Source organism: Phyllobates terribilis, unplaced genomic scaffold, assembly GCF_046119375.1.
Source record: "Phyllobates terribilis strain yellow unplaced genomic scaffold, ASM4611937v1 Scaffold_1__5_contigs__length_1240528914, whole genome shotgun sequence".
NCBI lineage: Eukaryota > Metazoa > Chordata > Amphibia > Anura > Dendrobatidae > Phyllobates > Phyllobates terribilis.
The window spans coordinates 778,249,395-778,321,483 of NW_027362761.1; positions in this window are offsets into that span (position 1 = coordinate 778,249,395).

Genomic DNA, 72,089 nt, shown 5'->3' on the forward strand with positions numbered 1-72,089 from the left:
ACAGCTGGGTAGATATGGTTTCCCAAGTCCTTTCACCAAGCTAAAGAATATTGCTGTGGTGAAATACAACTCAGCAAAAAAAGCTGTGGACTGGCTCCGTACCGTCCCTGGCCACATTCACCTGTCTACATGTTTGTGGTCAGGCGGTCCTTCCCAGTAAGTGCACTTGGGAGGGCACGGGTAATGTTGTGGGACTCGTGCTTGTGGAAGGCAGAGACGATACCGGGAGAAATAGTGGCGGCTGGGGACCGAGTATGGATACCCGGTCGCCGCTGCCATAAGATTGTGGACAGCTTCTGCCTCCACGAGCCAAAAAGGCAACATTTCAAATGCAAGCAGCTGTCAAAAATTTGGCAGTATAGCATTGCAGCTTGTGGGTGGGTGGCTGGCTGCATACTTGCGCTTGCATTCCAATGAATGGGGTAGGGACTACTGAACGCTGCACTGGGACAAGGACGTGGACAGTGATTGTTGCAAGTCTGCAACGACAGGAGCATGGCTGGAGCCATCTTCGCATGCGCCAAGGATCACTTATGATGGGCACACTTTTAGGCAGTGACCTGGGAGTCAGAGATGCTTCCAGAGGTCTTCCCCATACTGTTCCCATGTCTTTTCAGCACTGTATGCATGTGTCTGATGACGTGTCACATACCACATGGCCAGATAAGGTTGTAAAATGATAAAATGACATTTCTCAGTGAATGCATTTGTCTTGGTTAAAAGCAATGCAAAAGAGCAAAAACGCATCTAAAATGCTACGTGTGAACATAGCCCAAGGTGTGGAGGAGTATTTTTGTTTTTGGTTATTTATTTTGCCTTATATACAAGTAGTGTTGAGCCACCCCCGTAGTGTTCGGGTTCGGTTCGTCGAACACCGGTATGTTCACCGAACTGTTCGTCGAACTGTTCGTCGAACACCATCGAACACCGTTAAAACCAATGGCAGGCAAGCAAAAACACATAGAAACACATAGAAAACACATAGAAAACACTTCAAAGGTGTCCAAAAGCTGACAAACTGCTCAGAAGACACAACTAACACATGGAAAAGTGACAAGTACATATAGAGCACAGACCAAAAGTTTGGACACACCTTGTCATTTAAAGATTTTTCTGTATTTTCTTGACTATGAAAATTGTACATTCACACGGAAGGCATCAAAACTATGAATTAACACATATGGAATTATATACTTAACAAAAAAGTGTGAAACAACTGAAAATATGTCTTATATTCTAGGTTCTTCAAAGTAGCCACCTTTTGCTTTGATGACTGCTTTGCACATTCTTGGTATTCTACTACCTCTTGAAGCTCATCAAGAGAATGCCAAGAGTGTGCAAAACAGTCATCAAAGCAAAAGGTGGCTACTTTGAAGAACCTAGAAAATAAGACATATTTTCAGTTGTTTCACACTTTTTTGTTAAGTATATAATTCCACATGTATTAATTCATAGTTTTGATGCCTTCAGTATGAATGTACAATTTTCATAGTCATGAAAATACAGAAAAATCTTTAAATGAGAAGGTGTGTCCAAACTTTTGGTCTGTACTGTAGTCATGCGAAAAGAAAAGAGGTGGAGGAGTAAAAGGAGGGGGAGACACAGATATAGGCATGTCATGCCCTTCTTAAAATCAAGAAAGGCTGGAGTAAAAATCTAAAATCAGCCTACCAACACCCAGACGTCGTGACAAGAAAATGAAAAAAATAAATATCTTTAGGTAAAATGGCGGTTCCATTCAGAACACTTTCCTTACAAGATATAGTGGTATCCCATTGTGAGTTGTGCCAAAAACGGAACCCAATACATTCGGACTAATCCACCATTTCTCATATCCAAGGGGCAGGTCAGTAATCGACAACATCGACGCGGAGCCAAGTACAGTAGTATATACTGTACATCCTTTGACAAGACAATCTGGTGGATCAAGAAGTTGGGAAGGATCACCCTAATGGCCAAAACAGACATTGATGCGGCGTTCCGGTTACTTACTACCTGTGCCTCCGAATAGTGTCCACCTATCGTGCTGCTTCTGGGAAGGAGCATACTATATAGATCGCTGTTTGCCCATGGGGTGGTCCAGATCCTGCTCACTATTTGAGGCGTTTAGTTGCTTCCTCGAATGGGTTGTAATGGACGTTTCTAAGGGGCACATATTATCCATTACCTTGACAACTTCTTATGCCTGGGCCCAAAAGATTCGCCACAGTGTGAATACACGCGGTAGTCCACCTGTGAGAAGGAGAGAGTTGGAGGGAGAGCGGACACCACAGAGCCGAGGGGTAAGATGGAGAACGGAAGAAGGAAAGAGGGCGAGGGAGGTAAGGGAGTACAGTGGATGGCCGACCTGAGCTCCCCCACGTTCCTGCTGAGCAGGGAACTGCCCTGGGAAGAAAAGCCGCTTGCGCATCCCTTTGAGGTTACGGGCGTGAGCGGGCAGAGGGACTACGCTGGAGTGCGAAGCCGACACGGCCAGTCCGTTCCTGCCTGTGCGACCTCCGTGTCGCCGGGTTTGAGCCAGAGCCGCGTTGGACCCTGACGGCCAGCCCCCCTCTCCCAATACTGGTGCCTGTCCGTTGGTGGGTCGAGCCCCCCCCGTGGTGGGGGGGGAGTAACATCTGCAGAAGAAAGACCATCTTCCAGCCAAACTAAGATGTCTATTTCTTTTTGTGGACAATGCGATACGATCCCTTTCTTACATACACGCCCATCGCTACAAATTCCAGATGAGGCACAAAAACAGCAGGTGCTTCAACAGATATCAAGTGCTCCTTCAAGTGGGCTCTCCTCCACCTCAACTTCAACATCATAAATACTCCAGTCCTCAGAGGTGTCACCCCAATCGCACTTGCTTCCTCACAGCTCCCAAGTCTCCAGCTGCCCGTCTGAGTATGGGGTAACACAGATGGTTGAGTCTGCACAGCTGTTTACTCATACTATAGCCTGGGAAATGGAGGTCTGCTCCAGAGCTACTGTTAATCCAGACAAGGAAATGATCTGCACTGATGCCCAGAATCTTTATGAGTTGGATCCAGGACCAGATGAAGAAGGTTCTGAGCATAATGTAGACTCTCGTTCCCAAACTGTAACTCCTGTTGGTGGAGACAATGATAAAGACGATGATGAGACTCAAATACCTGATTGGAGCGACAACTTGACTTTTCTGTCAGGGCAGGAAGAGGTTGGCTCTGAGGACGATGGGTGTGAGAACACACAGGGTGATGATGACGAGGTTGGAGATCCCACTTACTGTCAACCCACAGTCAGCCAGTCAATGAGGTCAGCAGAGGAGGTGGAGGAGGATGTGACTAGCCCAGGGGATGGGGATGACTCGGTACCCGGGCCTTTGCCTGGCCTTGGGGATGTCGTGGTGGTCGGCTCCCGGGCCCGTACCCTGGGGTCACTCTTTAATAGGGTGGATAATTGTTAATTTTATAAGAGTTCGTGACGACACCTGTGGTATCTGGTGAGAAGCACCAGCGCTGAAGCAGTCCACTGAGGCCGGTGATAAGGCAGCTCAACGGTATAGCTCCCCACAGGTGGAGCTAGGCCTCAGGGCAGCGTATGCAGGGGGAATGCAGGACAGGTGAGCCCCAGCTGGGTCAGAGCAAGAACGGGAACGGACACGGTAGTCACTTAAGTACCTTTTACTTGTGGAAATTCAGGCACAACCTGGAGAACTGTAGGGTGAAGTGTGCATATCAGGATCCTCCCCAACGAGCGGGTGTAGGGCCTCCTGTTTCTTGCCTCTGCGTAGTAAGTTTCTGACCTGCCTGGAGCTAGGCCTAACTTTCTCTCTGTCCTGCACTGGCTGACCTTGTGGTAGGGCCTTGTCTTGGAGTTCACACTCCCAGTATGCGGGGCCTAAGCGTCTCCTGGCTCTGTTACGTATCAGCACCTTAGCGATCCTTGGACTTGTAGTTCTCCTGGGATTCCAGTTATGCCTTACTGGGTCATAGAGATCCCGGTAAGCTCGGATCCGGTGTCCGGTAAATGATTCGGGGTTAGCAGGTTAAGCTCCTCTGCCCCCTATGTACTAACTCTCCACTCGCCTTCTGCCTACTCGGGCCCTCACTAGGCTATACACACTAACGGCAGCTTGCCGCGCTTCACCGATCTTATAGTGCCGGCACACTTTAAGCTCTAACTGGTGTAATGCAGCGACTTGCTGGTATTACGGTAATGGTCCAGGATGTGTTTTACCTGACCATGTACCTTTTCCCCTCAGGTGACTGGTCACATGACTGTGACATAGCACAGGTCCTGCACGCACAGAATGTCTGTCTGATCACATGACTGTGACATCAGCAAGGTCCTGTCAGTATGTGTGTGTGTGTGCACGGGATGCATATATAAACCCTGCTTGATGGGAGACAGGTGTGTTCGGTGTGAGGCGTGAGGCCTGTGCTCTGTGTGTGTGGGACACCATTTGTGAGAGGCCTAGTGAGGCCGAGTGAAGCCTGGCAGCCTGAAAGGCAAAGACTGGATCCTGTGTGGATGCTAGTGGCCTTGGAAGGCAGAGGCTTGAGGAAGAGTCCTGAAAGGTAGAGCCTGGATCCTGTGTGGATGTCAGTGGCCTTTGAGGGAACGACGGCTGGAGACCCTTACCTGGGAAGCCGCAAAGCCACAGTGGTGGCGGATTAAATGGACTGCAGCAACTAAACCCGACAAAGGTAATAAACTTTGTTATATGGACACTTATATAGACATTTCTATAGTGTTACCTTGTTAAAGGCTGTAACTTGGGCCAATTGGGCCTGTCTGCTACTTGAGAGACTCCCGGATGTGAAGTGTGTAAACATGCCGGTGATATACTAAGAAGGACTGTGTGATATGCGGTTTATGATAAGATAATAAACTGCTGTATTGAGAAAATACCGGAAGGACATTGCACGTGTGCCTAATTTACCCGGTGCAGCGAGTATCCCCCATTATGATGACTAGTGCTGCCTTACATATGGTGGAGAATGAATTAAAGAATGAATTAAAGCATCTGGCTGCAACTCGGCGGGGTTGCGAAGATTGGCGTCGCACGCAAACCTGGTTTGCTGCGGCTCGGCGGGGCTCACAGAGTTTAAAGCATCTGGCTGCAACTCGGCGGGGTTGCGATGGTTGTCGTCGCACTCAAATCCGGTTTTGCTGTGGTTCGGCGGTGCCTCGAAAATTTTCCGGAGAGAGCGGTGAAGTTCTGGTGTGAACAGTGCACCGCGATGGCTGTGAACGGAGCAGCAAATGGGTCTGATGAGTCGGACCGCATATACAGTGACTACAAGTAGTATTCAACCCCCTGCAGATTTAGCTGGTTTGATAAGATGCAAATAAGTTAGAGCCTTCAAACTGCAAATGAGAGTAGGTTTTATGAACAGAAGCATAAATCTTACAAACCAAAAAGTTATGTTGCTCAGTTGAATTTTATTAAATTTTAAACATAAAAGTGTGGGTCAATTATTATACAACCTCTATGTTTAATATTTTGTGGAATAACCCTTGTTTGCAATTACAGCTAATAATCGTCTTTTATAAGACCTGATCAGGCCGGCACAGGTCTGTGCAGTTATCTTGGCCCACTCCTCCATGCAGATCTTCTCCAAGTTATCTAGGTTCTTTGGGTGTCTCATGTGGACTTTATTCTTGAGCTCCTTCCACAAGTTTTCAATTGGGTTAAGGTCAGGAGACTGACTAGGCCACTCCAACACCTTGACTTTTTCCCTCTTGAACCAGGCCTTGGTTTTCTTGGCTGTGTGCTTTGGGTCGTTGTCTTGTTGGAAGATGAAATTACGACCCATCTTAAGATCCTTGATGGAGGAGCGGAGGTTCTTGGCCAAAATCTCCAGGTAGGCCGTGCTATCCATCTTCCCATGGATGCGGACCAGATGGCCAGGCCCCTTGGCTGAGAAACAGCCCCACAGCATGATGCTGCCACCACCATGCTTGACTGTAGGGATGGTATTCTTGGGGTCGTATGCAGTGCCATCCAGTCTCCAAACGTCACGTGTGTGGTTGGCACCAAAGATCTCGATCTTGGTCTCATCAGACCATAGAACCTTGAACCAGTCTGTCTCAGAGTCCTCCAAGTGATCATGAGCAAACTGTAGACGAGCCTTGACATGACGCTTTGATAGTAAAGGTACCTTACGGGCTCGTCTGGAACGGAGACCATTGCGGTGGAGTACGTTACTTATGGTATTGACTGAAACCAATGTCCCCACTGCCATAAGATCTTCCCGGAGCTCCTTCCTTGTTGTCCTTGGGTTAGCCTTGACTCTTCGGACAAGCCTGGCCTCGGTACGGGAGGACACTTTCAAAGGCTGTCCAGGCCGTGGAAGGCTAATGTAGCACCCTGAGGATTTGGCTGCTACAGGGGTATTGCACCTCAACCCAGAGGTGTGATATTCCACTCCCGGGTAAGGATGGAGTGTGGAACTGAGCTCAGTTAGCTGCATGCACTACACACATCCCATTTCCGAGGAACAGACCGATGGTACTCCCACTAGAGAAATGTGCAGGTACGACAGTGTCTGTTCCTGGCTGGAGTGGGAGGGGGGTGGAACATCCCAGTAGTGTAGGGGCAGATAGGGGGAGCAGCCTGGGTAAAGCTAGGAGCTCATTGGGTGCTGGTCACCTGAGCTCACACATAGAGGGAGTATATAAGGTGGGAACCATCTTAGATCAGGGTCAGTCTTTTGCAGAGTGAGGTCAGTCTGTCAGAGCAGAGGAGAAGAGCAGCTCCAAGGCCAAGAGAGAGAGAGAGAGGAGAAAGAAAGACCCAGAGGGGGAGAAAGAAGGAACTCCAAGAGCCCAAATTAGACCAGAGGGTGAAGAGTTGGCAACAGGGTACCGGATCCCAAGCTGGCAGAGGCTACAGCACACCTTAGCCAGGAACCGGAGGTCGTGGGCAGGATCGATCTGCCACGATCACCCACTAAATCCACCCGGAAGGCAGACCAGGAATAGGGTCAGGGAACCCAGAGACAAGGGTTTACCACCAAGAGGCCCGAGGGAGCCGGACATAGGTGGATCCCTGGTGGGGAAGGCCAGAGAAGAGGACAGGACAGAAAGGGAGCTCAGGACCACGCTCCAGAATCACCTGGGGGTTGGCTGAGTCCAGGACCTGGTGGACGCAGCACGGCTCGGGTGGTCACTTAAGGCCGGAGTGACCAGAACAACTGCAGTAAGTAAACAAACCCTGAACTGCACAGCCCGACTCTGAGTCTCATTTCCATCCCCGCTGCACCACCACAACCCCCATCCTCTGCAACTGACCCCCTGAGGCTATACCCCTCCCGTTGGGGGTTATACTACCTGAGCTGCACATACATCACCAGCCTCAGCGGACCCTGCTGCAGCGGCGGCCGTATTGACCGCAATTCAACGGGTGGCGTAGTCGACACAAAAGAACATCTAGTAACATCATAAAGACTGCCACACACTGAGCTTGACACCCTGGGCACGGACCGGGTCACAGCCACTCGGAGACTACAACCCCCATCTGATCCGGCTCCGGGTATCCCCAACAACACTGGCCCAGGGGGCGCGTCAACTTTGGCGTAGTCGGCAGGATAACGTGCCCGCAACAACCGGGTACTGCGTGCCTGAAGAAAAGTACACCGTTACCTTAAAAAGAAGTCTCCTGCCGGTTCCGGAAGGTCCCCGCCAACGGACCCCATCACAGGTCATTTCCCGCCGGTTGTCCGCCATTTGCAGCTTTTTCCCGCCATCCATGGAGTTTCCCGCCACTGGGAGACGATTCCCGCCATTTCCGAAGATTTCCCGCCTTGGGGGAGTGGACGCCATTATGGGCGTGCCAGAGGGTGGCAAGAGGCCACCTCCCATCGTGGGCCAGGTCGAAGAATGGCGCCAAAAGCGGAAACCGCGCCCACCAACAGAGACTGTGATGCTGGAAGTGTCCATCAGCGTAAGAGAACTGCCCCTGGAACTGAAGTTGCCCCGGGACCACCCTCGATGTGGGCGGAGACAGAAGAAGAGAACAAAGATGGGTGTCGCCTGGAGGAGTCTGGAGAGAGCGCACCCGGAGACAAGACGTCTGGAAGAGAGTCCAGAGAGAGCCTACCCGGTGATGGAGGGAGAGTCAGGCAGCACCGACCCAGTGGTCAGGAGCTTGTTGCAGGTCGCCACTCCAGAAGGCCTGCTGGAGATCCTAGCACAGCTCCCCCGAGACCGGGAGTGTGCACAGACCGCGTTGGAGGGCCTCGCACGGAGGATGGCCCGGGTACAGCGGGAGACGTTGGCGGAGTGGAGCCGAGAGATGGCCCAGCAGACCGAAACCCGTCAGCGGAGCACGCCGCCCGAGACGAGGAGACAGACCGCCTCTGAGGATGGCGCAGGAGGAATGAAGGCAGGAGACGGCGCCGAGAAGGGAGCTGAACGGATGGAGGCAGGTAAAGGGGACGTCTTTACCCCGAGCCAGGAAACCGCGTGCCTGCCCCAGCTCCCCGTCGCAGAGCCCGAAATTCCCCCTGCCGTGCCCGTCGCTGCATCGTCACCGCCGCCGACTAGGCCTCAACCGGAAACCGCGGCCGCGACCCCTGTGACGTCACACGCCTCGACCTCGAGCGTGGCCAAGCAGGAAATACCACCGGCCTGGTCGCAAGGCCTAGTACCCCCGGGCGCCGCAATACCAACAGCGCCCCCTACCTCCGCGGAGCCACCGGCCTGGTCGCAGGGCCGAATAACCCAGGGCGCCGCCGTTCTTACGGTGCCCTTTGCCTTTAAGGTGCCCCAGGCCTGGTCGCAAGGCCTGGTTAACCCGGGCGCCGCTACCATCAACGCGCCCTCAGCATCTAGAGTGCCGCACCTGGGTGAAGATCTATTCGCCCAGCATACGTGCCCGGATGGGCAGCCCTTTGTATGGCCCCAGGAGTACATTCAGCTGGAACTCCAGAGAGCAAGGCCCATGTGCGAGCCCCTGATTCCGGCTCCGAAGCCCGTAAAGAGGACCTCGCCCCCGCTGGAGGAGGCACAGTTCGAGTGGGACCCCACCGGAGAAGACCTCATGGGGTTCACCCAGGAGACTCGGGCGGCCGCAGCGGAGCGTGCAGAGTGCTGCCGGCAGCAGCTCGAGGTCTTCGAGAGGGAGCGGAGAGAGAGGCGGGTCCGGGAACAGCAAGCGCAGATAAGGAGCGCGGAGCAGAAGAGCCGGACCAGGAGGAATCCCCGTGCAGCTCATGGTCCCCCTTCCACCGGGACTGTGATAAAATTCAACATGCAGCACGGATGGGGCTTTATTAGAGACCATCATACCCCCGGCGACGTCTTTGTGACCCGCAGAGACGTAGAAAGCCATCTGCCGGAGGGACACAGAGGTCGTGACCTGTACGTAGGGGACGAGGTCACCTTCACCCGGCACAAGTGTGCCAAAGGACCCTACGCCCTCCATGTGCATCGCCTGACGGAGGAGGAGCTGCGGTGTGAGGAGGAGCAAGAGGACCCGGACGGGTCTGAAGAATCTAAAGAAGGAGCAGGAGGACGCCGTCGTTGAAGTACGGTAGAGAGAGACTGTACATAGTTACCCGTCAGGGTATAAGAACTGTTCTAGTTAAAATATAGTCCCCGTTGGGACCAGCCAATTGAACTGATGCTCGTGTGTCCCTAGTTCCTAATACCTGGCCGAGGACTGAGAGCGGCCATATCCCCTTGTATATAGTTGCGCTTCCTAAAGCTCCCCCTACCGGTTTTATAGGAAACTGTTTTCTTCAAGAGACTGTAGCACTTTACCCGGTCACAAGTTGCACCGTGGCCGGAGGAGCAAGAGTGTTAACAAGAATGTTATTTATGAAAAGTTTTATTGCTGATAATATATGTGATGTTTTATATGTTTATATGTTGATGTTTATGAAAAAAAAAAAAATGTATGTTTGTGGATGTTTATATCTTACAGCCCGAGGACGTGCTGTGATTTACCAGGGGGGAATGTAGCACCCTGAGGATTTGGCTGCTACAGGGGTATTGCACCTCAACCCAGAGGTGTGATATTCCACTCCCGGGTAAGGATGGAGTGTGGAACTGAGCTCAGCTAGCTGCATACACTACACACATTCCATTTCCGAGGAACAGACCGATGGTACTCCCACTAGAGAAATGTGCAGGTACGACAGTGTCTGTTCCTGGCTGGAGTGGGAGGGGGGTGGAACATCCCAGTAGTGTAGGGGCAGATAGGGGGAGCAGCCTGGGTAAAGCTAGGAGCTCATTGGGTGCTGGTCACCTGAGCTCACACATAGAGGGAGTATATAAGGTGGGAACCATCTTAGATCAGGGTCAGTCTTTTGCAGAGTGAGGTCAGTCTGTCAGAGCAGAGGAGAAGAGCAGCTCCAAGGCCAAGAGAGAGAGAGAGAGGAGAAAGAAAGACCCAGAGGGGGAGAAAGAAGGAACTCCAAGAGCCCAAATTAGACCAGAGGGTGAAGAGTTGGCAACAGGGTACCGGATCCCAAGCTGGCAGAGGCTACAGCACACCTTAGCCAGGAACCGGAGGTCGTGGGCAGGATCGATCTGCCACGATCACCCACTAAATCCACCCGGAAGGCAGACCAGGAATAGGGTCAGGGAACCCAGAGACAAGGGTTTACCACCAAGAGGCCCGAGGGAGCCGGACATAGGTGGATCCCTGGTGGGGAAGGCCAGAGAAGAGGACAGGACAGAAAGGGAGCTCAGGACCACGCTCCAGAATCACCTGGGGGTTGGCTGAGTCCAGGACCTGGTGGACGCAGCACGGCTCGGGTGGTCACTTAAGGCCGGAGTGACCAGAACAACTGCAGTAAGTAAACAAACCCTGAACTGCACAGCCCGACTCTGAGTCTCATTTCCATCCCCGCTGCACCACCACAACCCCCATCCTCTGCAACTGACCCCCTGAGGCTATACCCCTCCCGTTGGGGGTTATACTACCTGAGCTGCACATACATCACCAGCCTCAGCGGACCCTGCTGCAGCGGCGGCCGTATTGACCGCAATTCAACGGGTGGCGTAGTCGACACAAAAGAACATCTAGTAACATCATAAAGACTGCCACACACTGAGCTTGACACCCTGGGCACGGACCGGGTCACAGCCACTCGGAGACTACAACCCCCATCTGATCCGGCTCCGGGTATCCCCAACAACACTGGCCCAGGGGGCGCGTCACTAACAGTAGTTCCATAAGCCTTCCACTTATGGATGATGCTCCCAACAGTGGAGACAGGTAGGCCCAACTCCTTGGAAAGGGTTTTGTACCCCTTGCCAGCCTTGTGACCCTCCACGATCTTGTCTCTGATGGCCTTGGAATGCTCCTTTGTCTTTCCCATGTTGACCATGTCTGAGTGCTGTTCACAAGTTTGGGGAGCGTCTTAAATAGTCAGTAAAGGCTGGCAAAAGAGATCTTTAATCCACACATGTGAAGCTCATTATTCTTGGTGCCTGAACTATTTCTTAATACTTTAGGGGGATCAAACAGAATTCTTGTGGTTTGAGGCGTTGAATAATAAATGACACTCTGAATTAACTTTTAACGTTTAAAAAAAAAAAAATAAAAAAAAAAAAAATTGCTGCAGTGCATTTCCCACTTCCAGGCTGATCTACAGTACAAATGTCACAATGCCAAGTTAATTCCGCATGTGTCAACCAGCTAAATCTGCAGGGGGTTGAATACTACTTGTAGGCACTGTATGAGAAACATCTACTGGACATGAAACTGGACATGGTGCAGGAACCACAGGAGCTGTGGGCACCATATGGAATGGCAGCAGTGAACCATTCTATGAACTCTCCGGGGGCGCCAGTGTTGTCCCAGAGTGCCCGGGAGGTGGAAAGAGCTGTTGTGAACTAAGTCCTAAGACTATTGCTGATTTTTTTTCTAAAAATTACCCTGCCAGTGTGGTTGTTAAAAAGGGGGTGGAGTCTAAAAAAGGGGCGGATTTTCAAAACAGCGTAGAGTGCAGAAAACTGGAAATTTTTACTGGTTGTGTGTTTGTACCTCCTAAAAAGAACAATGTGGCCGTTGATAACGGGAGAACTCCAGTAGAAGGGGGTGACGTCAAAGTGGGAGGTGACCTGCTAGTCCACAAAACCATGGGGAGTGACACAGACCCCGTAGCTGACTGTGACACTATGAAAGTAAAAAGTGAGTTCAGTCAGGAGAGGCTAGACGAGGGGAGAGAGTCCCCCTCTCGTCGTCGACGGCGCAAGGGCCACAAAAAGGTTGCTCCGGTAGTCCTCGCTGAAAATGAAAATAAAGAGAATGTAGTACTGTGTGCCTTTGCTTCAAGGGTGGATCCTCCATTAGAGATAGAAAAGGAGGTGATGTTGCCAGTAGCAACCTCCGGTACGGTACCGAGTCAGAAGGATCTGACAGCCCTGAAAGAGGAGGCGGCCAGTCATGACCAAGAGCTGGAGCCTATCAGGCAGCAGTATCAGAGTGACGTGCAGCAACTAAGGGAAAACCTGGGGAACGTGTCCTCAGACCAGCTGAACCTGGAATCTGAACAGCAGAAAATATACCAGGTTATGAGGAACTGGCAGCGAGACGTGGAGGGAAGCAACGCGGAAATTAACCAGTGGAAGGAAATGTTCTACGCAATTAAGGAGGACCGCCGCAAAATCAAGGAGGAGGTTTTTCAATTAGAGATTGACAGAGCGGTGTGTGAAGATGAGTTATGCGAGGTGAAAGATCGCTTCTCCCTGGTACAGTTAGAGCTGTCTGCCCTGAAAGAGGCGCTGCAGCATGAAGTTGCTGGGGGCGTGAACAAACCCTAGAACGACTGCGCAAACAGCTCAACCAGGAGCTGTGTGACTCCAAGAAGGAGTGTGGTGAATGCAGTAGGGAACTGCAACAGAGTAAGAGAGATTATGAGGAGCTCCTCAAGGTGAAGAAAAAACTAGAGGAGGATAAGGCGGGTGCAGAGCAAGTGCGCCAAGTGGTTGAGACCACTCTGCAAGACACCCGTGAGGAGAATGATGATCTCCGGGGAAAGACCCTAGATCTGGAAGCTCAGGTGAAGGAGCTACAGATGTCCTGTGATACTCTCCTGAAGGTGGAGACGTACCTTAAGGAAACAGTCAGCAAGATGGAAGCTGAGCGAGAGAGGATGGAGGAGTCCATCGGAAAAGCCACAGACCAGGGCCAGGAGTTGACCGCTGGTGATGGGAGGTATGAAGCAGATACCTCCTCGAGTGATGTGGGCTCGGAGGGTTCGGTGGATGTCGAAGCCGAGATCAAGCAGCTCAAGGAGTTGCTCCAAACCCAGTGGACGCAAGAGAAGCGTGAGAGACTGGCTATTGAGAGCAGAGTGGGCACATTGGAGACGGAGAGGTCTGAGAGAGCTCTGCTGCTGGAAGAGCAGTTGAAGCAGGAAGAGCTTCAGAGACGGGCTGCTGAGAGGCGAGTGGCGGAGCTAGAGGAAGAAGTTTCCGGGCTCAAAAGTCTCCTGACAAAGTATCAGTCAGTGAACGAGGCCTTCTTGGAGAAGGAAAAGGGCGAACACGTTGCACTCACTCCCTTATACCATGAGAAGGTGGACTTGAGGAGAGCTAAGAGAGTGTTAACCACAGATAAATATGAGATGGAAGTGGTCAAGACGAAAATTCGTGAATTTGTAGCTGTGAGTCAGCTCAGGGGAAGCATACAGGGTGAAGAAGCTGGCGGTCAGTTGCCCCTGAAACCTGAGCTGGTTGATCGTCTGGAAACCACTGGTGAGACCGAAACGTCTTGGTACAAGTGCCTCGTAGATGTGCCCGAGGATTTGAGGGAAGAATGCACCAGTGAGTCCATGCATGAGGAGTTTAAGAAGGCCGTGGGAGCCTGTAAGGTGTACTTGACCTCAGAAGCTAAACAGCTGGTGGTCCTGTCCACGAGCGAAGTCACAGTGAAGAGGGTGGCTATCCTAAGTGAAATGCACTGGCGATGTATTCGCACAAAGCGGTTTCTCCAGTTGAAGACGGAACAAGCCGTTAGGCAACTGGAGTTGATGAGGAAAGCTCACAGTATGCGTGAAGAGGTCATCCGGGTGCCTCATGTTCTGGTCAAGAAGCTCGTTGGGATAAATGGTCGAGCCATGCAGATGATGGTCAAGAAGTCTGGTGTGGTGAAAGTAAGCAGTCCACGTGATCATCAGGACTGGATACCAGACGAAGACGGCATGGTATCATTCTCCGCTGTAGGAACAGAAGAAAGCCTGGGATATATGCGCATGCTGTTAGAATACCGAGTGACCTACCTGCAAGAGGTAGAACAGTTGAATCTCGCTAGACTGCGAGTGGATAGACAGCATCATCTGAGTAGCAGAAGATGGCAGCCGTCTAGAAATTATGAGATCAGACAGAGAAAGGGCCCCCTAAATAACAGAACAGCTATAGCTGGAGTTAGGGACCTTTCAAAATGTCCTGAGAGTAGTAGGCGTGGGTTTAGAGGTAGTGAGACCTCCAGTAACTCAGGTTTAAACAGCCCACACAAACGACCCAATAGAGGACGGGACAGTACGGAGTCGAACTGGACCTTAGAGACCAGAGCATGTGAGTCACACCGCTGTATGACTGACCGCTGGGAGCGGGGGAGACGTGACAAGCTGACAAGGTTACAACTGACCGCTGGGAGCGGGGGAGGTCTGACAAGATTATGACTGACCGCTGGGAGCGGGGGAGACCTGACAAGGTTACAACTGACCGCTGGGAGCGGGGGAGCTCTGACAAGGTTACGACCTGGAAAGGTGACGTGACGAAGTCAGTGACAGTGACAAATGGTAGGTCCCTAAGTAATGGGCTAATGTGGTTGACTAAGGTTCCAGGGGCTCAGTAGCACAATTGTAAAGTACATGGTCTCTGTATGAGCTGTGGGATATGAGGTGATTGTGTATATTATGTGTTCAACCCCACAAGTTTAAACAGAGGGGGGGGATATGTAATGCCGCGACTTGCTGGCATTACGGTAATGGTCCAGGATGTGTTTTACCTGACCATGTACCTTTTCCCCTCAGGTGACTGGTCACATGACTGTGACATAGCACTGGTCCTGCACGCACAGAATGTCTGTCTGATCACATGACTGTGACATCAGCAAGGTCCTGTCAGTATGTGTGTGTGTGTGCACAGGATGCATATATAAACCCTGCTTGATGGGAGACAGGTGTGTTCAGTGTGAGGCGTGAGGCCTGTGCTCCGTGTGTGTGGGACACCGTTTGTGAGAGGCCTAGTGAGGCCGAGTGAAGCCTGGCAGCCTGAGAGGTAAAGACTGGATCCTGTGTGGATACTAGTGGCTTTGGAAGGCAGAGGCTTGAGGAAGAGTCCTGAAAGGCAGAGCCTGGATCCTGTGTGGATGTCAGTGGCCTTTGAGGGAACGACGGCTGGAGACCCTTACCTGGGAAGCCTCAAAGCCACAGTGGTGGCGGATTAAATGGACTGCAGCAGCTAAACCCGGCAAAGGTAATACACTTTGTTATATGGACACTTATATAGACATTGCTATAGTATTACCTTGCTGAAGGCTTTAACTTGGGCCAATAGGGCCTGTCTGCTACTTGAGAGACTCCCGGATGTGAAGTGTGTAAACATGCCGGTGATATACTAAGAAGGACTGTGTGATATGCGGTTTATGATAAGATAATAAACTGCTGTATTGAGAAAATACCGGAAGGACATTGCACGTGTGCCTAATTTACCCGGTGCAGTGAGTATCCCCCATTATGATGACTAGTGCTGCCTTACACTGGGCTCCCAGAATCTATCTAGCAGGAGCCTCGTGCTCCACTGCTGAACTATTAACTGAGTTCTCTAGACTAGACTGAGCTCCACTGCAGACTGACCTCTCTTAGGCTTCTCTACTGCAGGAACTCTTCAGAGGAACTTAACTGCCTAGCTCCACCTTCCCTATTTATATCGCTAACGGGCTCCCTCTGCTGGTCTGAGGTGGAAGGTGGAGATGTGTGAATGTTTATGGGGGCCTCTTGTGGAGGACTCCATAAATGCACTCTTCTAGGATCTGTGAAACCAAGCGCAGCTGGGCGTCACAGATGCTATTGACGACGAGGTTAGGTTGCGCCTTCCTGGACAGAGAGTACTGGAAGCACGTCAACAACTGCATCCTCAACCACAACTCTGCCTCTGACCACAAGTCGTGGTGGCTCTTCAGGTCGCATGGGCTCTAAGCCTTGCATAGCCTGGGCATTTTTTCAGATTGATAGGGATGACCCAACTCGTGTTATCTGTAATATTTGTCACCAAAAGCTAAGTAGAGGCCAAAAAATCCATAGTTTGAGTACTTCATGCATGAACCAGCACATGGATATGAAGCATAAGTTGCAGTGGGAAGCTCACTGTGCTACAATGCGGCCAATCACCGTCTGGCCCATCTTGTGCATCCGCGGCCTCTTCATCCTCTGTGACTGGGGGGACAGCAGTCACACATGTTTTTGGATGCAGACCTGCCACCTCTTTACCCGCAACAGCCAGTGTGATTGGCAGGTCATCATTTCATTTGGAAGTGGAAACACCAGCTGGTGTTGAGCACTCTCTGACATCGAGAGCACCACCTTTGGATCAAGGCGGCCTAAATTTTCCGCCTGCATCTTCCTCACAAACGGGCAGTTTGCCGGGGACACCCTACTCAACCCCGTCTAAGCACAACAGCCAGCCCTCGGTCCCTCAGATGTGGACAAGTAAAAGACCATTTCCTCCTAGCCATGACAAAGCTAAGAGGTTGAATTTCACCATCTGCAAGCTGTTGGCTACAGAAATGCTGCCTTTCCGCCTGGTGGACACAGAGGATTTTTGAAACCTTATGTCCGTCGCAGTGCCCCAGTACCAGATGCCCAGTCGGCACTACTTCTCAAAGAAAGGTGTGCCTGCGCTACACCAGCATTTCGCACACAACATCACCGCTTCTTTGAGAAACTCTGTGTGTGACAGGGTGCATTACACCACAGACACTAGGACGAGTAGGCATGGACAGGGGCGTTACATGGTGCTGACTGGGCACTGGGTAACTATGGTGACAGCAGGACAAGGGGCTGCTGTCCAAGCCTTGCCGTCCCCACAAGTTGTGCGTCAATCCTCTTTATCTAGAAGTTCCTCCACTGCTTCTGCCTCCTCAACCTCCTCTCGGTCCTCCACCTGCACCCAAAGCCTGTCTGGTAACGCCACCCGCTTTCTAACTGCGCAGAAGGAATCCTGCAGACCTCCTCACTATGCTGGCAGCAGGGCTCAATGGCATCAGATGGTGTTTACTTTGAAATGTCTGGGAAATGTGAGTCACACAGCTGAGGAGTTGTGGTCAGCTCTGGAGACCCAGTTTCATGAATGGTTGTCTCCACTGGACCTGCAACCAGGGAAGGCCGTGTGCGACAATGCTGCAAACCTGGGTGCGGCCCTTCGCCGGGACAATGTCACACACGTGCCTTGTATGGCTCACGTGTTGAACCTGGTTGTCCAGCAATTTTTAGCCCACTATCCCGGACTAGATGGCCTTCTGCAGAGGGCACAGTCGCTGTGTGCTCACTTCCGCCGTTCGCATCCCGCAGCTCAACGACTTACATGTCTACAGAAGTCGTTGGGCCTGCCACTTCACCGGCTGAAATGCGATGTGCCGACACGGTGGAATTCAACTCTGCACATGTTGCAGCGACTGTGGCAGCACAGACAAGCCCTGGTGCAATACGTTCTGACGTATAGCCTGGGCCAACGAGATCCAGAGGTGGGGAAAATCACGCTGGAGGAGTGGTCTCAGATCAGGGACGTATGCACCCTTCTGCACAGTTTTGAAATGGCGACGAAGATGTTTAGTGCTGACGATGCCATTATCAGCATGACTATTCCAGTGATATACATGCTGGAGCACACATTAAACAGAATTCGGAGTCAGGTGGTGGGACAAGAGGAAGTGGAGGAAGTAGAGGAGGAGTCGTATGCGGAAGGGATAACATCTCCAAGGTCCAGACGGTCAGCAGCACCAAGGCGGCAGGCATGGGAGGGTGGGGAGAGGGATTAACCAGGGTGCATGGTAGCAGCCAAACTGTTGAGGAAGGTGCAGTAGCCGAGGAAGAAGTGGAGGACGAACTGGCGATGGGCATGGAAGACTCATCAGATGAGGGAGACCTTGATCACATTTCTGTTGTGCGAGGTTGGGGGGAGAGGGCAGAGGAAGGAAGCATGATTCTTACCTCGCTACCAACACAACAAGGACTTGGTCCTCCTGGATGCGCAAGACACATGAGTGCCTTCTTGCTGCACTACCTGCAACATGACCCTTGGATTGTCAGAATTCAAAGTAATCCCGACTACTGGGTTGCCACACTCTTAGATCCCCGGTACAAAAGTAAATTTGCCGAAATAATTCCTGCCATAGAAAGGGATTCACGCATGCAGGAGTATCAGCAGAGGCTGTTGCAGAATCTTACATGTGCTTTTCCACAAAACACCAGTGGTGCACGTAGTTAATCTCACAGTTCTAACTTGCCAACCGTGGGACTGTCGAGTCTTCATCACTCAAACCGTAACAGTAACACAATATCTGCTGGTAACAGCAATTTTGTGGTACCGTTTCACCACTTTTTTAGACGATCCTTTGCAAGGCCACAGGAGACAAGAAGTCTGACACATAGTCAACGCCTAGAGAGGATGGTACAGGAGTGAACATCGAAGCCATGACTGTGTCACTGGACCCTTGCTCATTTTGGGCTTCTAATCTGGAAAAATGTCCGGAGCTCGCCAGTCACGCCTTGGAGATCTTGTCATGCAGCCAGCGTTCTCTCTGAATGTGTGTTCAGTGCTGCTGGTGGTGTGCTGACAGATAAGCGCACGCGCCTGTCCACTGAGAATGTAGACAGACTCACGTTCATAAAGATGAACAAATCACGGATCCGCAAGGACTTTTCTACCCCTGTGTCATCCTGGGGAGACTAAAAGCTTGAGGATTTGGTAAAATCACCTCACCAACCATTTTAAGCAACTCTGTGGCAATTGATGCCCCTTAAGTGGTGTCTGTGCCACAATTTTTGGAAAAAATGGAGACTCTTTTTGGAGTCCCCTTGCTATGTTTTACGTGACGTTGGCATCGTCAATTCCAGGTGTGTTGGGTCACTCCCCCCCCCCCTTTTAACCGTAAGAAACTACATACACTATGGCTTGGGGTAACACAGATGGTTGAGTCTGAAGAGCTGTTTACTCAGAAGTCTGCTCCAAAGCTTCAGTGTCTGCTAGTCAGAGTAGTAGCCCAGCTCTGAAGCAAGCTACACCGCCTGTGTATCTAATAAGAATTTTTAACTGCATCTAGCCTAGGCAGACTGTGGGGACCCCCAACCAAGCCCAGATACTCAGCCCACCTACCGCCCCCCTTTCCTTGACAATACAATAATGTAACTCTTACAACTGGATGGGTGAGGATCGGTCACAACTTTATTAACTCTTTATACTCATTCCATTAGAAAGGCATTTTATTTCTAAAATAATTCAGCTTGCTGCAGCATGCCCTGTGTCTCCACACCGGCAAGTTGGCCAACAAGTGTAACTCTCCAACATGTCCTTTCTATTTCCAGGCCACGGAGGATCCTTCGTACTCGTATGCAGGACGCTGACCCCCATCCATCACTCTTAATGCTTGTTCCACTCCGTCCTGGAGTCCTGACAGGAATATGTCCAGTCCAATATCCATTAAGTGAACACCGTTGGGCCATATGAGGCCTGCTTTATCTCCTTCCAGTTGTCGGTGTCGTATCACTACACCGCCTCTGTCTCTTCTAAATTTTGCCATCCGAATATTTATTACCCGCCTTGTCCGTTCGATGGCCGTGATGTCTCGCGCACCTTGCCATACCGCTATCGGCACAATCTCTGACCATTCTATAGCTAGTTTGGTGAAAAATTCTCTGAAGCGCTCAGTGTCTAGTTTCATTATTGCCATTAGTTATGCGCTCTTGTGATGACCTCGGTTGTTTCCCCCGGCCTGTATAACTAAGATGACCAGACCTCTTGCCTCTCTCTCTACCTTGATTACCTCCATTAGTACCTGTGGCCATTGCAGGCCTCTAATACCTCTCCAGTTGAAATATGTGTTATGAAACTCTAATTTCCTCCCACCTGGGTGGACTTTCGCCCTTTTTTCTGCCTAATATATATACGAGTGGCCTATCACCCACACTGTTGGCTTAGCATCACCTGTAAAAGAAACAAACCACGTCAGGATAACAAGTCCGGTCTTATGTATCTCGCCAAACACGTGGATCGCCATCTCCCTATCCTCTGAACTTCCGTTTCTGACAGTCCTGCTCTTGCTGCTTCCGTGGCCACGCCTATGTGGAATGAGTGTGTCCTGTAATCTTTGGGGTGGTTCCCTGCCGATGTTAGGCATTTATTAAATATAGCTTGGAACTGGTATCTTGATAATGGCGTTCCATCAATGTGTGATAGGAAGAAATGACTTTGTGATCTGATGGTTATATATGTTTTTACTATTGTGACCCGACTCAGTGTACCATTTGTGGGTTGTAGAAGTACTCAAGTGCCCCTGCCCGCTGGAACCGTTTTCGGTTTGCGTATGCGTAGACGTATTGCATTATTGGCTATGACTACGTCCTGGTGTAATAAGCCTCCACTGGTGGTAATTTTGGATTGAGGGACTAATTCGCTTAAGCATAGCGCCCCGAAGAAGGTGATTGCAAATGCAGTAGACAGTAGTGTTGCTTCAAATTGTGAGTGTCATGTTAATGGTGTTAGGGATATGATGTGAGAAATCAGTTTTAGTGACACGGGACGGGACGTCTACACTCCAGACTTGGCTGACTCCTTTTCCACCCTTTTATGGATTGTCTGATGATGAATCTCTTTGTCACATCTCCCCAATTCAGTAGTTGGAAGGGAAATGCTACTACGGTCAGACACCGCTACGCTGACGCCCCTGATATGCCCCTCATCATTAGTAGAGATGAGCGTTGTTCTACTCAAACTGTTCGCCAATCTCAAATTCGAGCTGTTTTGGGCGGTGTTCGAGCCGTTCGGCGAACACGAACAATTTGAGAAAAATTCGGCTGTTCGAGGTTATGCTCGATAACTGTTCGTGCACCAAAATCATAACTGGATTTTTTCTCAGTAATGATGAAAATTAATGTTAATACGCAGTTTGAGTGTACAGCGGGGTGGGGGGAGGGGCAGGGGATGGATCTCTGCAGGAACAATGAAGATCTCCATTTTTTTTTTCTCTTTCCCGCATTTACAGTGGGGAGGTGCAATCTGTCAGCCTATCAGCAGCGCACACACGGAGCGAAGTGCTTTTTTTCACACAAGCAAGGGCATGTGTCATTGGCAGTGTATGTCACATGTCCTTGCCCTATAAGACCAAGCCATTTTCCCCGTCGCCACCATTTTCTCACTGCTGCAGCTGCGTGTTAGACGGCACCGCTGTTGCTGTGTGCGCTATACCTTGTTAATTTCAAGCCAATTTTCGCACAAATCTACAGATAGCTTGGGAGTAGGGAATAGTTGTGATTGCAGTCCTTTTAAGGACTAGGTTACAGCATTTCCTACGACTTTTATCAGGCAGGTCTGTGCTCTTAAATAGATAGATTGTGGGAGTAAAGACTAATTGTAATTGGAGTCCTTTTCAGGACTAGGTTACATCAGTTCCTATCAGTTTTTGCCAGGCAGGTCTGTGCCAGTGCTATGCAAGTTTTCTTCACAGCATTTGGCTGAATCTAGCAAAGCTAATCCTTTTTGGCCTATTGCAGAGTGTGTTAGTCAGTGGAGTAGCCTATCTGTGTTGCAAGATATACCACCTGTGTATAGAATACCAATTTTTTTACTGCACCTAGTGAAGTAAAATCTTTTGGGCATAGCATCATTCTATTAGTCCATCTATACTGACCTCCATCAGGTTGCAAATTGAATATAATTTTTTTCTGCATCTAGCTCTGAAAAAATATTGGGCTTCTAGCTGTGTGTGGGACTTGTTGTATTAGTCCATCTATACTGACCTCCATCAGGTTGCAAACTGAATATATTTTTTTCTGCATCTACCTCTGAAAAAATATTGGGCTTCTAGCTGTGTGTGGGACTTGTTCTATTAATCCATCTATACAGACCTCCATCCGGTTTCAAACTGAATATATTTTTTTCTGCATCTACCTCTGAAAAAATATTGGGCTTCTAGCTGTGTGTGGGACTTGTTGTATTAGTCCATCTATACTGACCTCCATCAGGTTGCAAACTGAATATATTTTTTTCTGCATCTACCTCTGAAAAAATATTGGGCTTCTAGCAGTGTGTGGGACTTGTTCTATTAATCCATCTATACAGACCTCCATCAGGTTGCAAACTGAATATATTTTTTTCTGCATCTACCTCTGAAAAAATATTGGGCTTCTAGCTGTGTGTGGGACTTGTTGTATTAGTCCATCTATACTGACCTCCATCAGGTTGCAAACTGAAAATATTTTTTTCTGCATCTACCTCTGAAAAAATATTGGGCTTCTAGCTGTGTGTGGGACTTGTTCTATTAATCCATCTATACAGACCTCCATCAGGTTGCAAACTGAATATATTTTTTTCTGCATCTACCTCTGAAAAAATATGTGGCCTTCTAGCAGTGTGTGGGACTTTCTCTATTAGTCCATCTATACTGACCTCCATCAGGTTGCAAATTAAAAATAATTTTTATCTGCATCTACCTCTGAAAAAATATTTGGGCTTCTAGCTGTGTGTGGGACTTGTTATATTACTCCATCTATACTGACCTCCATCAGGTTGCAGACTGAATATATTTTTTTCTGCATCTACCTCTGAAAAAATATTGGGCTTCTAGCTGTGTGTGGGACTTGTTTTATTAGTCCATCTATACTGACCTCCATCAGGTTGCAAATTAAAAATAATTTTTATCTGCATCTACAGTACCTCTGAAAAAATATTTGGGCTTCTAGCTGTGTGTGGGACTTGTTCTATTAGTCCATCTATACTGACCTCCATCAGGTTGCAAATTGAATATAATTTTTATCTGCATCTAGCTCTGAAAAAATATTTGGCCTTCTAGCAGTGTGTGGGACTTTCTCTATTAGTCCATCTATACTGACCTCCATCAGGTTGCAAATTAAAAATAATTTTTATCTGCATCTAGCTCTGAAAAAATATTTGGCCTTCTAGCAGTGTGTGGGACTTTCTCTATTAGTCCATCTATACTGACCTCCATCAGGTTGCAAATTAAAAATAATTTTTATCTGCATCTACAGTACCTCTGAAAAATATTTGGGCTTCTAGCTGTGTGTGGGACTTGTTCTATTAGTCCATCTATACTGACCTCCATCAGGTTGCAAATTGAATATAATTTTTATCTGCATCTAGCTCTGAAAAAGTATTCGGCCTTCTAGCAGTGTGTGGGACTTTCTCTATTAGTCCATCTATACTGACCTCCATCAGGTTGCAAATTGAATATAATTTTTATCTGCATCTAGCTCTGAAAAAATATTTGGCCTTCTAGCAGTGTGTGGGACTTTCTCTATTAGTCCATCTATACTGACCTCCATCAGGTTGCAAATTAAAAATAATTTTTATCTGCATCTGTAGCACCCTGAGGATTCGGCTGCTACAGGGGTATTACATCTCAAGCCAGAGGTGTGGTATTCCACTCCCGGGTAAGGATGGAGTGTGGAACTGAGCTAGTAGGCTGCATACACTACATACATCCCATTTCCGGGGGACAGATCGACGGTACTCCCACCAGTTTATGTGCAGGTACGATAGTGTCTGTCCCTGGCTGGAGTGGGAGGGGGGTGGAACATCCCAGTAGTGTAGGGGCAGATAGGGGGAGCAGTCTGGGTAAAGCTAGGAGCTCATTGGGTGCTGGTCACCTGAGCTCACACATAGAGGGAGTATATAAGGTGGGCACCATCTTAGGACAGGGTCTTTTGTAGAGTGAGTCAGTCTGTCAGAGTTGAGTCAGAGGAGCAGAGCAGAGAAGCTCAGCCAGAAGGGCTGACAGGGAGTTGTGGTTCCGGCTGGGCCCAGCTCCAAGGCCAAGACTGAGAGAGGAGTCAGAAGGACCCAGAGAGAAGGAGAAGGAACCCCAAGACCCCAGAATACAAACAGCAGGGTGAAGGGTTGGCACCCAGGGTACCGGATCCCAAGCTGGCAGAGGACAAAGCACACCTTAGCCAGAGACCGGAGGTCGTGGGCAGGATCTGCCACGACCCTCACCAAATCCACTAGGAAGGCATACCAGGTATAGGGTCAGGGAACCCAGAAGGGGTGTACCCACCAAGAGACCCGAGGGAGCCGGACATAGGTGGATCCCTGGTGAGAACGGCCAGAAGAGAGGGAAAGTCAGACAGGAGCTCAGGACCACGCTCCAGAATTACTTGGGGGTTGGCCGAGTCCAGGACCTGGTGGACGCAGCATGGCTCGGGTGGTCGCTTCAGGCCAGAGTGACCATAAGAACACCCGTAAGTAAAAACCCCTGAACTGCACAGCCCGACTCTGAGTCTTCTTGCTGATTCATCCTGCACCTTCACAACCACCATCCTCTACATCTGACCCCCTGAGGCTATACCCCTCCCGTTGGGGGTTATACTACCAGAGCTGCACACATACCAACAGCCTCAGCGGACCCTTCTGCAGCGGCGGCCTTTTGACCGCAAATCAACGGGTGGCGTAGTCGACACTAAGGACCTTTACCAACATCTGTAAAGACTGCCACACACTGAGTTTGACACCCTGGGCACGGACCGGGTCGCCGCCACTCGGAGACTACAACCTCCATCTGATCCGGCTCCGGGTAATCCCCAAACAGCACTGGCCCAGGGGGCGCATCACATCTACCTCTGAAAAAATATTTGGGCTTCTAGCTGTGTGTGGGACTTGTTCTATTACTCCATCTATACTGACCTCCATCAGGTTGCAAACTGAATATATTTTTTTCTGCATCTACCTCTGAAAAAATATTGGGCTTCTAGCTGTGTGTGGGACTTGTTGTATTAGTCCATCTATACTGACCTCCATCAGGTTGCAAATTAAAAATAATTTTTATCTGCATCTACAGTACCTCTGAAAAAATATTTGGGCTTCTAGCTGTGTTTGGGACTTGTTCTATTAGTCCATCTATACTGACCTCCATCAGGTTGCAAATTGAATATAATTTTTATCTGCATCTAGCTCTGAAAAAATATTTGGCCTTCTAGCAGTGTGTGGGACTTTCTCTATTAGTCCATCTATACTGACCTCCATCAGGTTGCAAATTAAAAATAATTTTTATCTGCATCTAGCTCTGAAAAAATATTTGGCCTTTTAGCAGTGTGTGGGACTTTCTCTATTAGTCCATCTATACTGACCTCCATCAGGTTGCAAATTAAAAATAATTTTTATCTGCATCTACCTCTGAAAAAATATTTGGGCTTCTAGCTGTGTGTGGGACTTGTTCTATTAATCCATCTATACAGACCTCCATCAGGTTGCAAACTGAATATAATTTTTTTCTGCATCTAGCTCTGAAAAAATATTTGGCCTTCTAGCAGTGTGTGGGACTTGTTCTATTAGTCCACCTATACTGACCTCCATCAGGTTGCAAATTCAAAATAATTTTTTGTCTGCATCTAGCTCTGAAAAAATATTTGGCCTTCTAGCAGTGTGTGGGACTTTCTCTATTAGTCCATCTATACTGACCTCCATCAGGTTGCAAACTGAATATATTTTTTTTCTGCATCTACCTCTGAAAAAATATTGGGCTTGTAGCTGTGTGTGGGACTTGTTCTATTAATCCATCTATACAAACCTCCATCAGGTTGCAAACTGAATAAAAAAATTTTCTGCATCTACCTCTGAAAAAATATTTGGCTTCTAGCTGTGTGTGGGACTTGTTCTATTAGTCCATCTATACTGACCTCCATCAGGTTGCAAATTGAATATAATTTTTTTCTGCATCTAACCCAACCAATAGTTTTGGCCTAATACCACAGTTTGGCCACTCAGCTCTGCTCGGTTCCCATCCATTGTTTTTTTGTGCAAACAACTCCAGAGTTGTGAATTAGTTAACCACCAAAATGAGTGGAAAAAGGCCTGCTGCTGGTGGAAAGGGGAATAGGCGTGTTGGGAAGGGGAAAAAAGGTTGTGTTCGTGGGGTAGGTGTTAAAGCAACAGTAACATCTGCAGAAGAAAGACCATCTTCCAGCCAAACTAAAATGTCTACTTCTTTTAGCGGACAATGTGATAAGATCCCTTTCTTACGGCCACGCCAATCGCTACAAATTCCAGATGAGGCACAAAAACAGCAGGTGCTTCAACGGATATCAAGTGCTCCTTTAAGTGGGCTCTCCTCCACATCAACTTCAACATCACAAATACTCCAGTCCTCAAAGGTGTCACCCCAATCGCACTTGCTTCCTCACAGCTCCCAAATCTCCAGCTGCCCGTCTGAGTATGAGGTAGAACAGATGGTTGAGTCTGCAGAGCTGTTTACTCATACTATAGCCTGGGAATCAGAGGTCGACTCCAGCGCTTCTGTGAATCCAGACGAGGAAATGATCTGCACTGATGCCCAGAATCTTTATGAGTCGGATCCAGGACCAGACGCAGAAGGTTCTGACCATAATGTAGACCCTCATTCCCAAACTGTAACTCCTGTTGGTGGAGACAATGAGGAAGACGATGATAAGACTCAAATACCTGATTGGAGCGACAACTTTAGTTTTTTGTCAGGGCAGGAACAGGTTGGCTCTGAGGACGACGGGTGTGATAACGCACAGGGTGATGATGATGAGGTTGGAGATCCCACTTACTGTCAACCCACAGTCAGCCAAGAGATGAGGTCAGCAGAGGAGGTGGAGGAAGATGCTAGTGACGACGAGGTCAGGTTGCGCCTTCCTGGACAGAGACGTAGTACTGGAAGCACGTCAACAACTGCATCCTCAAACACAACTCTGCCTCTCACCACAAGTCGTGGTGGCTCTTCAGGTCGCATGGGTGCTAAGCCTTGCATAGCCTGGGCATTTTTTCAGATCGATAAAGATGACCCAACTCGTGTTATCTGTTAAATTTGTCAGCAAAAGCTAAGTAGAGGACAAAAAATACATAGTTTGAGTACTTCATGCATGAACCGGCACATGGACATGAAGCATAAGTTGCAGTGGGAAGCTCAGTGTGCTACAATGCGGCCTAGCCGGCCGGGCCAACCACCGTCTGCCATATCTTGTGCATCCGCGGCCTCTTCATCCTCTGTGACTGGGGGGACAGCAGTCACACCTGTTTTGGGGCACAGACCTGCCACCTCTTTACCCGCAACAGCCAGCGTGATTGGCAGGTCATCATTTTCTTTGGAGGTGGTAACACCAGCTGGTGTTGAGCGCTGTCCGACATCGATAGCACCACCTTTGGATCAAGGCAACCTAACATGTCCGCCTGCATCTTCCTCACAGATCGGCAGTTTGCCGGGAACACCCTTATCAACCCCGTCTAAGCACAATAGCCAGCCCTCGGTCCCTCAGATGTGGACAAGTAAAAGACCATTTCCGACTAGCCATGAGAAAGCTAAGAGATTGAATTTCACCATCTGCAAGCTCTTGGCTACAGAAATGCTGCCTTTCCGCCTGGTGGACACAGAGGATTTTCGAGACCTTATGTCCGTCGCAGTGCCCCAGTACCAGATGCCCAGTCGGCACTACTTCTCATAGAAAGGTGTGCCTGCGCTCCACCAGCATGTCGCACACAACATCACCGCTTCTTTGAGAAACTCTGTGTGTGACAGGGTGCATTTCACCACAGACACTTGGACGAGTAGGCATGGACAGGGGCGTTACATGTCGCTGACTGGGCACTGGGTAACTATGGTGACAGCAGGACAAGGGGCTGCTGTCCAAGTCTTGCCGTCCCTACGAGTTGTGCGTCAATCCTCTTTATGTCAAAGTTCCTCCACTGCTTCTGCCTCCTCAACCTCCTCTCGGTCTTCCACCTGCACCCAAAGCCTGTCTGGTCATGCCACAAGCTTTCTAACTGCGCAGAAGGGATCCTGCACACCTCCTTACTATGCTGGCAGTAGGGCTCAACGTCATCAGGCGGTTTTTACATTGAAATGTCTGGGAAATGTGGTCACACAGCTGAGGAGTTGTGGTCAGCTCTGGAGAACCAATTTCATGAATGGTTGCCTCCACTGGACCTGAAACCAGGGAAGGCCGTGTGCGACAATGCTGCAAACCTGGGTGCGGCCCTTCGCCGGGGCAATGTCACACACGTGCCTTGTATGGCTCATGTGTTGAACCTGGTTGTCCAGCAATTTTTAGCCCACTATCCCAGACTAGATGGCCTTCTGCAGAGGGCACGGTCGCTGTGTGCTCACTTCCGCCGTTCGCATCCCGCAGCTCAGCGACTTACATCTCTACAAATGTCGTTGGGCCTGCCACTTCACCGGCTAAAATGCGATGTGCCTACCCGGTGGAATTCAACTCTGCACATGTTGCAGCGACTGTGGCAGCACCGACAAGCCCTGGTGCAATACGTTCTGACGTAGAGCCTGGGCCAACGAGATCCAGAGGTGGGGCAAATCACGCTGGAGGAGTGGTCTCAGATCAGGGACCTATTGTTATGTTCTGCTACGAGAGCTAAGGAAAGAGAGGAGATCTGTCCCTACGATAGAACTCAGCTTGATCCCTACGATCTAACAGGGGACCTGATCCTGCGATCAGACCTGCTAAAGTCCTCAGCTAGTCTGTACGGAGACCTATAGATGTGGGGAAGGAATCCCTACAAGTACTAGGGACTGGGAGCAAAATGGACACCTCCTAACAGAAATAGTAGCAGACAGACGAACAAATAATATATCTAGAACAAAGAGGTCCGAAGACCAAGCAAACTAACAGAGTTAGATACTGAGCACCGGCTAGCTAAAGAGTAGTAATACAATGAAGTCCAGCAAAGCCAGACGGGCGGAGCAGGACTAAAGAGGCCAACAAGGTCATCTGACCAGCAATAGAAAAAACCTAAGAGCAAGATTCTAACACCTATGCACCCTTCTGCACAGTTTTGAAATGGCGACGAAGATGTTTAGTGCTGACGATGCCATTATCAGCATGACTATTCCGGTGATTTACATGCTGGAGCACATGTTAAACAGAATTCGGAGTCAGGTGGTGGCACAAGAGGAGGTGGAGGAAGTAGAGGAGGAGGAGATGTATGCGGAAGGGCTAACATCTGCAAGGTCCAGACGGTCGGCAGCACCAAGGCGGCAGGCATGTGAGGGTGGGGGAGATGGTTTTACCAGGGCGCATGGTAGCAGCCAAACTAGTGAGGAAGGTGCAGGAGCCCAGGAAGAAGTGGAAGACGAACTGATGGAAGACTCATCAGATGAGGGAGACCTTGATCACATTTCTGTTGTGCGAGGTTGGGGGGAGAGGACAGAGGAAGGAAGCATGATTGTTACCTCGCCACCAACACAACAGGGACTTGGTGCTCCTGGATGCGCAACACACATGAGTGCCTTCTTGCTGCATTACCTGCAACATGACCCTCGAATTGTGAGAATTAGAAATAATCCTGACTACTGGGTTGCCACACTGTTAGATCCCCGGTACAAAAGTAAATTTGCAGAAATTATTCCTGCCATAGAAAGGGATGCACGCATGCAGGAGTATCAGCAGAGACTGTTGCAGAATCTTACATGTGCTTTTCCACAAAATACCAGTGGTGCACGTAGTGAATCTCACAGTTCCAACTTGCCAACCGTGGGACCGTCAAGTGTTCAGCACTCAAACCGTAACAGAACCACAGTATCTGCTGGTAACATCAATTTTGCGGAATCATTTCACCACTTTTTTAGCCCATCCTTTGCAAGGCCACAGGAGACAAGAAGTCTGACACATAGTCAACGCCTAGAGACGATGGTACAGGAGTATCTCCAAGTAAACATTGAAGCCATGACTGTGTCACTGGACCCTTGCTCTTTTTGGGCTTCCAATCTGGATAAATGGCCGGAGCTAGCCACTTACGCCTTGGAGATCTTGTCATGCCCCGCAGCCAGCGTTCTGTCTGAACGTGTGTTCAGCGCTGCTGGTGGTGTGCTGACAGATAAGTGCACGCGGCTCTCCACTGATAATGTAGACAGACTCACGTTCATAAAGATGAACAAATCATTGATCCGAAACGACTTTTCTACCCCTGTGTCATCCTGGGGAGAGTAAAAGCTTGATGATTGGTTAAAATCACCCTACCAACCGTTTTAAGCTTTCAAATTACTAATCATGTTTATCTGTATCTTGGCTGGAAAATAATTTGGGCTTTGTAGCAGTGTGCAGCACTGATTCTATTAGGCCATCTATAATAAGCTCCACCAGATTTAAAATTACTAATCATGTTTATCTGTATCTTGACTGGAAAATAATTTGGGCTTTGTAGCAGTGTGCAGCACTGATCCTATTAGGCCATCTATACTAAAGCTTCACCAGATTTAAAATTAATAATAATTTTTGCTGCGTCTAGCCCGGAAAATAATTTTGGGGCTCCGAGATGCGCAAGACACATAAGTGCCTTCTTGCTGCACTACCTGCAGCATGACCCTCATATTGTCAGAATTCGAAGTAATCATGACTACTGGGTTGCCACACTCTTAGATCCCCCAAACTTTTCGATCAACCTTTTCATTTTAATAAAGACCAAAAAAATGGTCATTTTTGAAATTATAAGCATTAGCAGGTTGTTAGAAACTGAAATCAAACAGTTTTCAACTCAAAACTTTATTCTAGGTGATGTTACATTTTCACATAGGACCCCTTGTTCGAAAGGAGCTTCTGAACTCTCTCGTCCATTGAATTTGTCAGGTTTTGGATGGTTTCTGCTTCAATTGTTTTGCATGAGGACAGAATACCCTCCCAGAGCTGTTGCTTAGATGTGAACTGCCTCCCGCCATCATAGACACTCCTTTTAATGATGCTCCAAAGGTTCTGAATGGGGTAGAGGTCAGGGGAGCATGGGGGTCACACCATAAGTTTGTCCCCTTTTATGCCCATATCAGCCAGAGATGCAGATGTTTTATGTGCAGCATGAGATGGTGCATTATCATGCAAAAAAATGATCTTGCTGTGAAATACACGGTTCTTCTTCTTGAACCATGGCAGGAAGTGCTGTTTGAGAAAATCCACATACATTATGGAGTTCATCTTTAGCGCCTTCAGGGATCCTAAAGGGGCCGATAATCTCTCTCCCCATGATTCCAGCCCAAAACATTACTCCACCTCCTCCTAGTTGGCGCTGTAGCCGTGTTTGCGTGGGGTGTCCATCAACCAGCCATCCTCCACTCCATCCATCTGGACCATCGAGCGCTGCACGGCACTCATCCGTGAACAAAACAGTTTTGAAATCAGTCTTCATTTAATGTTTGGCCCACTGGAGCCGTTTCTGCTTGTGTGAAGTGGATAGAGGAGGTCGACAGGATGGCGTATGCACAGCTGCAAACCTCTGAAGGACCCTGCATCTTGTTGTTCGGGGGACATTGGAGGCACCAGCAGCTTCAAAAACTTGTCTGCTGCTATGACAAGGCTTTTTTGCCGCTGCTCTTTCAACCTGACGTAATTGCCTGTAGGAAAGAGTCCTCAATTTGCCCTTATCAGCACGCACACGTGTGTACTGTGAATCAGCTACATACTTCTTGATTGCCAAGACACTTCATCCTGATCATCGCACAATGTTGATTGTAGTCATGCCTTGACCTAAACACTCCACAATTTGTTGCTTCTCAGCAGCCGACACATCCTTTTTCTTTCCCATTTTGGCAGAAAAGGTAGGCTGCTTAATAATGTGAGACAGCCTTCTTAAGTAGTCTTGCCTTTCATTGGACACACCTGCCAAACTAATTAGCACAGGTGTCTGCAATTGCTTACAGTGATATAAAGAGCCCTGACACACATCACCATCAATGAGTTTAACTGACAAACAAACAAATTCTTCCCTTATCACTCCTAAACACTTTTTGCATAATAATTTGGAACACAGTGTACATGTGCTTTTCCACAAAACACCAGTGGTTCACGTAGTGAATCTTACAGTTCTAACTTGCCAACCGTGGTCTGTATGGAGTTGTTCAATAAAGGGCCCAAAATTAAGATAACATAGATGGGAGAGGTCGCTATGAATAGGAATTCCTAAGTATTTGATACCCTGTGAGGGCCAGGCAAAGGGAAAGTTGGACTGGATGGAATCCTATATGGATTTGGGGAGGGAGACATCGAGGGCCTCAGACTTCGCTGCATTGATTTTAAAATTTGACCATGTAACAAAGTGATCTATTTCAGCCATAACAGCATGGATGGATATATGTGATTGAGTGATATATACTAGGACATCATCAGCAAATAGAGAGCACTTGTACTCGGTGCCTCCCACCTCAATCCACCTAATATTGGGGTTATGGCGAATTGATGAGAGCAGGTGCTCCGTCACTAGGATGTATAAGAGAGGGGACAGAGGACATCCCTGCCTTGTCCCATTGGTGATTGTGAAAGGTGATGAAAATGTTCTGACGCACCCCCTGGGCCTTGGGACACCCGGACCCGGACCCTTTTTGGTGGATGCTGGTGGTTGTAGTTTCCGTGGCGGCGACCCGGTTCCGTGGCTCAGGGCGGTCAAACCAGTGGCGGAACTATTTATGTGGTTTTGATGTTTAAATGTCCGACTACGCCACCCGTGGATTGCGGTCAGAGTGAACCGCCGCTCCAGGGCAGACCACTGAGGCTGGTGTTGTGGGTGCAGCAGAGCGTAGCATAACTCCCCACGGGAGGAGTATAGCCTCAGGGCAGTGTATGCGGAGGATGGGGGTGATGGTGCAGGGCAGCAGCAGTAACGACACGGAGTCAGTGATGCAGTCCAGGGCCTTTACTCACAGTTCTTATTATCCAGACCACGTCTGCAGGTAATGGCTGCCCACGTCGTACTGTGCTCACCAGATGAGGGGCTCAGACAACTCCCAGATAACTTTGGAGCGCTTCACAGGACCCCCTTTGTGTGTCCTTTGTCTGGCCTTTCTTACCAACCCTTCTGTCCGGCTGCCTCGGGCCTCCTGTTGGTAAACTTGACACCAGTTTCCCTGACCCTATGTGGTGCCTTCCTAGCGGGTGTAGCGAGGGGCTGCGCCACATAAAATGTCACAGCCTCCTGTTTCTAGCTGAGGGTAGTTTCCTGCCTCCACTAGTTTCGGGGACCGGTCTCCCCCTTTGGCCTGACCCCTCCACGCAGGTGGATTCGGGCGTGCGGTGGCGACTCGCCCGTCCACACCCCTGGGATCCCTTCGTTCCTCGTTCCTGGAGCCTTCTCCGCTCCTCTTCCTTCCTTCTCCCTCTTCCAGGCCTGGGCCTCTGTTACTAGGCCCGCCTCCGGAGCAGAGCTCATGCAGAGCCCCTGCTCCCTGCCACTTCTGCTCAGACTTCTCTGCACTGAACTAATATGGTGCTCACCTTTTATACTCCCTTCTCAATGCACCCAGGAACTGCTTCCTCCCTGCTCCTGCACTACAGGGTTCCCCTTCCTCAGTGTTCCCTCCCCCCACTCCAGCCAGGGACAGGGACTGTCGTGCCCATCTCAGGGGCATATTGGTCGCCCTGCCCCACGGCAATGTGGTGTAATGCATGCAGGTGTTGGGTCCTGATCCACACTACATCCTTACCTGAGAGTGAGATATCACACCTCTGGGTGAGGTGCAATACCTCTGTAGCAATCGAGCCCTCAGGGTGCTACAGTTCCATTTATCTTCAGCCTAGGTGACGTATTGCGATACAGGGCCGTGATTTTGGCTATAAAAGGGTCCCCTAGACCCCTACCCCAAGCTTTTTAAGAGAATCATATATGGCGTGCCAGGAGACTCTATGGAATGCTTTCTCAGCATCCAATGAGAGTATCTAATTACAAATTTTTAACTGCATCTAGCCCAGGAAATACTTTGTGCCTAGTAGCAGTGTCTGCTAGTCAGCGGATTATCCCGGCTGTTAAGCAAGCTACACCACCTGTAGTTTGGACACTTAATTTTTTCAAAGGAAATGCTTCGGGACCACGGGATACTCAGTGAAGAGCATCAATAGGCACCCCAAGGCATAGGGGCTGGGACTGGCAGTAGGATGCCTTGCGGTGGACAGCCGAGCTCGATCCTTATAAAAGCTTTTTAACTGCAGCAGCTTTAGTGGACGCTACTGGAGCTGGAATTACGCGGCTGCTGGCATGAGACTTGCCCTCCAATAGATCCTTGTAAATGGATTTAAAGTGTATTCATTCAAATTAGAGAGACAATTTAAATTAAAAAGCTTAGAGCTGCCTCCACCACAGGGGGCTCGCTCGACCCACCAGCGGACAGGCACCAGTATTGGGAGAGGGGGGCTGGCCGTCAGGGTTCACCGCGGCTCTGGCACAAACCCGGCGACGCGGAGGTGGCACGGGCAGGAGCGGACTGAACGTGTCGGCTTCTCACTTTTTGGATTTTAGAAGGGCATGACATGCCTATATCTGTGTCTCCCCCTCCTTTTACTCCTCCACCTCTTTCCTTTTCGCATGACTATATGTACTTGTCACTTTTTCATGTGTTAGTTGTGTCTTCTGAGCAGTTTGTCAGCTTTTGGACACCTTTGAAGGTGTTTTCTATGTGTTTCTATGTGTTTTTGTTTGCCTGCCATTGGTTTTAACGGTGTTCGAAGGTGTTCGACGAACAGTTCGACGAACAGTTCGGCGAACACACGGGTGTTCGACGAACCGAACCGAACTCGAACACTACGGGGGTGGCTCAACACTAATCATTAGCTAGTGGAGAAATTCTATGGTGACTTGTAATCTGGCTTGTTCATATTGGTCAACCCGTCTGCCTGCTACTAGTCGTGTCGACTCTTCCCATGCCTTACCGTATGCTTGCCACGTCGAAGGGGCAACTGACGCTCTGATTAATGGCATCAACTATTCGCCACTAGATCCCATAGGGAGGGTGGGCAACTGTTGCCCGATGGGTGGGCGTTGGGGAGGAGCTCTGTGAAAATCTGCCAATTGAATTGTGATAAAGCGTTAGCAGCTGATTTAGACCCCTCAGCATCGTGGCTAGCGCGGACCCATACATTGTGTTTTAGGCACAGGAATGCTAGCCGACGTAGTAGGCCTAGCACTGGGAGAGACGATGATGCCATCTTATTAATGCATTGCGCTAGGCTGGTGGAGCTTGGTAAAGATGGCCTAATACAATGAGTACCACACACTGCTACTATGCCCAAAATTAATTTCTGGGCTAGATGCAGCTAAAAATTATTATTAATTTGAAAGCTGGTGGAGCTTAGTATAGATGGCCTAATAGAATAAGTACCACACACTGCTACTATGCCCAAAATTATTTTACAGGCAAGATGCAGCTAAAAATTATTAGACGGTGGGGGGAAACCAAGGAGTTAGGTGGGATGTGAGGCAAGTAAGGGGGAAGGGGAGAAGTGAATATAATGAGGGTGAGAGAGAGGGGGGTGGGGATAGTACAGTTAGATCGTTAGAGAAGAATAGGATGCTAAATAACCCCAAAGTTTTATCTTGCATGCTGTCCAACGCATGAAGCCTGACCAATAAGGCGGGCGCTTATATCGGAGGAGAGGTATGACTTGGCTAGACGATAGCTACGACTGGGCGGTAAATTTATTAGATTATAGTTTATTTAGACGGGACCGGAAACAGGGGAAAGGCGGAGGAGTCTGCTTATATGTAAAGTCATGTCTAAAGCCCAGACTAAGGGAAGATATAGGAGAGGGAGAAGAGGGGGTCGAGTCCATGTGGGTAGAGATAGAGATAGAGAGGTAGAGATAGAGGGGGCAAAAAATAATAATAAAATATTACTGGGGGTCTGCTATAAGCCACCAAATATAACAGAGGAGAATGAGAATCTGCTATTAGGACAAATAGACAAAGTAGCAAAACATAATGAAGTGATTGTAATGGGGGATTTCAACTACCCGGATATTGACTGGGAAGTAGAAACCAGTAGATCTCAGAAAGGAAAAAGGTTCTTGACAAATATTAAGGATAATTATCTCTCCCAACTAGTGCAGGAACCAACGAGAGGGAAGGCCGTGTTGGACTTAATATTGACTAATAGGCCTGATAGAATAACTGAGGTACAGATAGGGGGGCACCTAGGTAATAGCGATCATAATATTATCGACTTCAAAATGCCCTTCAGTAGGGTTATTGTAACGGGTCTGGGAGGCGGAACCTCTGAGCTACTATACAAGGGGGCGGTCCTTGTAAGGGAGCGGGTGGCGACCAGGGAAGACGGGCAGGCAGTCACAGCAAGTGACCGGGGTAGTCTCTGGATGAACGGGCAGGAGGTCACGGCAAGTTACCGGGGCAGTCTCTGGATGAACGGGCAGGAGGTCACGGCAAGTGACCGGGGCAGTCTCTGGGTAAAGGGTAGGTACGACCTGTGATGGCTGAGCCTCCAGGTAGGCTAGCAGGCAGATGGTAGATGTGTGCTCCCAGGTGAGCAAGCGAGAGTCTCTGGATAAACGGGTGGTCACAGCATGTGACGGCGGAGCCTCCAGGTAGGCCAACAGACAGGCAGCAGATGAGTGCTCCCAGGTGAGCGGGCAGGAGTCTCTGGAATGGCAGGTGGTCACAGCACGTGACGGCGGAGCCTCCAGGTAGGCCAACAGACAGGCAGCAGATGAGCGCTCCCAGGTGAGCGGGCAGGAGTCTCTGGAATGGCAGGTGGTCACAGCACGTGACGGCGGAGCCTCCAGGTAGGCTAGCAGGCAGGTAGCAGATGTGCGCTCCCAGGTGAGCGGGCAAGCTGGTCCATAGACAGACTGACAGGAGTAGGAAGGCAGACCGTCGGATCTCAGGCTAGCAAGCAGGTAGGAGGAATGTCAGGCAGGAAACAGACAGCAAACTGGCAGGATTCTGGCAGGTAACTGGCAATGGGACCTGAGGGCTGAAGCAGAGTAGTGAACAGTGCAACAACATTGCTCGGGCACCTCCATTTTGGAGGAGGTGCTTTATATATGGTGAAGTCCTCCGGCCATTGGCCGGGGACTCCTTAGGATGGCGCGCGCAGCTCCTTTAAGAGGGAGGGAGCGCGCGCGCCCTAAGCACAGTGGCCGGGAAGGAGCGCGCGCTGCCAGCAGAGTGGGAGGAGGACGCCGGGCTCGGAGCAGAGGGATGAGGGGAACAGCGTCCCTGCCTAGCAGAGGGCAGGGACGCCGGCGCTACAGAACCCCCCCCTTTAGGCCCCCCCTTTTTTAGGCCAGAGAGAAATTTAGCTAGGATGAGAGGGGCATGGATGTTCTCCCGGGGCTCCCACGTTCTCTCTTCAGGACCAAACCCCTTCCAATCTACTAGAAAAAAGGTCTTCCCTCTTACCCTTTTGGTGGCCAGAATGTTCTCTACCTCAAATTCGTTTTCAGCGGAAACCGGAGCAGGAGGCGTACCTGTAGACTTGGAAAAAGAGTTAAGTACCACAGGTTTCAGGAGAGATACATGGAAGGAGTTAGGGATCCGCAAGTTGGCCAGGAGTTTCAATTTATAGGCCACCGGGTTGATCTGACTGATGACCTCCAGAGGACCGATGAACCGCGAGGCCCTAACTTATAGGAAGGAATCTTGAGCCGGACATACTTGGACGAGAGCCAGACCTTATCCCCTGGACGGAATTGAGGAGGATCCAGACGTTTTTTGTCAGCATGTCTTTTCATACGCTCGGATGACAGAAGGAGTGCGGACCGGGTACTCTCCCATATGGAGGAAAATTTGTTAACAAGAGATTCCGCAGCCGGATTGTCCACCGAGGTGGAGACGGGAAATGGGATCCGAGGATGCTGACCGAAGACAACAAAAAACGGGGATTTGGAGGAAGATTCGCTCTCGTGATTGTTGTAAGAAAATTCGGCCCATGGCAGGAGATCCACCCAGTCTGAATGGTGGGCATTAACAAAGTGCCGGAGGTAACTGGTCAGGTTCTGATTGATCCGCTCCACTTGACCATTAGACTGTGGGTGGTAAGCGGAGGAGAAGTCCAGGGTGATGTCTAGCAGTTTACAAGTGGCTCTCCAGAAGCGTGAGGTGAACTGTACCCCACGATCCGACACGATGTGGAGGGGCAGTCCATGAAGATGGAAGATGTGGCGGATAAAGTCTTTAGCCAGCTCGGGTGCAGACGGGAGGCCTGACAGGGGAACGAAATGAGCCATCTTGGAAAAGCGGTCAGCGACCACCCAAATGACCGTACAACCGGCAGAGACGGGGAGATCAGTTATAAAGTCCATTGCTATATGCTGCCAGGGGGCAGCAGGTACTGGGAGCGGAAGGAGGCGACCGGCTGGCAGATGTCTCGGAACCTTGTTGCGGGCGCAGGACACACAGGCAGAAACAAAGTCTATTACGTCCTTGTGCAGGGTAGGCCACCAGTAGTGCCGAGTAATAAGCTGGAGGGTCTTTTTCTGACCGGCGTGGCCAGCTAGTTTAGACGAGTGACCCCAGTGTAGGATCTTCTCCCGATCAGGTACTGATACGAACGTCTTACCGGGAGGGAGACGATTTAGACTCACGGGAGCCACCTGCATTACTCTGGCGGGATCGATGATGTGTTTCGGTTCTTCCTCGAGATCAGACACCAGAAAGGATCGGGACAAGGCGTCCGCCTTGATGTTTTTGTCAGCCAGGCGAAAATGAAGAATAAAATCAAAGCGAGCAAAAAACAAGGACCACCGAGCTTGGCGCGGGTTAAGTCTCTGGGCATGCTGGAGGTAAGCCAAGTTCTTGTGGTCAGTGTAAATTATTACCGGGTGAAGAGCCCCTTCGAGCAGGTAACGCCACTCCTCCAATGCCAACTTGATGGCCAATAACTCTCGATCTCCTATGGAATAGTTGCGCTCAGAAGAGGAGAAGAGTTTGGAGAAGAAGCCACAAGTTACCATTCTCCCGGAAGATGATTTTTGGGTAAGTACCGCTCCGGCTCCAGAGGAGGAGGCGTCAACCTCCAGGAAGAACTGCTTGTTGCCATCTGGGCGATGCAGCACCGGGGCGGAAGAGAAGGCCTGTTTTAAGGAAAGAAAGGCCTCCTCTGCTTCAGGCGGCCACTCTCTAGGATTAGTGCCCTTACGGGTGAGCGCGGAAATTGGGGCAGTCCGGGAAGAGAAGTGCGGTATAAAGAGGCGGTAGTAGTTGGCGAAGCCCAGGAACCGCTGAATGGCCTTCAACCCCTCCGGTCGGGGCCATTTCTCGATGGCAGACAGTTTCTCTGGATCCATTCGTAGGCCGGTCTGAGAAATAATGTAGCCCAAAAACGGAAGCGAGGTCTGCTCAAAGAGGCACTTCTCATATTTAGCGAAGAGGTGATTCTGCCTGAGCCTGAGCAGGACCTGACGAACGTCTCTCCGGTGAGTCTGGAGATCCGGAGAGAAGACCAAGATGTCGTCCAGGTACACCACTACGCAGGAGTAGAGAAGGTCCCGGAAGATGTCATTGACCAACTCTTGAAAGACGGCAGGAGCGTTACAGAGAACAAAGGGCAATACCAGATATTCATAGTGGCCGTCCCGGGTGTTGAATGCAGTCTTCCATTCATCCCCTTGACGGATACGGACCAGGTTGTACGCCCCACGGAGGTCCAGTTTGGTGAAGATTCTAGCCCCCCTCAGACGATCAAATAATTCTGGAATGAGCGGAAGGGGGTACTTATTCTTCACCGTGATCTGGTTAAGGCCTCTATAGTCTATACAGGGACGGAGAGAGCCGTCCTTCTTTTTTACGAAAAAGAAGCCTGCTCCCGCCGGGGAGGTAGATTTCCGGATGAATCCCCTGGCCAAATTCTCCTCAATATATTCGGACATCGACCGGGTCTCAGCAGCGGACAATGGGTAAATACGCCCACGGGGAGGCGTGGTACCGGGTAACAGGTCGATAGGACAGTCGTATGATCTATGAGGGGGTAATGTCTCTGCCTCCTTTTTATTAAAGACATCAGCAAATGACCAATAGGGAATCGGAAGTCCAGGTAGATTAGTTGGGGTAGGAGAAGGACGGGCGGGATGAACAGTAACCAAACAAGTCTTATGACAGTCCTGTCCCCAGCGAAGGACTTCTCCGGTCTGCCAGTCAAGCACGGGTGCATGTCTCTGGAGCCAAGGTAGACCTAGTAAGAGGGCGTGAGAGAGTCCAGGCAGAACGTGAAAAGAGATGCTCTCAGAATGCAGCATTCCCACCTGCAGAGTTATGGATTCGGTGATGAGTTGGATGGGACGTGGTAAGAGGCCCCCATCCACAGCAGCGACAGATAATGGTATAGCCAGAGGTTTGGTGGGAATGCGGTATTTTTCTACCAGGGCCTGTGAAATAAGATTCCCGGCCGCTCCAGAGTCAAGTTGGGCTAGTTCGAAATAAGGATTCTCCCCGCAGATAATTGAGACTGACAGCAGCAGAGATGGAGAGGATTTATTCTTGTCTAGGTCGACCTCTCTGAGCGAACCTGGACACAGGCGTTTCCCGACCTCTCCGGGCAGGTACGGATCCGGTGCTCCTTACTGCCACAGTAGAAGCAGCTCCCCTCGGCACGGCGTAAGTCCTGACGGGTTTTGACCATCTTGGTCTGGTCGACCTGCATAGGCTCAGGAGAGTGTACCTGGGGAGAAACGGAGGGAGTGACGGGTTTCTGAAAAGTAGGAGCTAGACATGGAAACCTCCTCTCACGGGTGACTTCTTTGGCATGCTCCTGGAACCGTAGGTCAATCCGGGTGGCAAGAGTTATTAGGTCATCGAGAGTGGTAGGAATGTCTCGACCGGCAAGTTCATCTTTAATACGGCCGGACAGACCCTCCCAGAAGACAGATACCAGAGCGTCGTTATCCCAGGCCAGCTCCGAGGCAAGGGTACGGAACCGTATGGCATATTGGCCCACGGTGAGACTTCCCTGACGGAGGCGTAGCAGAGATGATGCGGATGAGGTCTTCCGTCCGGGTTCGTCGAAGACTTTCCGGAAAGCCGTGAGAAAGGCAGGCAAGTCGGACACCAGGGGGTCTCCTCTCTCCCATAGAGGATTTAGCCAGGCCAGGGCCTCCCCGGTGAGATGGGACATGATGAAGGCAATTTTGGCCCGGTCGGAGTTAAACTGGTGGGACAGGAGTTCAAAGTGCAGGGTTCACTGATTTATAAAGCCCCGAGCCTGAGCGGAGTCGCCTCCGAAGCGAGGAGGTGCAGAAAGCCGGGGTCCGGGGTAGGATACCATAGTATTGGTGGGCAGCGGAGCTGCCGGATTGCGAGTCATGGTACTGGCGGTGGTTGCTGGTGGAGCAGTCAGAGTGTCCAGGCGAGAATTGACATTCCGCAGCTGACCCAGGATGGACTCCTGTTGGGACCTCTGACGGGACAGTTCATGACACAGGTCCGAGAGTGAGGGAGCTTGGGTGCCACCAGGTTCCATGGCCCGAGCAAACTGTAACGGGTCTGGGAGGCGGAACCTCTGAGCTACTATACAAGGGGGCGGTCCTTGTAAGGGAGCGGGTGGCGACCAGGAAAGACGGGCAGGCAGTCACAGCAGGTGACCGGGACAGTCTCTGGGTGAACGGGCTGGAGGTCACGGCAAGTGATCGGGGTAGTCTCTGGATGAACGGGCAGGAGGTCACGGCAAGTGACCGGGGCAGTCTCTGGATGAACGGGCAGGAGGTCACGGCAAGTGACCGGGGCAGTCTCTGGGTAAAGGGTAGGTACGACCTGTGATGGCTGAGCCTCCAGGTAGGCTAGCAGGCAGATGGTAGATGTGTGCTCCCAGGTGAGCAAGCGAGAGTCTCTGGATAAACGGGTGGTCACAGCATGTGACGGCGGAGCCTCCAGGTAGGCCAACAGACAGGCAGCAGATGAGCGCTCCCAGGTGAGCGGGCAGGAGTCTCTGGAATGGCAGGTGGTCACAGCACGTGACGGCGGAGCCTCCAGGTAGGCCAACAGACAGGCAGCAGATGAGCGCTCCCAGGTGAGCGGGCAGGAGTCTCTGGAATGGCAGGTGGTCACAGCACGTGACGGCGGAGCCTCCAGGTAGGCTAGCAGGCAGGTAGCAGATGTGCGCTCCCAGGTGAGCGGGCAAGCTGGTCCATAGACAGACTGACAGGAGTAGGAAGGCAGACCGTCGGACCTCAGGCTAGCAAGCAGGTAGGAGGAATGTCAGGCAGGAAACAGACAGCAAACTGGCAGCATTCTGGCAGGTAACTGGCAGGTAACTGGCAACGGGACCTGAGGGCTGAAGCAGAGTAGTGAACAGTGCAACAACATTGCTCGGGCACCTCCATTTTGGAGGAGGTGCTTTATATATGGTGAAGTCCTCCGGCCATTGGCCGGGGACTCCTTAGGACGGTGCGCGCGGCTCCTTTAAGAGGGAGGGAGCGCGCGCGCGCCCTAAGCACAGTGGCCGGGAAGGAGCGCGCGCTGCCTGCAGAGCGGGAGGAGGACGCCGGGCTCGGAGCAGAGGGGTGAGGGGAACAGCGTCCCTGCCTAGCAGAGGGCAGGGACGCCGGCGCTACAGTTATCAATAAGGGAACAACAAAAACATTAAACTTTAGGAGGGCGAAGTCTGATCAGCTGATAGAAAACCTTCAACTTATTGACTGGGACAAAGTTCTTAATCAAAGCAATACGAATAGTAAATGGGAAACCTTCAAAAGAATTCTGAATACTCAGTGCGAGAGGTATATACCGTATGGGAATAAAAGGGCCAGAAACAAGAGGAAACCAATATGGTTGAACAAGAACGTAAAAGGGGCGTTAAATAGCAAAAAAGAGGCATTCAAGAGATTAAAACAGGAAAACAGTAAGGAGGCACTAATGTGTTACAAGGAAAAAACGAGAACCTGTAAAAAACAAATAAAAATAGCGAAGGAGGAAACAGAGAGACGTATTGCTAGGGAAAGTAGATCAAATCCCAAACTGTTCTTTACGTATATAAATAGTAAAAGGATTAAATCGGATAATATTGGACCGATAAAAAGTGAGGAAGGCAAAATCATAGAGAAAGATGAGGATAAAGCTAATCTATTAAATAATTTTTTTTCGACAACTTTCACAAAGGAAATAGAAATAACAGGAGAAATGAGAAGTGACAAGCTTAATCCTCCACTAAGTATGACTAATCTAACCCAAGTTGAGGTACAGAAACGCCTCAGTAACATTAAAATAAACAAATCACCAGGACCTGATGGCATACACCCACGGGTACTAAGGGAACTAAGTAATGTGATAGACAGACCGTTATACAGTTATATGAAAAAGTTTGGGCACCCCTATTAATCTTAAGCTTAATGTTTTCTTAAAATTGGTGTTTTTGCAACAGCTATTTCAGTTTGATATATGTAATAACTGTTGGACACAGTAATGTTTCTGCCTTGAAATGAGGTTTATTGCACTAACAGAAAATGTGCAATCTGCATTCAAACAAAATTTGACAGGTGCATAAGTATGGGCACCCTTATCATTTTCTTGTTTTAAATACTCCTATCTACTTTTTACTGACTTACTAAAGCACTTTTTTTGGTTTTGTAACCTCAATGAGCTTTGAACTTCATAGCCAGGTGTATGCAATCATGAGAAAAGCTACTTAAAGTGGCCACTTGCAAGTTGTTCTCCTGTTTGAATCTCCTCTGAAGAGTGGCATCATGGGCTCCTCAAAACAACTGTCAAATGATCTGAAAACAAAGATTATTCAACATAGTTGTTCAGGGGAAGGATACAAAAAGCTGTCTCAGAGATTTAACCTTTCAGTTTCCACTGTGAGGAACATAGTAAGGAAATGGAAGAACACAGGGACAGTTCTTGTTAAGGCCAGAAGTGGCAGGCCAAGAAAAACATCAGAAAGGCAGAGAAGAAGAATGGCGAGATTAGTCAAGGACAATCCTCAGACCACCTCCAGAGAGCTGCAGCATCAACTTGCTGCAGATGGTGCTACTGTGCATCGGTCAACTATACAACGCACTTTGCACAAGGAGAAGCTGTATGGGAGAGTGATGCGAAAGAAGCCGTTTCTGCAAGCACGCCACAAACAGAGTCGGCTGAGGTATGCAAAAGCACATTTGGAGAAGCCAATTTCTTTTGGGAAGAAGGTCATGTGGACTGATGAAACCAAGATTGAGTTGTTTGGTCATACAAAAAGGCGTTATGCATGGCGGCAAAAAAACACAGCATTCCAAGAAAAACACTTGCTACCCACAGTAAAATTTGGTGGAGGTTCCATCATGCTTTGAGGCTGTGTGGCCAATGCCGGCACCGGGAATCTTGTTAAAGTTGAGGGACGCATGGATTCCACTCAGTATCAGCAGATTCTTGACAATAATGTTCAAGAATCAGTGATAAAGTTGAAGTTACGCAGGGGATGGATCTTTCAGCAAGACAATGATCCAAAACACCGCTCCAAATCTACTCAGGCATTCATGCAGAGGAACAATTACAATGTTCTGGAATGGCCATCCCAGTCCCCAGACCTGAATATCATTGAACATCTGTGGGATCATTTGAAGAGGGCTGTCCATGCTCGGCGACCATCAAACTTAACTGAACTGGAATTGTTTTGTAAAGAGCAATGGTCAAAAATACCTTCATCCAGGATCCAGGAACTCATTAAAAGCTACAGGAAGCGACTAGAGGCTGTTATTTTTGCAAAAGGAGGATCTACTAAATATTAATGTCACTTTTCTGGTGAGGTGCCCATACTTATGCACCTGTCAAATTTTGTTTGAATGCAGATTGCACATTTTCTGTTAGTACAATAAACCTCATTTCAAGGCAGAAACATTACTGTGTCCAACAGTTATTACATATATCAAACTGAAATAGCTGTTGCAAAAACACCAATTTTTATAAAACATTAAGCTTAAGATTAATAGGGGTGCACAAACTTTTTCATATAACTGTATCTTATATTTAAGGACTCTGTTGAGACTGGGTCTGTACCACTTGATTGGCGACAGGCGAATGTAGTGCCAATATTCAAAAAGGGAGCAAAAAGTGACGCCGGAAACTATCGGCTGGTGAGTCTGACGTCCGTTGTGGGCAAAATTTTTGAAAGCTTCATTAAAGAGGCAATTACGGAGCATCTTGATGCTAATAATCTTTTAATCCCGAACCAACATGGATTCATGAGGAATCGCTCCTGCCAAACAAACCTGATTGACTTCTACGAGGAGGTTAGCTCTCGAGTAGATCAGGGGGAACCAGTGGATGTCGTGTATCTCGACTTCTCAAAAGCGTTCGATAGCGTGCCACATAATAGGTTGGTATACAAAATGAGAATGATGGGCCTGGGGGAAAATGTTTGCAAGTGGGTAGCAAACTGGCTAAGGGATAGAAGGCAGAGGGTGGTTATAAATGGAATATACTCAGATTGGGTAAGCATCACTAGTGGGGTACCACAGGGGTCTGTACTAGGCAAAATGTTATTTAATATCTTTATTAACGACATAGTCAACGGGATAAATAGTAAAATATCAATATTTGCAGACGACACAAAGTTATGTAAAACAATACAAAAGAGGACAGTGCAGACCTACAGAGGGATTTGGATAAGCTGGGTAGGTGGAGCATTAAATGGCAAATGAGGTTTAACAAGGAGAAATGTAAGGTCATACATATGGGAAGGAAAAATGGAAGTCACCAGTACTCACTGAATGGGAAATCATTGGGGAATTCAGAGATGGAGAAGGACTTGGGCATCTTGATTGATAGCAAACTAAATTGGAGTGCCCAAAGTCAGGCCGCTGCTGTAAGGGCAAACAGGGTAATGGGATGTATCAGAAGAGGTATAGCTGCAAAGGATGAGAACATTGTTCTTCCACTGTACAAAGCACTGGTCAGATCACACTTGGAATACTGTGCTCAGTTATGGGCCCCAATATATAGAAAGGATATAAATGAGCTTGAAAAGGTACAAAGGAGGGCAACAAAATTAATAAAGGGAATAGAGGGACTGCAATACCCAGAGAGGTTGGCAAAACTAGGACTATTCAGCCTGGAAAAGAGAAGGTTGAGGGGGGACATAATAAATGTGTACAAATATGTTAGGGGACAGTATAGAGACCTTGCCCGGGATTTGTTCAAAAGGAGGGATTTTACGGTAACAAGAGGGCATTCACTAAGACTGGAAGAGAAAAGGTTTCAGCACCAGAATAGGAAGGGGTTCTTTATGGTAAGAGCAGTGAGAATATGGAATTCACTGAGTGAGGAGACGGTAATGTCGGATTCACTACACCAGTTCAAGCGGGGACAGGATGCATTTCTAGATACCAGGCAGATTTCAGCGTATACTTAAAAATAAAATAAAATAGTAGGTTGATACAGGGATTTATTCTGACTGTTGGTTTCAGAGTCGGGATGGAATTTTTCCTCAGGTGAAGATTGGCTAAATCATTTGGGGTTTTTGCCCTCCTCTGGATCAACTTTAGCAATTACAGAACTAACAGGTCGAACTTGATGGACGCAAGTCTTTATTCGGCTTTACAAACTATGTTACTATGTTACTATGTTACTATGTAAAGCTGGTGGAGCTTAGTATAGATGGCCTAATAGAATGAGTACCACACACTGCTACTATGCCCAAAATTATTTTACAGGCAAGATGCAGCTAAAAATTATCAGTAATTTGAAAGCTGGTGAAGCTTAGTATAGATGGCCTAATAGAATGAGTACCACACACTGCTGCTATGCCCAAAATTATTTTACCGGCAAGATGCAGCTAAAAATTATTAGTAATTTGAAAGCTGGTGGAGCTTAGTATAGATGGTCTAAGTGAATGAGTACCACACACTGCTACTATGCCCAAAATAATTTTCCAGGCAAGATGCAGCTAAAAATTATTATTAATTTCAAAGCTGGTGGAGCTTTGCATAGATGGCCTAATACAATGAGTACCACACACTGCTACTATGCCCAAAATTATTTTCCGGGCTAGATGCAGCTAAAAATTATTATTAATTTCAAAGCTGGTGGAGCTTGGTATAGATGGCCTAATAGAATGAGTACCACACACTGCTACTATGCCCAAAATTATTTTCCGGGCTAGATGCAGCTAAAAATTATTATTAATTTCAAAGCTGGTGGAGCTTGGTATAGATGGCCTAATACAATGAGTACCACACACTGCTAATATGCCCAAAATTATTTTACAGGCAAGATGCACCTAAAAATCATTAGTAATTTGAAAGCTGGTGGAGCTTAGTATAGATTGCCTAATAGAATGAGTTCCACACACTGCTACTATGCCCAAAATTATTTTACAGGCAAGATGCAGCTAAAAATTATTAGTAATTTGAAAGCTGGTGGATCTTAGTATAGATGGCCTAATAGAATGAGTACCACACACTGCAAATATGCCCAAAATTATTTTCCAGGCAAGATGCAGCTAAAAATTATTAGTAATTTGAAAGCTGGTGGAGCTTGGTATAGATGGCCTAATACAATGAGTACCACACACTGCTACTATGCCCAAAATTACTTTCCGGGCTAGATGCAGCTAAAAATTATTATTAATTTCAAAGCTGGTGGAGCTTGGTATAGATGGCCTAATACAATGAGTACCACACACTGCTACTATGCCTAAAATTATTTTCTGGGCTAGATGCAGCTAAAAATTATTATTAATTTGAAAGCTGGTGGAGCTTAGTATAGATGGCCTAATAGAATGAGTACCACACACCGCTACTATGCCCAAATTTAGTTTACAGGCAAGATGCAGCTAAAAATTATTATTAATTTCAAAGCTGGTGGAGCTTAGTATACATGGCCTAATAGAATGAGTACCACACACTGCTAATATGCCCAAAATTATTTTACAGGCAAGATGCAGCATAAAATTATTAGTAATTTGAAAGCTGGTGGAGGTTAGTATAGATGGCCTAATAGAATGAGTAACACACACTGCTACTATGCCCAAAATTATTTTACAGGCAAGATGCAGCTAAAAATTATTAGTGATTTGAAAGCTGGGGGAGCTTAGTATAGATGGCCTATTAGAATGAGTACCACACACTGCTAATATGCCCAAAATTATTTTCCAGGCAAGATGCAGCTAAAAATTATTAGTAATTTGAAAGCTGGTGGCGCTTAGTATAGATGGCCTAATAGAATGAGTACCACACACTGCTAATATGTCCAAAAGGTTTTACTTGGCTAGGTGCAGTTAAAAAATTTGTATTACCTACACAGGTGGCGTAGCTTGCAACACAGATAGGCTACTCCACTGACTAACACACACTGCTAATATGCCCAAAAGGTTTTACTTGGCTAGGTGCAGTAAAAAATTTGTATTACATACATAGGTGGTGTAGCTTGCAACACAGATAGGCTACTCCACTGACTAACACACACTGCAAGAGGCCCAAAAGGATTTGCTTAGCTAGATTTAGCCAAATGCTGTGAAAAACACTTGCACAGCACTAAAACAGACCTGCCTGGCAAAAAGTGATAGGAACTGATGTAACCTAGCCCTCAAAAGGGCTGTAATTACAACTAGTCACTACTCCCAACCTATGTGTCTATTTAAGAGCACAGACCTGCCTGCTAAAAGTCGTAGGAAATGCTGTAACCTAGCCCTCAAAAGGGCTGCAATTAGAATTAGTCCCTACTCCCAAGCTATCTGTCTATTTTAGATAAAATTCGCTTGCAATTCCCACAGTTATATTGTATAGTGCGCACACAGCAGCAGCGGTGCCGTCTAACACTCAGCTGCAGCAGTGAGAAAATGGTGGTGACGAGGAAAATGGCTGGGTCTTATAGGGCAAGGACATGAGACATACACAGCCAATGACACATGCCCTTGCTTGTGTGAAAAAAAGCACTTCACTCCGTGTGTGCGCTGCTGATAGGCTGACAGACTGCACCTCCCCACAGTAAATGCGGGAAAGAGAAAAAAAAATGGAGATCTTCATTATTTCTGCAGAGATCCATCCAATGCCCCTCCCCCCACCCCGCTGTACACTCAAACTGGGTATTAACATTGATTATCAGCATTACTGTGAAAAAATCCAGTTACGATTTTGGTGCATGAACAGTTATCGAACATAACCTCGAACAGCCGGATTTTTTTCAAATCGTTCGGGTTCGTCGAACGGCTCGAACACCGCCCAAAACAGCTCGAATTTGAGATTGGCGGACAGTTCGATTCGAACACTGCTCATCTTTATATACAAGTCATTACCCTGGAAAGGATGTTCCTTAACATATTTCCCAGGAAAATCCATTTTGGTTTTGATTTTGTATGTTTTATTGTGAGTCCGTAAGAGTGGCGTAATACTCTGACAACATTGTTGACAGCAGTGACCTACGAATCAGAAATGATTCCAGGGGTCTTCCCCATGCTGTTCCCATGTCATTTCAGCACTGTTCCCATCGATTTGGGCAATTTTTAGGCCCTCTGCAGACCGCCCGGGGGAGCCGCATGAAAAATGCTTGAGTTTCCCATAGACTTACATTGGGCTCGTTGCTCGGGTCGAGCACCCGAGTATTCCAGTTTGCTCGACCCGAGCATTGAGCACCCGAGCATTTTAGTGCTCGCTCATCACTAATCCTCAGATGATAAAAACGCCATTTTCCACTAATTATCCTTTCGAATTTGTATCAAATTATAAGACCTCATAAGCTGATTATATAAGTCGAGGATGAGTGCAAGTGGGTATGTATTCTTAACCATAATTTTGTTTAATTCACGGGAATTGAGGCAAGGACGGAGGCCACCATCTTTCTTTTCAACAAAAAATACCCTGCAGCTACAGGCAAAAACAGCAAACTGACAAAGAAAGTCCAATCAGTTAATTAATTAGTTCTTGTGTCATCCGTGTGTTACATCTACATTTCCAAGTTGAAGACAGGTTTTTTTCTTTTTGTGGTTATTTAATGCTACAGATGTTATAATAAAAGTCCTGACATTGAAGTTTCTGGCAAGAGAATTGAAACAAATTAGCTAAATAGTATAGATTCTGTATGTTGGAAATAGCTGAATAAAAAATCTCCCACAGTGGGAGGTGACCAGCTTAATTCGTCCAGTTTATTCCAGCTTTCATCTAGATATTCATATATATCGTACTACCGTATATAATAAAGCTGTATTATTTTCAATCATCCATTGCTGTATACAAAAGATATGTTGGCATTATTTATTAATGTATATAGAATGAAAAATGACTTACAGTCTGCTGTCAAAAAAGAAATTGATAACTCTTTGCTCACAATGACCTGTTATTAATGTATTATTATTATTATTATTATTATTATTAATCTCTCCTCCACTTATTTCTCTATAACAGAAAAAGAAAAATATATGACACTGTGAATTTTTTTTTTTTTTTTTACATAATTATTTGTCGCTTCAAATGCTTGTTCACACTCGTTTGGTTTCACATCCACTTTCCACTTTAACTTGTAGAAATGGTTAACTTGACTATATGTTCCACATTCTGTATAATTATTGCATGTTAATGTGGTTGTGTTCAATGCAGCAGCCTGCTGCTATCTGAGCAGAAAGGAGGAAACACCGGGAAGGAGTTTATAGGTGGGCGGACTATATCATTTTCTTTGTATATCTGATTTTAAATTCTGGTTCTACTGGCCAGATCCTGAATCATCTGGGTCAGATTGGACACCTGATCGCAAAGTGTACGAATTGGATCCATACTGGTGGGGAAAAAAAAAGTACAAGGCTAGTCGTAATGTGATGCTGAATCGAAAATGTGATGTCAGTGACTACTCATGGACAAGCCATGAGATAGTGTAGTTAAGAGGTCTGGGGTCAGATATCAAGAGAGCTCATGATAAACAGAGGGGTAAGAAAAAAATGTAGCCAGATCAAAGTCCGAGGTCACAATTCCAAGAAAGTAATGGATCAAGACAAAGGGGCTAGGTAATTGCATGGTAAAAAGCAAGGTCCAAGGTCGAGCAGCAAAAGATCAGAAACAAAGCACTGGAAAGCAAGGCACACATACACCACTGTGCTAAAGCTATGATTGGCAATAATCAAACACTGACAGAAAGCTTGATAGCCAGGTAATCACCCAGAACGGGATACACCTGCAAGGAACCTAGTATGCCCTTGCCCTGATTGGCGGCTGGACTGTCACTCATAATATTGACAGTTCAGCACACCCCTGTCTCATATTGGATGAATGAGCTGTCACTCCCAATACTGACAGTTAGCACTTCCCTGTCCCAGTGTTGGGGAGGTGAATGTTAATTAAAAAAATATATATATTTTTTTTTGTGTGTGTTATTTCTATTTTTTCTTGGGTTAGTAATGGGGGTGTCTGGTAGAAACTTCTCCATTGCTAACACCATGGCTTGATTTCAGCTGTGTTTTGGATAATTCACAGCTGACATGAACCCAAATCCCCATTACTCTGATTGCCATTGCACCAGGGCATCAGGAAGAGCCAGGGAGAAGCACCAGAATTGGAGCATCTCATGCGATTCTCTTCATGTTGTTCATTTATTTATTTATTAGGTGAACACATGTAACGTAAGCTACATATGCAAGGCACAAATTATATATCTCACATATATAATTTTATCTATCTATGTGCACATGTTTAACATATAAAAATCAGTCATTTATTTTCTGCATTCTATTCTGGTATGTGCCATATGGACGGCACTCGTACAACACATGAATGTCACATGGATGGTACACATGGATAGTAAAAATGGACTGTCTCACGTGTACGTATTTTAAGTCGATGTGTGAAGGGGGTCTTAATTTTATTCATTTTTTGAAGGTTATTTATGATTTAGAAAAATGGCGACCAGCAGCCAACACTTTGAGGAATAAATGTGGAGTAGAAATATAAGAAATACACTCTTTGGTGAATGTGGATTTTTGTAAAATTTGAGTACAGTTCAACTCCACTCAAATTTATTCTATCATCTCTACTGGCTAGACAACTGATTTCCCAATCTTCCCACTCTACCATAACTGGTAGTACTGCTGTACTAGGTTGTATCCTCACCACCGGGGATAATATCTAAACATTAGTGATGAGTGAGAATACTCGCAAGTACTCAGTACTCGAGATGCTCGGAGCTCGCCGAGTAATTGCGAGATGCTGGGGCAGATGCTCGGGTCCACTCCCTGCATGTTTTGTGCTCTTTAGAGCGCCAATGAACATGCAGGGATTGCCTGCCACTCACTGTAATGCTGCAGCCATGTTGGTTGTGGCATTACAGTGATTGGCTGGCCGCACAGCGTCATCAGGTCTATAGCAGACCCTTTCACCACCATGCTCATCACTAGTGTTGAGCCACCCCCGTAGTGTTCGAGTTCGGTTCGGTTCGTCGAACACCCGTGTGTCGAACTGTTCGTCGAACACCTTTGAACACCGTTAAAACCAATGGCAGGCAAACAAAAACACATAGAAACACATAGAAAACACCTTCAAAGGTGTCCAAAAGCTGACAAACTGCTCAGAAGACACAACTAACACATGGAAAAGTGACAAGTACATATAGTCATGCGAAAAGAAAAGAGGTGGAGGAGTAAAAGGAGGGGGAGACACAGATATAGGCATGTCATGCCCTTCTAAAATCCAAAAAGTGAGAAGCCGACACGTTCAGTCCGCTCCTGCCCATGCCACCTCCGTGTCGCCGGGTTTGTGCCAGAGCCGCGGTGAACCCTGACGGCCAGCCCCCCTCTCCCAATACTGGTGCCTGTCCGCTGGTGGGTCGAGCGAGCCCCCCTGTGGTGGAGGCAGCTCTAAGCTTTTTAATTTAAATTGTCTCTCTAATTTGAATAAATACACTTTAAATCCATTTACAAGGATCTATTGGAGGGCAAGTATCATGCCAGCAGCCGCGTAATTCCAGCTCCAGTAGCGTCCACTAAAGCTGCTGCAGTTAAAAAGCTTTTATAAGGATCGAGCTCGGCTGTCCACCGCAAGGCATCCTACTGCCAGTCCGAGCCCCTATGCCTTGGGGTGCCTCCTGATGCTCTTCACTGAGTATCCCGTGGTCCCGAAGCATTTCCTTTGAAAAAATTAAGTGTCCAAACTACAGGTGGTGTAGCTTGCTTAACAGCCGGGATAATCCGCTGACTAGCAGACCCTGCTACTAGGCACAAAGTATTTCCTGGGCTAGATGCAGTTAAAAATTTGTAATTAGATACTCTCGTTGGATGCTGAGAAAGCATTCCATAGAGTCTCCTGGCACGCCATATATGATTCTCTTAAAAAGCTTGGGGTAGGGGTCTAGGGGACCCTTTTATAGCCAAAATCACGGCCCTGTATCGCAATACGTCACCAAGGCTGAAGATAAATGGAACTGTAGCACCCTGAGGGCTCGGTTGCTACAGAGGTATTGCACCTCACCCAGAGGTGTGATATCTCACTCTCAGGTAAGGATGTAGTGTGGATCAGGACCCGACACCTGCATGCATTACACCACATTGCCGTGGGGCAGGGCGACCAATATGCCCCTGAGATGGGCACGACAGTCCCTGTCCCTGGCTGGAGTGGGGGGAGGGAACACTGAGGAAGGGGAACCCTGTAGTGCAGGAGCAGGGAGTAAGCAGTTCCTGGATGCATTGAGAAGGGAGTATAAAAGGTGGGCACCATCTTAGTTCAGTGCAGAGAAGTCTGAGCAGAAGTGGCAGGGAGCAGGGGCTCTGCATGAGCTCTGCTCCGGAGGCGGGCCTAGTAACAGAGGCCCAGGCCTGGAAGAGGGAGAAGGAAGGAAGAGGAGCGGAGAACGCTCCAGGAACGAGGAACGAAGGGATCTCAGGGGTGCGGACGGGCGAGTCGCCACCGCACGCCCGAATCCACCTGCGTGGAGGGGTCAGGCCAAAGGGGGAGACCGGTCCCCGAAACTAGTGGAGGCAGGAAACGACCCTCAGCTAGAAACAGGAGGCTGTGACAATTTATGTGGCGCAGCCCCTCGCTACACCCGCTAGGAAGGCACCACATAGGGTCAGGGAAACTGGCGCCAAGTTTACCAAGAGGAGGCCCGAGGCAGCCGGACAGAAGGGTTGGTAAGAAAGGCCAGACAAAGGACACACAAAGGGGGTCCTGTGAAGCACTCCAAAGTTATCTGGGAGTTGTCTGAGCCCCTCACCTGGTGAGCACAGTACGACGTGGGCAGCTGTTACCTGCAGACGTGGTCTGGATAATAAGAACTGTGAGTAAAGGCCCTGGACTGCATCACTGACTCCGTGTCATTACTGCTGCTGCCCTGCACCATCACCCCCATCCTCCGCATACACTGCCCTGAGGCTATACTCCCGTGGGGAGTTATGCTACGCTCTGCTGCACCCACAACACCAGCCTCAGCGGTCTGCCCTGGAGCGGCGGTTCACTCTGACCGCAATCCACGGGTGGCGTAGTCGGACATTTAAACATCAAAACCACATAAATAGTTCCGCCACTGGTTTGACCGCCCTGAGCCACGGAACCGGGTTTCCGCCACGGAGACTACAACCACCAGCATCCACCAAAAAGGGTCCGGCTCCGGGTGTCCCAAGGCCCAGGGGGCGCGTCAGAACATTTTCATCACCTTTCACAATCACCAATGGGACAAGGCAGGGATGTTCTCTGTCCCCTCTCTTATACATCCTAGTGACGGAGCACCTGCTCTCATCAATTCGCCATAACCCCAATATTAGGTGGATTGAGGTGGGAGGCACCGAGTACAAGTGCTCTCTATTTGCTGATGATGTCCTAGTATATATCACTCAATCACATATATCCATCCATGCTGTTATGGCTGAAATAGATCACTTTGTTACATGGTCAAATTTTAAAATCAATGCAGCGAAGTCTGAGGCCCTCGATGTCTCCCTCCCCAAATCCATATAGGATTCCATCCAGTCCAACTTTCCCTTTGCCTGGCCCTCACAGGGTATCAAATACTTAGGAATTCCTATTCATAGAGACCTCTCCCATCTATGTTATCTTAATTTTGGGCCCTTTATTGAACAACTCCATACAGACCACGGTTGGCAAGTTAGAACTGTAAGATTCACTACGTGAACCACTGGTGTTTTGTGGAAAAGCACATGTACACTGCGTTCCAAATTATTACACAAAAAGTGTTTAGGAGTGATAAGGGAAGAATTTGTTTGTTTGTCAGTTAAACTCATTGATGGTGATGTGTGTCAGGGCTCTTTATATCACTGTAAGCAATTGCAGACACCTGTGCTAATTAGTTTGGCAGGTGTGTCCAATGAAAGGCAAGACTACTTAAGAAGGCTGTCTCACATTATTAAGCAGCCTACATTTTCTGCCAAAATGGGAAAGAAAAAGGATGTGTCGGCTGCTGAGAAGCAACAAATTGTGGAGTGTTTAGGTCAAGGCATGACTACAATCAACATTGTGCGATGATCAGGATGAAGTGTCTTGGCAATCAAGAAGTATGTAGCTGATTCACAGTACACACGTGTGCGTGCTGATAAGGGCAAATTGAGGACTCTTTCCTACAGGCAATTACGTCAGGTTGAAAGAGCAGCGGCAAAAAAGCCTTGTCATAGCAGCAGACAAGTTTTTGAAGCTGCTTGTGCCTCCAACATCCCCCGAACAACAAGATGCAGGGTCCTTCAGAGGTTTGCAGCTGTGCATACGCCATCCTGTCGACCTCCTCTATCCACTTCACACAAGCAGAAACGGCTCCAATGGGCCAAACATTACATGAAGACTGATTTCAAAACTGTTTTGTTCACGGATGAGTGCCGTGCAGCGCTCGATGGTCCAGATGGATGGAGTGGAGGATGGCTGGTTGATGGACACCCCACGCAAACACGGCTACAGCGCCAACAAGGAGGAGGTGGAGTAATGTTTTGGGCTGGAATCATGGGGAGAGAGATTGTCGGCCCCTTTAGGATCCCTGATGGCGCTAAAGATGAACTCCATAATGTATGTGGATTTTCTCAAACAGCACTTCCTGCCATGGTTCAAGAAGAAGAACCGTGTATTTCACAGCAAGATCATTTTTCTGCATGATAATGCACCATCTCATGCTGCACATAAAACATCTGCATCTCTGGCTGATATGGGCATAAAAGGGGACAAACTTATGGTGTGACCCCCATGCTCCCCTGACCTCTACCCCATTCAGAACCTTTGGAGCATCATTAAAAGGAGTGTCTATGATGGCGGGAGGCAGTTCACATCTAAGCAACAGCTCTGGGAGGGTATTCTGTCCTCATGCAAAACAATTGAAGCAGAAACCATCCAAAACCTGACAAATTCAATGGACGAGAGAGTTCAGAAGCTCCTTTCGAACAAGGGGTCCTATGTGAAAATGTAACATCACTTAGAATAAAGTTTTGAGTTGAAAACTGTTTGATTTCAGTTTCTAACAACCTGCTAATGCTTATAATTTCAAAAATGACCATTTTTTTGGTCTTTATTAAAATGAAAAGGTTGATCGAAAAGTTTGGGGGATCTAAGAGTGTGGCAACCCAGTAGTCATGATTACTTCGAATTCTGACAATATGAGGGTCATGCTGCAGGTAGTGCAGCAAGAAGGCACTTATGTGTCTTGCGCATCTCGGAGCCCCAAAATTATTTTCCGGGCTAGATGCAGCTAAAAATTATTATTAATTTTAAATCTGGTGAAGCTTTAGTATAGATGGCCTAATAGGATCAGTGCTGCATACTGCTACAAAGCCCAAATTATTTTCCAGTCAAGATACAGATAAACATGATTAGTAATTTTAAATGTGGTGGAGCTTATTATAGATGGCCTAATAGAATCAGTGCTGCACACTGCTACAAAGCCCAAATTATTTTCCAGCCAAGATACAGATAAACATGATTAGTAATTTGAAAGCTTAAAATGGTTGGTAGGGTGATTTTAACCAATCATCAAGCTTTTACTCTCCCCAGGATGACACAGGGGTAGAAAAGTCGTTTCGGATCCATGATTTGTTCATCTTTATGAACGTGAGTCTGTCTACATTATCAGTGGAGAGCCGCATGCGCTTATCTGTCAGCACACCACCAGCAGCGCTGAACACACGTTCAGACAGAACGCTGGCTGCGGGGCATGACAAGATCTCCAAGGCGTAAGTGGCTAGCTCCGGCCATTTATCCAGATTGGAAGCCCAAAAAGAGCAAGGGTCCAGTGACACAGTCGTGGCTTCAATGTTTACTTGGAGATACTCCTGTACCATCGTCTCTAGGCGTTGACTATGTGTCAGACTTCTTGTCTACTGTGGCCTTGCAAAGGATGGGCTAAAAAAGTGGTGAAATGATTCCGCAAAATTGATGTTACCAGCAGATACTGTGGTTCTGTTACGGTTTGAGTGCTGAACACTTGACGGTCCCACGGTTGGCAAGTTGGAACTGTGAGATTCACTACGTGCACCACTGGTATTTTGTGGAAAAGCACATGTAAGATTCTGCAACAGTCTCTGCTGATACTCCTGCATGCGTGCATCCCTTTCTATGGCAGGAATAATTTCTGCAAATTTACTTTTGTACCGGGGATCTAACAGTGTGGCAACCCAGTAGTCAGGATTATTTCTATTTCTCACAATTCGAGGGTCATGTTGCAGGTAGTGCAGCAAGAAGGTACTCATGTGTGTTGCGCATCCAGGAGCACCAAGTCCCTGTTGTGTTGGTGGCGAGGTAACAATCATGCTTCCTTCCTCTGTCCTCTCCCCCCAACCTCGCACAACAGAAATGTGATCAAGGTCTCCCTCATCTGATGAGTCTTCCATCAGTTCGTCCTCCACTTCTTCCTGGGCTCCTGCACCTTCCTCACTAGTTTGGCTGCTACCATGCGCCCTGGTAAAACCATCTCCCCCACCCTCACATGCCTGCCGCCTTGGTGCTGCCGACCGTCTGGACCTTGCAGATGTTAGCCCTTCCGCATACAACTCCTCTTCCTCTACTTCCTCCACCTCCTCTTGTGCCACCACCTGACTCCGAATTCTGTTTAACATGTGCTCCAGCATGTAAATCACCGGAATAGTCATGATGATAATGGCATCATCAGCACTAAACATCTTCGTCGCCATTTCAAAACTGTGCAGAAGGGTGCATAGGTCCCTGATCTGAGACCACTCCTCCAGCGTGATTTGCCCCACCTCTGGATCTCGTTGGCCTAGGCTATACGTCAGAACGTATTGCACCAGGGCTTGTCGGTGCTGCCACAGTCGCTGCAACATGTGCAGAGTTGAATTCCACCGGGTAGGCACATCGCATTTTAGCCGGTGAAGTGGCAGGCCCAACGACTTCTGTAGAGATGTAAGTCGCTGAGCTGCGGGATGCGAACGGCGAAAGTGAGCACACAGCGACCATGCCCTCTGCAGAAGGCCATCTAGTCTGGGATAGTGGCTAAAAATTGCTGGAAAACCAGGTTCAACACGTGAGCCATACAAGGCACGTGTGTGACATTGCCCCGGCGAAGGGCCCCACCCAGGTTTGCAGCATTGTCGCACACGGCCTTCCCTGGTTTCAGGTCCAGTGGAGACAACCATTCATGAAATTGGTTCTCCAGAGCTGACCACAACTCCTCAGCTGTGTGACTCACATTTCCCAGACATTTCAATGTAAAAACCGCCTGATGACGTTGAGCCCTACTGCCAGCATAGTAAGGAGGTGTGCACGATCCCTTCTGCGCAGTTAGAAAGCTTGTGGCATGACCAGACAGGCTTTGGGTGCAGGTGGAAGACCGAGAGGAGGTTGAGGAGGCAGAAGCAGTGGAGGAACTTTGACATAAAGAGGATTGACGCACAACTCGTGGGGACGGCAAGACTTGGACAGCAGCCCCTTGTCCTGCTGTCACCATAGTTACCCAGTGCCCAGTCAGCGACATGTAACGCCCCTGTCCATGCCTACTCGTCCAAGTGTCTGTGGTGAAATGCACCCTGTCACACACAGAGTTTCTCAAAGAAGCGGTGATGTTGTGTGCGACATGCTGGTGGAGCGCAGGCACACCTTTCTTTGAGAAGTAGTGCCGACTGGGCATCTGGTACTGGGGCACTGCGACGGACATAAGGTCTCGAAAATCCTCTGTGTCCACCAGGCGGAAAGGCAGCATTTCTGTAGCCAAGAACTTGCAGATGGTGAAATTCAACCTCTTAGCTTTCTCATGGCTAGGAGGAAATGGTCTTTTACTTGTCAACATCTGAGGGACCGAGGGCTGGCTATTGTGCTTAGACGGGGTTGATAAGGGTGTCCCCGGCAAACTGCCAGTCTGTGAGGAAGATGCAGGCGGACATGTTAGGTTGCCTTAATCCAAAGGTGGTGCTATCGATGTCGGACAGCGCTCAACACCAGCTGGTGTTACCACCTCCAAAGAAAATGATGACCTGCCAATCACGCTGGCTGTTGCGGGTAAAGAGGTGGCAGGTCTGCGCCCCAAAACAGGTGTGACTGCTTTCCCCCCAGTCACAGAGGATGAAGAGGCCACGGATGCACAAGATATGGCAGACGGTGGTTGGCCCGGCCGGCTAGGCCGCATTGTAGCACACTGAGCTTCCCACTGCAACTTATGCTTCATGTCCATGTGCCGGTTCATGCATGAAGTACTCAAACTATGTATTTTTTGGCCTCTACTTAGCTTTTGCTGATAAATGTTACAGATAACACGAGTTGGGTCATCTTTATCGATCTGAAAAAATGCCCAGGCTATGCAAGGCTTAGCACCCATGCGACCTGAAGAGCCACCACGACTTGTGGTGAGAGGCAGAGTTGTGTTTGAGGATGCAGTTGTTGACGTGCTTCCAGTACTACGTCTCTGTCCAGGAAGGCGCAACCTGACCTCGTCGTCACTAGCATCTTCCTCCACCTCCTCTACTGACCTCATTTCTTGGCTGACTGTGGGTTGACAGTAAGTGGGATCTACAACCTCATCATCATCACCCTGTGCGTTATCACACCCGTCGTCCTCAGAGCCAACCTGTTCCTGCCCTGACAAAAAACTAAAGTTGTCGCTCCAATCAGGTATTTGAGTCTTATCATCGTCTTCCTCATTGTCTCCACCAACAGGAGTTACAGTTTGGGAATGAGGGTCTACATTATGGTCAGAACCTTCTGCGTCTGGTCCTGGATCCGACTCATAAAGATTCTGGGCATCAGTGCAGATCATTTCCTCGTCTGGATTCACAGAAGCACTGGAGTCGACCTCTGATTCCCAGGCTATAGTATGAGTAAACAGCTCTGCAGACTCAACCATCTGTTCTACCTCATACTCAGACGGGCAGCTGGAGATTTGGGAGCTGTGAGGAAGCAAGTGCGATTGGGGTGACACCTTTGAGGACTGGAGTATTTGTGATGTTGAAGTTGATGTGGAGGAGAGCCCACTTAAAGGAGCACTTGATATCCGTTGAAGCACCTGCTGTTTTTGTGCCTCATCTGCAATTTGTAGCGATTGGCGTGGCCGTAAGAAAGGGATCTTATCACATTGTCCGCTAAAAGAAGTAGACATTTTAGTTTGTCTGGAAGATGGTCTTTCTTCTGCAGATGTTACTGTTGCTTTAACACCTACCCCACGGACACAACCTTTTTTCCCCTTCCCAACACGCCTATTCCCCTTTCCACCAGCAGCAGGCCTTTTTCCACTCATTTTGGTGGTTAACTAATTAACAACTCTGGAGTTGTTTGCACAAAAAAACAATGGATGGGAACCGAGCAGAGCTGAGTGGCCAAACTGTGGCATTAGGCCAAAACTATTGGCTGGGTTAGATGCAGAAAAAAATTATATTCAATTTGCAATCTGATGGAGGTCAGTATAGATGGACTAATAGAGAAAGTCCCACACACTGCTAGAAGGCCAAATATTTTTTCAGAGCTAGATGCAGAAAAAAATATATTCAGTTTGCAACCTGATGGAGGTCTGTATAGATGAATTAATAGAACAAGTCCCACACACAGCTAGAAGCCCAATATTTTTTCAGAGGTAGATGAAGAAAAAAATATATGCAGTTTGCAACCTGATGGAGGTCAGTATAGATGGACTAATACAACAAGTCCCACACACAGCTAGAAGCCCAATATTTTTTCAGAGCTAGATGCAGAAAAAAATTATATTCAATTTGCAACCTGATGGAGGTCAGTATAGATGGACTAATAGAATGATGCTATGCCCAAAAGATTTTACTTCACTAGGTGCAGTAAAAAAATTGGTATTCTATACACAGGTGGTATATCTTGCAACACAGATAGGCTACTCCACTGACTAACACACTCTGCAATAGGCCAAAAAGGATTAGCTTTGCTAGATTCAGCCAAATGCTGTGAAAAAAACTTGCACAGCACTGGCACAGACCTGCCTGGCAAAAACTGATAGGAACTGATGTAACCTAGTCCTGAAAAGGACTCCAATTACAATTAGTCTTTACTCCCACAATCTATCTAATTAAGAGCACAGACCTGCCTGATAAAAGTCGTAGGAAATGCTGTAACCTAGTCCTTAAAAGGACTGCAATCACAGCTATTCCCTACTCCCAAGCTATCTGTAGATTTGTGCGAAAATTGGCTTGAAATTAACAAGGTATAGCGCACACAGCAACAGCGGTGCCGTCTAACACGCAGCTGCAGCAGTGAGAAAATGGTGGCGACGGGGAAAATGGCTTGGTCTTATAGGGCAAGGACATGTGACATACACTGCCAATGACACATGCCCTTGCTTGTGTGAAAAAAAGCACTTCGCTCCGTGTGTGCGCTGCTGATAGGCTGACAGATTGCACCTCCCCACTGTAAATGCGGGAAAGAGAAAAAAAAAATGGAGATCTTCATTGTTCCTGCAGAGATCCATCCCCTGCCCCTCCCCCCACCCCGCTGTACACTCAACTGCGTATTAACATTAATTTTCATCATTACTGAGAAAAAATCCAGTTATGATTTTGGTGCACGAACAGTTATCGAACATAACTTCGAACAGCCGAATTTTTCTCAAATTGTTCGTGTTCGCCGAACGGCTCGAACACCGCCCAAAACAGCTCGAATTTGAGATTGGCGAACAGTTCGAGTAGAACAACGCTCATCTCTAGTGATGAGCGAGCACTAAAATGCTCAGGTACTCGTTGCTCGAGTCGAGCAAATTGGAATGCTCCAGTGCTTGGTCCGAGCAACGAGCCCAATGTAAGACTATAGGAAACTCGAGCATTTTTCTGGTGGCCTCCCCCGGCAATCTGCAGAGGGCCTAAAAATTACCCAAATTGATGGGAACAGTGCTTAAATGACTTGGGAACAGCATGAGGAAGACCCCTGGAAGCATCTCTGACTCCCAGTTCACTGCTGTCAACAATGTTGTCAGAGGTATTACGCCACTTTTACGGACTCACAATAAAACATACAAAAACAAAACCAAAATGAATTTTTCTGGGAAAAATGTTAAGGAACATTCTTTCCAGGGAAATTACTTTTATATATACGGCAAAATAAATAGCCAAAAACAAAAATGCTCCTCCACACCTTGGGCTATGTTCACATGTAGCATTTTTTATGCGTTTTTGCACTTTTGCACTGCTTTCAACGGTGAAAAATGCATTCACCGATAAATGTATTTTAACATTTTACAACCTTATCTGGCTATGTGGTGTGTGAGACATGATCAGACACATCCTGTTTCATTTATGAAGGAGGGACTCTGAAAGTCACAAACACTATTTTTATAGGTCCATCAGGCGGCTCTAACTATTCTTAAAAGGCCAGCAGTTGGCCCTCACTATTGTTAGAGGGCAATCAGCTGGTTATGCTTTGTTGTTCCTATTATTAAAGAGTGGGTCTCCTATACTGTTATTGCATATGCAGTGATTGCAAGGGCTGCCAAAAATTTGGACACACCCCAATAGCCTTTGAAGAGACACAGAGGAGGGCCTCAGTAAAAAAAAATGTTTCCATTATAAAGGAGTGGGTCTCCTATAGTGGTAATGCCCATGAAGTTACTGCAAGGGCTGCCAAAATTTGGGAAAAAACCCAATAAAAATGTAAAGACACATAGAGGTGGGCCTCCGTAAAGAGTACAACATGTTCCCATTAGAAAGGAGCGGGTCTGCTATACAGTTATAGGGTATGCAGTGAGTACAATGGCTTCCAAAAATTGTGAAAAACCCCAATAACAATTTAAAGAAACATAGAGGTGGGTCTCAGTAACGTGTACGACATGTTTCCATTAGAAAGGAGCGGATATGCTATACAGTTAAAGGGTATGCAGTGAGTACAACAACTGCCAAAATTTAGGAAAAACCTCAATAATAATTTAAAGACACATAGAGGTGGGCCTCAGTAACGACATGTTCCCATTAGAAAGGAGCGGGTCTGCTATACAGTTATAGGGTATGCAGTGAGTACAACAACTGCCAAAATTTTGAAAAAACCTCACTAACAATTTTAAGACACATAGAGGTGGGCTTCAATAATGACATGTTCCTATTAGAAAGGAGGGGGTCTGCTATACAGTTATAGGGTATGCAGTGTGTACAACGGCTGCCAAAATTTGGGAAAACCCAAATAAAAAATTAAAGACACATAGAGGTGGGCCTCAGTAACGAGTACGATATGTTCCCATTAGAAAGGAGCGGATATTCTATACAATTATAGAGTATGTGACGCGCCCCCTGGGCCATGTTGTTAGGGATACCCGGAGCCGGATCAGATGGGGGTTGTAGTCTCCGAGTGGCTGTGACCCGGTCCGTGCCCAGGGTGTCAAACTCAGTGTGCGGCAGTCCTTATAGATGTTATTAGTGTCGACTACGCCACCCGTTGATTTGCGGTCAAAAGGCCGCCGCTGCAAGATGGTCCGCTGAGGCTGGTGGTGTGTGTGCAGCTGCGGTAGTATAACCCCCAACGGGAGGGGTATAGCCTCAGGGGGTCAGCCGTGGAGGATGGTGTTTGTGAAGGTGCAGCAAGGAGACTCAGAGGCATAAAATGCAGTTCCAGGGTTTTACTTACTGGTGTTGCTCGGGTCACTGTGTACAGCAGTGACCACCCAAGCCGTGCTGCGTCCACCAGGTCCTGGACTCGGTCAACTCCCAGGCAACTCCAGAGTGTAGTCCTGAGCTCCCTTTCTGACTTGTCCTCCTCTCCGGCCTTCCCCACCAGGGATCCACCTAAGTCCGGCTCCCTCGGGCCTCTTGTTGGTAAACCCTTGTCTCTGGGTTCCCTGACCCTATTCTTGGTTTGCCTTCCGGGTGGATTTAGTGGGTGGTCGTGGCAGATCCTGCCCACGACCTCCGGTCTCTGGCTAAGGATTAGGGCCCTCCACCAGCTTGGGATCCGGCACCCTTGTGCCAACTCTTCACCCTCTGATCTAATTTTGGGTTCTTGGAGTTCCCTCTTCTCCCCCTCTGGGTCCTTCTTTCTCCTCTCTCTCTCTCTTGGCCTTGGAGCTGGCTGAGCTGCTCTGCTTCTCTGACTCAACTCTGACAGACTGACCCTGATCTAAGATGGTTCCCACCTTATATACTCCCTCTATGTGTGAGCTCAGGTGACCAGCACCCAATGAGCTCCTAGCTTTACCCAGGCTGCTCCCCCTATCTGCCCCTACACTACTGGGATGTTCCACCCCCCTCCCACTCCAGCCAGGAACAGACACTGTCGTACCTGCACATAAACTGGTGGGAGTACCGTCGGTCTGTTCCTCGGAAATGGGATGTGTGTAGTGCATGCAGCTAACTGAGCTCAGCTCCACACTCCATCCTTACCCGGGAGTGGAATATCACACCTCTGGGTTGAGGTGCAATACCCCTGTAGCAGCCGAATCCTCAGGGTGCTACATTCCCCCCTGGTAAATCACAGCACGTCCTCGGGCTGTAAAATAACAAAACATCCAAAAACATACAATTTTTTTTTTTTTTTCATAAACATCATAAACATATAAAACAATATATATATATCATAAAACTTTTCATATAAAACTCCTCATTAGAAACATTCTTGTTCCTCCGGCCACGGTGCAACTTGTGACCGGGTAAAGTGCGACAGTCTCTCTTGGAAGAAAACAGTTTCCTATAAAACCGGTAGGGGGCGCTTTAGGAAGCGCAACTATATACAAGGGAAATATGGCCGCTCTCAGTCCTCGGCCAGGTATTAGGGAGGATTGACCGCTCTCAGTCCTCGGTCAGTGGGAATAGGGACACACGGGTTTCAGTTCAATCTGCTGGTCCCAACGGGGACTATATTTTAACTAGAACAGTTCTTATACCCTGACGGGTAACTATGTACAGTCTCTTTACCGTACTTTAACGACGGCGTCCTCCTGCTCCTTCTTTAGATTCTTCAGACCTGTCCGGGTCCTCTTGCTCCTCCTCACACCGCAGCTCCTCCTCCGTCAGGCGATGCACATGGAGGGCGTAGGGTCCTTTGGCACACTTGTGCCGGGTGAAGGTGACCTCGTCCCCTACATACAGGTCACGACCTCTGTGTCCCTCCGGCAGATGGCTTTCTACGTCTCTGCGGGTGACAAAGACGTCGCCGGGGGTGTGATGATCCCTGATGAAACCCCAACCGTGCTGCAGTTGGAATTTAATTACAGTCCCGGTGGCACGGGGACCGTGGGCTGCACGGGGGTTCCTCCGGGTCCGGCTCTTCTGCTCTGCGCTCTGGATTTGCAGCCGCTGCTCTCGGACCCGCCTCTCTCTCCTCTCCCGGTCGAAGACCTCTAACTGCTGCCGGCAGCACTCCGCACGTTCAGCTGCGGCCGCCCGCGTTTCTTGGGTGAATCCCATGAGGTCTCCTCCGGTGGGGTCCCACGCAAACTGCGCTTCCTCCAACGAGAGTGGGGTGATCTTAACGGGCTTCGGAACCGGAATCAGGGGCTCATTTAGGGGTCTTTCTTTTTGGAGCTCAAGTTGGTAATACTCCGGTGGCCATATAAAGGGCTGCCCATCCGGGCACGTATGCTGGGCGAACAGGTCTTCACCCAGGTGCGGCACTCTAGATGTTGAGGGCGCGGAGGTGGTAGCGGCGCCCAGGTTTACCAGGCCTTGCGACCAGGCTTGGGGCACCCTGAAGGTGAAGGGCACCGTAAAGACGGCGGCGCCCGAGTGTTCCTGGCCTTGCGACCAGGCCGGTGGTTCGGCAGAGGTAGGGGGCGCTGTTGGTACTGCGGCGCCCGGGGGCACTCGGCCTTGCGACCAGGCCGATGGCGTCTCCTGCTTGGCCGCGCTCTGGATTGAGGCGCGTGACGTAGCAGGGGGCGTGGCCGCGGCTCCGGCCGCTTGAGGCCTAGCTTGGAGCGATGACGCAGCGGCTACGGGAACGGTGAGTGGGGCTTCAGGCTCTGCGACGGGGAGCTGGGGCAGGTTTACGGCTTCTGGGCACGGGATGCTGTCGTCCCCATTACCTGCCTTTATCTCTTCGGCTCCCTCCGCGGCGTCGTCTCCGGCCGTCGTCCCTCCTTCGCCGTCCTCAGAGGTGGACCTGCTCCTCGCTGCGGGTGGCATGCTTCGCTGGCGGGCTCCAGCCTGCTGGGCCATCTCTCGAGTCCACTCCGCCAGTGTTTCCTGCTGCACCCGGGCCATCCTCCGTGCGAGGCCCTCCAACGCGGTCTGTGCACGCTCCCGATCTCCGGGGAGCTGCGCCAGGATCTCCAGCAGGCCTTCTGGAGTGGCGACCTGCAACAGGCTCCTGACCACTGGGTCGGTGCTGCCTGACTCTCCCTCCATCTCCGGGTGTGTTCTCTCTGGACTCTCCTCCAGACTCCTCCAAGCTGCTCCCATCTTCTTTCTTTTGTTCTGTCTACGCCCATCCCGAGGGCGGTCCTGGGGCAACTTTGTGATTGCCAGTTCCAGGGGCAGTTCTCTCACGCTGATGGACATATCAATCATCACAGTCTCTGCTGGTGGGGGCGGTTTCCACTTTTGGCGCCATTTTCGGTCCTGGCCCACAATGGGAGGTGGCCTCTTGCCATCCTTTGGCACGCCCATACTGGCGTCCGCTCTGCCAAGGCGGGAAACCTTCTCAGATGGCGGGAACCGCTTCCCAGTGGCGGGAAACTCTGTGGATGGCGGGAAAAGACTGCAGATGACGGGCAAATGGCGGGAACTGATCCGAGATGGCGTCCGATGGCGGGGACCCTCTGGAATTGGCGGGAGACTTCTTTTTGAGGTAAATGCGATCTTTTCTTCAGGCACGCAGTACCCGGTTGTTGCGGGCACGTGATCCTGCCGACTACGCCAAAGTTGACGCGCCCCCTGGGCCATGTTGTTAGGGATACCCGGAGCCGGATCAGATGGGGGTTGTAGTCTCCGAGTGGCTGTGACCCGGTCCGTGCCCAGGGTGTCAAACTCAGTGTGCGGCAGTCCTTATAGATGTTATTAGTGTCGACTACGCCACCCGTTGATTTGCGGTCAAAAGGCCGCCGCTGCAAGATGGTCCGCTGAGGCTGGTGGTGTGTGTGCAGCTGCGGTAGTATAACCCCCAACGGGAGGGGTATAGCCTCAGGGGGTCAGCCGTGGAGGATGGTGGTTGTGAAGGTGCAGCAAGGAGACTCAGAGGCATAAAATGCAGTTCCAGGGTTTTACTTACTGGTGTTGCTCGGGTCAATGTGTACAGCAGTGACCACCCAAGCCGTGCTGCGTCCACCAGGTCCTGGACTCGGTCAACTCCCAGGCAACTCCGGAGTGTAGTCCTGAGCTCCCTTTCTGACTTGTCCTCCTCTCCGGCCTTCCCCACCAGGGATCCACCTAAGTCCGGCTCCCTCGGGCCTCTTGTTGGTAAACCCTTGTCTCTGGGTTCCCTGACCCTATTCTTGGTTTGCCTTCCAGGTGGATTTAGTGGGTGGTCGTGGCAGATCCTGCCCACGACCTCCGGTCTCTGGCTAAGGATTAGGGCCCTCCACCAGCTTGGGATCCGGTACCCTTGTGCCAACTCTTCACCCTCTGATCTAATTTTGGGTTCTTGGAGTTCCCTCTTCTCCCCCTCTGGGTCCTTCTTTCTCCTCTCTCTCTCTCTTGGCCTTGGAGCTGGCTGAGCTGCTCTGCTTCTCTGACTCAACTCTGACAGACTGACCCTGATCTAAGATGGTTCCCACCTTATATACTCCCTCTATGTGTGAGCTCAGGTGACCAGCACCCAATGAGCTCCTAGCTTTACCCAGGCTGCTCCCCCTATCTGCCCCTACACTACTGGGATGTTCCACCCCCCTCCCACTCCAGCCAGGAACAGACACTGTCGTACCTGCACATAAACTGGTGGGAGTACCGTCGGTCTGTTCCTCGGAAATGGGATGTGTGTAGTGCATGCAGCTAACTGAGCTCAGCTCCACACTCCATCCTTACCCGGGAGTGGAATATCACACCTCTGGGTTGAGGTGCAATACCCCTGTAGCAGCCGAATCCTCAGGGTGCTACATATGCAGTGAGTACAATGCCTGCCTAAATTTAGGAAAAAACCCAATAGCAATTTAAAGACAAATAGACGAGGGCCTCAGTAACGAGTACAACATGTTCCCATTAGAAAGGAGCGGGTCTGCTATACAGTTATAGGGTATGCAGTGAGTGCAACAACTGCCAAAATTTGGGAAAACCCCAATAAAAATTTAAAGACACATAGAGGTGGGCCACAGTAACGAGTACGATATGTTCCCATTAGAAAGGAGCGGATATGCTATACAATTATAGGGTATGCAGTGAGTACAATGCCTGCCTAAATTTAGGAAAAGCCCCAACAGCAATTTAAAGACAAATAGAGGAGGGCCTTAGTAATGAGTACAACATGTTCCCATTAGAAAGGAGCAGGTCTGCTATACAGTTATAGGGTATGCAGTGAGTGCAAAAACTGCCAAAATTTGGGAAAAAAACCCAATAACAATTTAAAGGCAGAGATGAGCCACAGTAATAACATGTTCCCATTAGAAAGGAGCGGGTCTGCTGTACAGTTATATGGTATGCAGTGAGTACTAGAGATGAGCGGTGTTCGACTAGAACTGTTCGCCAATCTCAAATTCGAGCTGTTTTGGGCGGTGTTCGAGTTGTTCGACGAACCCGAACGATTTGCAAAAAATTCGGCTGTTCGAGGTTATGTTCGATAACTGTTCGTGCACCAAAAGCGTGTCCTGCATGGATTGTCTGCCACTCACTGTAATGCCACAGCCATGGTGGTTGTGGCATTACAGTGATTGCCCAAATCGATGGGAACAGTGCCAACAGTGAAACATGAAAAGCCGGCAATTCAGCAGCGGCATACACCTGTACCCGACAATTTAGAACCGAAAGAATAGAGCTTCACACATAGATTAGATAGATATAAACATGTCAGCCACATATATACGAAGTACAGTGAAAGTGCTGCTTACTGTACTTGTCATTTAGCGTAAAGGATTTATCAAAAAAAATAATAGTGTTTTCATGCACCGTCTCTTTAAAAAAGCCGGCCGGCAATTCAGCAGCGGTACCCGACAATTTATAACAGACAGAATAGAGCTTCACACATAGATTAGATAGATAGAAACATGTCAGTCACATATATATGAAGTACAGTGATAGTGTTGGTTACTGTACTTGTCATTTAGTATTAAAATAAAGGATTTATTATTAAAAAAATTGGCGTGGGGTTCCCCTTAATTTTAGGCTCTAGCGGAGGTTAAGCAGACGGCTGGGGCAGATGTTTGAAGCCTGGGAAGGGGGTAATACCCACGGAGCTTCCCAGGCTACTAATATCAGCCCCCAGCTGAATACATAGCCTTTACTAGCTATTAAAATGGGGGACCCCCCAAAAAAAATGACGTGGGGTCCCCCCTAATTTAATAGCTAGCAAAGGCTAGGCAGACAGCTGGCGGCTGATATTAATAGCCCAGGAAGGGAGCCATGAATATTGGCCCCCTCCCAGGCTAGAAACACCAGCCGTCAGCCGCCCCAGAAATGGCGCATTCATAGGATGCGCCAATTCTGGCACTTAGCCTCGCTCTTCCACGCTGCCCTGGTGCAGTGGCAGGGGGTAATAGGGTTGGGGTTGATGTCAGCTTATAATGCCAGCTGACATCAAGCCCAGGTTAGTAATGGAGAGGCGTCTATAAGACACCCCCATTACTAACCCCATAGTCAAAGTTAAAAAAAACACAAACACCCAGAATAAAGTCCTTTAATTGAAATAAAGACACAGTCCTTTATTGTTCTAAATTAAACCATACTTACCGTCACGCCCATTCCAGCTGAAGCCAGCGATCTCCTGCAATAAAAGAAAAATAATAAAGCAACCTCATCCTTACCTTTCCATGGTTCCCACGACAGCTTCAGCTCTGCTACATCGAGATGACAGGCTGGACCGCAGCAGAACGCTGCCATCCAGCCTCTCATCCCGCAGACACTGAGAAGCGCAGGCTTGCTTGCGCTGCTCAGCGTCTCTCTGTGACGACATCCAGATGAGCCGAGTTCATGTCCAATGAACTCGGCTCACCTCATGCACGTCACTGACAGCGTGGGAAAATTCTCAAGCTGAAGCGCTGAGTGCAGGAGAATTTTCCCACGCTGTCAGTGACGTGCATAAGGTGAGCTCATGTCCAATGAACTCAGCTCACCTCCTGCACGTCACTGACAGCGTGGGAGAATTCTCCTGCACTCAGCGCTTCAGTGTGAGAATTCTCCCACGCTGAAGCGCTGAGTGCAGGAGAATTTTCCCACGCTGTCAGTGACGTGCATGAGGTGAGCCGAGTTCATTGGACATTAACTCGGCTCATCTGGATGCCCTCACAGAGAGACACTGTGGAGCGCAAGCAAGCCTGCGCTTCTCAGTGTCTGCGGGATGACATACTGGATGGCAGCGTTCTGCTGCGGTCCAGCCTGTCATCTCGATGTAGCAGAGCTGAAGCTGTCATGGGAACCATGGAAAGGTAAGGATGATGTTGCTTTATTATTTTTCTTTTATTTCAGGAGATCGTTGGCTTCAGCTGGAATGGGCGTGATGGTAAGTATGGTTTAATTTAGAACAATAAAGAATTGTGTGTTTATTTCAATTAAAGGACTTTTTTCTGGGTGTTGTGTTTTTTTTAAATTCTTTTCTAGAAATTCATGGTGGTCATGTCTAATATTGGCGTGACCCCATGAATTTCGGGCTTAGGGCCAGCTGATAATGCCAAGCTGGCCCTAACCCCTTTATTACCCAGTGAGCCACCGCATCAGGGCCCTGGATGAGTTGGGTACAGCGCCAGAAGATGGCGCTTCTATGAACGCGCCATTTTCCGGGGTGGCTGCGGACTGCAATTTGCAGCGGGGGTGGCCCAGAAAGCTTGGGCCTCCCTGCGCTGCGGATTCCAGCCCCCAGCTGCCTAGTTGTACCTGGCTGGACACAAAAACAGGGCGAAGCCCCACGTCAATTTTCTTTAAATTATTTCATGAAATAATTAAGAAAAAAGGGCTTCCCTATATTGTTGTGTCCGGCCAGGTACAAATAGGCAGCTGGTGGTTGGGGGCAGCCCGTTCCTGCCTGCTGTACCTGGCTGGACACAAATATAGTGCGAAGCCCCACGTCAATTTTTTTAAAATTATTTCATGAATTTCCTGAAATAATTTAAAAAAATTTAAGTGGGACTTCGCACTATATTTGTGTCCAGCCAGGTACAGCAGGCAGGAACGGGCTGCCCCCATCCACCAGCTGCCTATTTGTACCTGGCCGGACACAACAATATAGGGAAGCCCTTTTTTTCTTAATTATTTCATGAATTTCATGAAATAATTAAAAAAAATTGAAGTGGGGCTTCGCACAATATTTGTGTCCAGCCAGGTACAGCAGGCAGGAACGGGCTGCCCCCAACCACCAGCTGCCTATTTGTACCTGGCCGGACACAACAATATAGGGAAGGCCTTTTTTTCTTAATTATTTCATGAATTTCATGAAATAATTAAAAAAAAAGTACGTGGGGCTTCGCCCTATTTTTGTGTCCAGCCAGGTACAACTAGGCAGCTGGGGGCTGGAATCTGCAGCGCAGGGAGGCCCAAGCTTTCTGGGCCCCCCCCCGCTACAAATTGCAGTCCGCAGCCACCCCGGAAAATGGAGCGTTCATAGAAGCGCCATCTTCTGGCGCTGTACCCAACTCATCCAGGGCCCTGGTGCGGTGGCTCACTGGGTAATAAAGGGGTTAGGGCCAGCTTGGTATTATCAGCTGGCCCCAAGCCCAAAATTCATGGGGTCACGCCAGTATTAGACATGACCGCCATGAATTTCTAGTAAAGTATTTAAAAAAAACACAACACCCAGAATAAAGTCCTTTAATTGAAATAAAGACACAATTCTTTATTGTTCTAAATTAAACCATACTTACCATCACACCCA